At 38.3% G+C, this 72,089-nt stretch overlaps 1 protein-coding gene across 2 annotated transcripts; it reads left to right on the top strand.

Moving 5' to 3' along the window:
* The first annotated feature begins 25,078 nt into the window (after nucleotides 1-25,078).
* On the top strand, nucleotides 25,079-42,442 carry PEX2 (peroxisomal biogenesis factor 2). 2 transcript variants are annotated; one of them, XM_063079851.1, is made up of 3 exons: nucleotides 25,079-25,145; nucleotides 37,064-37,173; nucleotides 41,180-42,442. In XM_063079851.1, exon 3 carries the CDS (start codon nucleotides 41,197-41,199, stop codon nucleotides 42,112-42,114), a length of 918 nt encoding a protein of 305 aa, XP_062935921.1. In that variant the 5' UTR covers nucleotides 25,079-25,145; nucleotides 37,064-37,173; nucleotides 41,180-41,196; the 3' UTR covers nucleotides 42,115-42,442. The 2 variants fall into 2 exon arrangements, with proteins under 2 accessions (XP_062935921.1, XP_062935920.1); XM_063079850.1 differs by lacking the exon at nucleotides 25,079-25,145 and adding an exon at nucleotides 25,157-25,317.
* Nucleotides 42,443-72,089: the final 29,647 nt, after the last annotated feature.

Raw genomic sequence — 72,089 nt, 5'->3', positions numbered from 1 at the left:
TTTGGGTATATACCCAGTACTAGGATTGTAGATCATATGGAGCTTCTATCTGTACTTGTTTGAGAAACCACCATACTGTTTTCCATAATGGCTGCACTAATTTACAGTCCTATCAATAGGGTAGTAGGGTTCCCTTTCTTTGCATGCTTGCCAGCATTTGTAATTCTCTGTCTTTTTGAAAACAGCCAGTCTAACTGGGGTGACATGATATTGCAAAGTGATTTTGATTTGCCTTTCTCTGATACTTAGTGATGCTGAGCATTTTTTCATGTACCTGTTGGCCATCTCTATCTCTTCCTTTGAGAAATACATGTCCGGCTCCTTTGCCCATTTTTAAATCAGATTATTTTGGTTTTTACTATTAAGTTGTTTGAGTTCCTTGTATATTCTATACATTAATCCCATGTTGGATGTATAGTTTGAAATATTTTCTCCCATTCTGCAGGTTGTCTTTTCACTCTGTTGATTGTTTCCTTTGCTGTGTAGAAGTTTTTTAGTTTGATATAATCCAATTTGTTTTATTTTTTCGTTTGTTGCCTATGCTTTTGAGGTCTTACTTATAAAGTCTTATTCATTAGTCATAAAGTAGTATTCATAAAGCCCAGTCCTATGTCCTGGAGTGTTTCTCTTATGTTCTTTTAGGAGTTTTATAGTTTCAGTTCTTATATTAAAGTCTTTAATCCATTTCGAGTTGATTTTTGGTATATGGGGCAGGTACAGGTCTGGTTTCATTCCTCTATACATTGATATCCAGTTTTCCCAACACCATTTATTGAAGAGGCTGTCATTTCCCCAACATATGTTCTTTGTGCCTTGTTGAAAATCAGCTGGCTGTAAGAATGTAGACTGATTAAGTTCTCTATTCTCTGGGTTCTCTATTCTGTTCCATTGGTCCATGTGCCCGTTTTTATGACAGTACCACGCTGTTTTTGTTACTATAACTTTGTAGTCTTAAGTGAAGTCAGGTAGTGTAAGGCCTTTTTTTTTTTTTCTTCAGGATTTCTTTGGCCATTCAGTGTCATGTGTTATACCATATGAATGTAAGAATTTTTTTTTTCCATTTATTTGAAGAATGTCATTGGTATTTTGATGGAGATTGCATTGAATCTGTAGATTGCTTTGAGTAGTATGGACATTTTCACAACACTAATTCTTCGAATCCATGAGTATGGAATGTCTTTCCATTTTTTGTGTCCTGTATAATTTCTTTCAGTAATGATTTGTAGTTCTCATTTTAGAGATATTTTGCTTCCTTGGTTAGATTTATTTCCAAGTATTTTATTTTTTTGGTAGCTCTTATAAATGGGCTTGCTTTCTTGACTTCTTTTTCTGATAGCTCATTATTGAAATATAAAAATGCTACTGATTTTTGTATATTGACTTTGTATCCTGCAACTTTACTGAATTCATTTATCAGCTCTAAAATTTTTTGGTAGAGTCTTTAGGTTGTTCTACGTAAACGATCATGTCATCTGCAAACAGGGGCAATTTGACCTCATCTTTTCAAATTTGGATGCCTTTTATTTATTTTTCTTGCCTGATTGCTCTTGCTAATATTTCCAATATTATGTTAAATAGGAGTGGTTAGAGTGGCATCCTTGCCTTGTTCATGTTCTTAAAAGAAAGGTTTTCAGCTTTTCCCCATTCAAGATGTTATTGGTGGTTGGTTTGTCATAGATGACTTTTACTGTGTTCAGATATCTTCCTTCTATGCCTAATATGTTGAGAGTCTTTATCATGAAGGATTGTTGAATTTTTTCAAATGCTACTTCTATACCCATTGAGATAATCATATGGCTTTTGTCCTCGGTTTTGTTGATGTGGTGCATCATATGTACTGATTTGTATATGTTGAACAGTCCTCGCATCTCTGGATGAATCCCACTTGATCATGATGTACAATCTTTTTGATGTGCTGCTGTATTTTGTTTGCTAATATTTTGTTAAGGATTTTTGAGTCTCTTTGTCAAGGAAATTGGCCTTCAGTTTTCTTAGAATTTTGTAGTATCTTTGTGTGGTTTTGATATCAGGTTGATGCTGACCTCATAGAATGAGTTTGGGAGAATGGCCTCTTTTTAAATTTTTTGGAAAAATTTGAAAAGAATTGGTATTAATTCCTCTTTAAAGGTTTGGTAGAATTCAGCAATGAATCCATCTGGTCCTGGGCTTTTCTTTGTTGGGAGACTGCTGATTATTGATTCAATCTCATTGCTTATTATTGGTCTGTTAGGTTTTCTATTTCTCCTTGGTTTAGTCTCAGTAATTTGTATATATCTGGAAATTTATCTATTTCCAACAGGTTTTCAAATTTGTTGATGTATAGTTGTTCATAATAGTCTCTAATAAATCTTTGTATTTCTGTGATATTGGTTGTAATATCTTTTTCATTTCTAATTTTTGTTATTTGGGAGTTCTCTCATTTTTTTAGTTAGTCTAGCTAGTGGTTTGTCTATTTTGCTGATCTCAAATAAAACTATCTTTTTGTTTCATTGATATTTTGTATGATATTTTGGTCTCCATTTCATCTAGTTCTTCTCTGATCTTAATTATTTCTTTCCATCTACTAATTGTGGAACTGGATTTTTCTTGTATTTGTCTTTCTTTAAGGTGTAAGAGTAGGCAATTTATTTGAAGTCTTTCTATTCTGTTCATGTAAGCATTTATTGTTATAAATTTCCATCTTGGTACTGCTTTTGCAATATCATATAAGTTTTGATATGACATGTCTTTATTTTCATTAGTTTCAAGAAATTTTTTGATTTCCTGCTTAATTTCTTCCTTGAGCCATAGGTCATTCAGGAACATATTGTTTAATTTCCATGTATTTGAATAGTTTCCAAAGTTTAACTTGTTATTGACTTCTAGTTTTAATCCACAATGGTCTGAAAAATCAAAGTGATTTCAATTTTTATAAATTTGCTGAGACTTGATTTGTGATCTAATATGTGGTCTGTCCTGGAGAATGTTCCATGTGCTGATGAGAATGTTTTTCTGCAGTAGCTAGATGAAATGTTCTGTAGATTTACGAGAAATCCAACTGGTCTAAGGTGTAGTTTAAACCCTCTGTTTCTCTGTTGATTTGTAGTCTGGGTGATCTGTCCAATGTTGAGAGAGACTATTACTGTATTAGAGTCTATCTCTCTCTTTAGCTGTAATAGTGTTTTCTCTATGCATCTGGGTGCTCTGATGTTGGGTGCATATATATTTTTGATTGTTATATCTTCTTGCTGGATAGATCCCTTTATCTTTATTTAATAGTATTCTTTGTCTCTTTTTATGTTTTTTAGTTTAATGTCTATTTTAAATGATATAACAATAGCTACTCCTGCTCGTTTTTGATCTCCATTTGTATAGTATGTCTTTTTCCATCTCTTCACACAAGACTGTGCGAGTCTTTAAAGGTGAGGTGGGTTTCCTGTAGGCAGCATGTATTCGAGTCTAGTTTTTTAATCAATTCAGCCAGTCTATATCTTTTGAGTGGGAAATTTAATCCATTTAAATTTAGGGTTGTTATTGAAAGGTATTGCCTTACTCCTGGCATTTTATTGATTTTTGTATAGTTGTTTTAAATGTATTTTGGTTTTTTTCTTTCCCTTTTATTTTTTGTCTTGGTGTTCATTGCTTTTTTTGAGGTGTTATGGAATAGTTTCTTTCTCTTTCTCATTTGCATACCTACTCTACCTGTGGGTTTTTTTGTTTTTTTTTTTTTTCTTATTTGTGTATTCGTGGTGGTCACTACCATGTTTTTGGATTCTAGATGCAGAACTCCCTTGAGGATTTCTTGCAGGTCTGGTTATGTGGTAGTGAACTCCCATAGTTTTTGTTTGTCTGAGAAATACACTATTTCTCTTTCCTTTCTGGAGGATAAAATTGTTGGGCATAGTTTTCTTGGCTGGAAGTTTTTTTTATTTTAGTAATTTTAATTTATCATCCCATTCTCTTCTGGACTGTAAGGTTTCTGCTGAGAAATCTGCTATTAGTCTGATGGGGACTTCCTAATAGATGACTTCATGCTTTTCTCTTGCTGTTTTTAAGATTTTCTCTTTGTCTTTGACTTTTGACAATTTGATTACAATGTGTCTCAGAAAGGATCTTTTTTGGAGTCAATCTGTTTGGAGATGTTTGAGCCTCTTGGATCTGAAAGTCTGTGTTTCTCCTTATACCTGGGAAGTTTTCCACTGTTATTTCATTGAATATATTTTCTATACCTTTTCCTTTCTCCTTCCCTTCTGGAATGCCCATGATTTGGATATTTGTGCACTTAAGGTTATCTGATGGCTCTTGTAGATCTTCTTCATCCTTTAAATTCATTTTTCTTCTTTTCTTTTCTTTCTTTTTTTGTCCACCTGGGTTATTTCAAAGAGACTGTCTTCAAGATCATAAATTCTTTCTTCTGCTTGCTCTGGTGTGCTGCCTAAGATCTTGGTTATATTTTTTATTTCACTGTATGAATCCATTGGTTTGAAGAGTTATGCTACATTCTTTTCTAAGGCATTCTTTACCTCTTTGTAAATTTCTTCCTTCATATCCTAGGTTGTTTTCCTCATTTTGTTGTGTTGTCTATCTAAGTCTTCTTGTATCTCATTGAGTTTCTTAAGATTGTTGCTCAAAATTTATTTTCAGACATTTCAAAGGGTTCCTGCTGTTTGGAGCCTAGTACTTGAGAATCATCCTATTCCTTTGATAGTCTCATATTTTCTTTTAGTTAGTTTGTTTGTTTGTATTTGTAGTATCTCTACATTGATGTCTGGTCATCCTTGGAACAGTTGCTTCTTCTACTACTCTGGAGTGAGTGGCTTTTGAGGAGAAAGTTTCCCTCTTGTCTTCCAGTATGTGTTTTTATATTGACCATTGGGTAGGGTGTTTTAGTTTTGGTTCCAGGTAGATGCAGTAGTGTAGTCTTCAGCCATATTCCATGTGGAAGGTGTCTGTGAGTGCCTTTGTGGCTTAGGCACTGGGGCACTTGGTGGCTCCTTGCTGAAGTGAGTGACACTGTGTTGGGTTATTGAGGATGTGGGAGAGATCTTGAGTTCTTGGGAGAAACAACTAGATGCCTTGTCACTCCTCAGGTAAGGTGAGTGTCCCTGGTCAGACTTATTGGTACTCTGAGTAGTGTGCCATGACCCTGATTGGTGCACTAAGATATACTGAAGCACCTCATCTTGAATGGCTGACCATGAGTGGGGTTTCTCTTTCCCCTCTCCTGCATGCACAAGCTCCTCCTGGGTCCTTGCTTTTCCTGGTTGGGGGATGGGTTGGTTGTGGTTGGGTTTTTTCTTCCATACTTTATTTGGGGTATCTTGATTTCTGCACTCACCAGCAGTTCCACATGTGTCCCTCACTAGATCAAGGCAGTTGCATTGGCTGCACAAGTGGTTCCCACCCTCAAGTCCACAAGACTCACTCACCTCTTTCCCCTTTCCTCCTGCCTAATAAAACATCTGGATCTGGATGAGGTAGACCTGGTGGCACCTGAGCTGGGCAGCAAGAGAGGCAGCAGCTGCAGTGGAGAGTGAGATGAATTGCTGTGTGGGGAGACAGGAGCAGTGGTGGTGGGAGCCACATGGCAGGAGAGCAATTAAATTTAATTATGATATTGTGATATATGATGAAGACCAGTACCCCTGCATCACCTAGCCTTTTAACAGTGGCCCTAATCTCCACCATCTGGACTGAAGTAAAATATTGTTTTGACTTCATATCTTGGCTAGGGGTTAGAAAGAGTGAGTTTCAGAAGTTTCCACTTAGCCTCCCCTATTTTAATAGCTCTTCCTCCAGGGACCCAATGTGGACTTTAATCCAATTTTCTGTTATATCAATATGACTATATACCTGGGGACTGAGGAAATGACCATTGGGTAGGTCCTTGGAACAAGTTGACTCACTGTGAGCTGGATTTTAGTCAGAACTCCATTTATTACCTGGCCCCTATAGCCCCACTTCAAAAGGAGGCCATGATAACACTTTGGGTCTCTGGCTTGCAATGTCAACTCAGACTCTGAGTCCAGTAGCTCTCAAGTGTTTTGTTATTCCCCTTTATCCATGTACTATTACCGAAGTAATGACTGTAACTTCTTTTGGAGAAGGAAGGGGTAATTATCATGTCATATACTTACCAGAGTGTTGAAGAGTTCTTCCTCTTAGGGATCCAGGCATCTCTTCAGTTCCAGACTTACGTCAGGGACTGAGCAAGAGATCTTGATTTTTTAGTTGTACAGAGCCACTTTTAGCCTCTTGATCCTCCCACAGATGAACTTTCTCTCTCTCTTTCTCTCTCTCCCTCTTTCTTAATTGCCAGTATTAAGTAGCACCCTTATTTGCTCCTGGGGACACCATATGTTATTTACTATCTCCACAATTCCCTTTGACCTTGCTGGTTATTACAATAATTGTGACATTCTGTCTTCTGGTGTTTATGCACCACCAGCAGCCTCTACTATTGATGGGCCCCATAAGTCATCACTTTATGAAATGAGCCCAGCTCTGTGACCACCTCTCCTACTGTCATCTCTGGCCTTCGTCTCACTCACCAGTGCATTCCTGATGGCTTTAATAAATGGTGTATCCTTTGGGTCTCTCGTGGGACATATCCTCTGGTGAATTTTCTGGCCTTACACAATATATCCAATACAAATGCTCACTTCCCTCAAGCTCTTTTCCCCCTTTCTCTACCATCTGCCAAGTTCATCAGGCATTTCTAATTTACTGAGAGTTGGCCATTGTGTTTTCCACGTTTCTAAGAGCCACTTCAACAGCACATGCACCCTGTCCCTTGGGTCTTTGCTAGCGTATTAAAACCTGTTTTTCAAGAAAGTGTCCCCTCAATAAATTTTTGCTTATGCAGACTTACATTCTGGACCTTTGACCAAGAACTCTTAAAAATCCAATCCCTAGTTAATGATCTGGCAGCCAGGAGATGTGGCAAGGACTGCTTTTGAACAGGGCATTAGTTGTCTTTGGGGAGAGGTTCTGCTGCATCTTTTAGCACAGCTGAAGCTCTTTCTATGGAAAGGAAAGCTGGCCACCTCTGCACACCTAGAGAGTCCAAAGGGGACTGTAGAGTTAACATCCTCAGGGACATCCAGATAGCACTGTCCCAGTTCTCAGGATCCATATTTTTCCCTACTAGGACTCTGACCTTCACATAACAGATCTGCTTTGGCTGAGTGTTCAAGTATCTCTGGAATGCTGCAACTCCCATAATTAGTCCTTCCCCCTACCATTTGATTATACTTGTTTTTTAAATATGCTACCACCACCCAAGTTCTCTGGTTCTCACACTTAGCTATTAATTATTTGTTAAAGTCAAGCAATCTTTCATTATCCTTCTGGAGGACCTCATTTTAACAAAGCAGCCAACTCCACTGTCTTTGCAGGCATGGTTCATCCCATATGTATCAAATGCCAGCCTCATGGGACCTCCCCCAGCATTCCCCTTCACCAGGACATTTTTCCAGGTCATTATCAGTGAAATTATTAGTAATCAAATGCCACTTTGTGCCCCATCTATCTGCAAGGACAGTGTCCTTTTTGCTTACTGAGTGGGGGGTTAGCCAGTCTCAAATCCTCATCTTACTCCTGTTTTTTCAGACTAAACTCAGTCACACTTGTTTTAGTCGAAATCTGCAAAAGAAGCTATGCCAAAGTGAAATTAAGCACGCAAGAATTTTAGAAGAGTAAACACCTGTACCCCCCAAAAAAAGAAAAAGAAAAAAAAAAAAAAGGAAGGGAGTCAGGAAAGGGTGGGAGCCATCAGATTGTAAGTGAAGGAGGGAAGGTTGGTGATAGTTGCCTAGACTATTGTTCAGAGGAAAGCAGACAACAAAGCTGCTAACATTGGCCTACAAAGGAGTACTACATCTCCCAGGGACGATTTTGGTTTAGTGTCCCAACCTTCCCATGCTCAGCCATTGGTGGAGAGCAGCCCATGGCAGGCATGGCATCCACTCCAAGGCCATGAGGGGACACAGCAGCTGGAGTCCTCCTAGGTCAAGTATGCTCCCTGATTAGATAGTCCGCAAAAAACATTCTCAGGGCCTCCACAGAGACCCTCACATTGTTTATCTAAAAGGACTTCAGAATTGCTAAGGATCATTGAATAGTGGATTTGTCAGAGACAGATAACTTATACTTTTTGTTCATTAAATCTCTTGGGAAAGAGGAGCCACATTTAGACCTGCTGTAGAAATTTATCTGAGCTTTAAGGTTTGTGTCAATAAGAGTTTTCTGTATCATGAACAACCACAATAACTTGACACTGTACAATAGACATGTATTTAGCTCAAATGTCTTCAGGTCAGAGACAGTTGGCTGATTTGGATTGGGCTCTGCTGCACAGCACTGCTTCAAGCCATAGTCCCATTGGGCATGGCTCCTCACTGAGGTTTGGGCTCAGGTCTATCCATCCATGCTCATTTTGAACCCAGCTCAAGGGTGTCTCTTCTCATGGTGAAGGGAGAGATGTAGGAGGATATACAAGCGACAAAGCACATTTAATTTCCTACTTATGGTAGGTCTTCTAACAATCTATTGGGCAAGGCAAGTAACAAAGCTAAGGCCAAAGTCAAGGAGAGAGGCATGGCATGAGGACTAGGGGAGGGAACATTTTGAACGGTAATTTATTACAGTGCCTTTTTCAGCAAAGGTAGGTCATGCAATTGATTGGCAGGAAAGCCAACTTGGATACTGTCAGCCAACACTGACACACAGTGTTCATTGGCATAGATCTTATACATGTCTTTGGCATACTGGAGAAGGTGATACTCAAAAGTGTGGAGGGCATCTCAGATCCAATCAGGAGGTTCTTTAAAATGTATCCTATCTTATCTTCTGCTGTGTGAGAAACACATGTGTAGTAAGCTACAATTATCCATTCATCCACCAGATACATATGGAGCAACTACATGTACAGACTCAAGGCTGGGCCCTGAGGATACAGGGCAGATACTTCCCCTGCCCTTACATTGTATAGTAGGAGAGACAGACATTAGAAAAATAATAATAATAATAATTAAGCAAATATTTCATTACAGTTGTGATAAGTGCTATAAATGAAAAGTAACAGGGGGAGCTGAGTTAGTCTGGGGGACTGGGGAAGGATCACCTAAGGAAGAGACACTTGAACTCTAATCTGAAGAATTAGCAGGAGATCACTGAGTGGAATGCAGGTGGAAGTCGAGGCAGAGGATCGGGGAATGGGGTTTCAAGCAGAAGGAATGTCAGGAGTGACGGTCCTGGGGCAGAAAGGAGTGGGGCATGTAAGAGAAGAAGCCCTCACAGTACCTTCTCTACAGCAGGGCCTTTCCCAAGCCACTTTTAATCACATCACTCTATTTCCTTCAACAACCTGAAATTATTTTGTTTATATTTTTTTACTTATTTACCTGTCTTCTACCACTAATGTAATAGTTTCATGAGAGTAAAGGACTTTTGTTGGGAAAATGGTCAGGGCCCCTCAGATGTTTATAATCTTGCTGAGCATCTGATGTAAATATGCACATGTGCCCAGGTGTTCCTTGATTATTGTCTACTGTAATTGAGAATGTGTACCCACGTGTCCTGGGTTATGGACTTAAAAATAAAGGATGAGTGGCTCTGATCCACAGTGCCTCCTACCCCCGGGATGTCTCTGGGGATGCTGCTACTGCTGCTAGAGGCTGTTGCTGTAAGCTGTTGCTGCCAGACACCTGGGACCCTTCCGGAGGCCACTGCCACTGCTGCTGGAAGCTGCTGGAAGCAGCAACAGGAGGACTGAGCTCGTGTTATCTGCCAGTGGCTCCCAGGATCTTTCCCAGTTACCCAGCGTGGACCTTCATGTGAGGGATCTGGTGACCCAATCTGTACAATGGGTTTGAAAGATCTGAGCCCTAGCCCTGACAATACAAATGGAAACTTAGCATAACTGAAATAATGAAACTTTTTGGCTTTAGTTATGATTTGCCTTACTCGGCAATTTGGATAGTCGTGTAGCTTTACAACTTTTCTGTCTCATTCACCCAGGTTCTGAATAAATGTTGATTGAATTAATTTATGAAAGAACATAAAAAGGACTTTGTGCTCTGAAGTGCAAATTGCTGAGAGGAAAATAGCTGAAACAGGAAGAGGCAGAGGCAATGTGCAGATCTTGTAAGGACATATTCAGGATTTTGGTGTTTAACTTAAGGAGAGGAATGGCATGCTCATAATTACCTTTCTAAAATATACTGGATGCATTGTATAAAATGGGTTGCAGGAGGTGGAAATGGATATAGGAAGATCAGTTGGGAGGTCACTGTGTTAGTTCAGAGGTGGAAGACTGGCTTGAACTAGGAGAAGGTATAGGACATGGGAAAATTCATGTATTGTAGTCCTCAGGTATCTTGGGGAAAAAATTAGATTGAGGGACATACTCTTGAGTGGCTCATAAATCCTCAAGATAGTAGCTGACTGTTGGTGTGTCAGCAATGGGAGGAGGTTTGGGTAATCAGTGGGTAGAAAAATTTACAGTTGTAAAATGGAGTGTTCTAGATGGAAGGCACAGTGAGATCATGAGTAAATCCCCAGTGATTGTATGGATCATTTGCTTTGGGGAGGAACATTAAGTACATACTATTTTAGTACCTGGTTGATATTTGAGTAATAAATTGTGAATAAACAGATGGATACTGAAGAATATAGATACAATTGAATCCAGCTTTCCCAAACCCAGTTGGAGAATGGCGAGTTTAGAGATAGACACTAGGGACTGTATCTGTATATATTTTTATCATCTCTTCAGCATCTAGAAGTATTTGAATAAATGGCCAGCAGATCAACTGAAGGGGATTAGGAGTTAATAGCAGGTGTGGGGGAGGGGAGAGACATTACTGGTGATGACACTTCCCACCTGATGAAGCATGCTAGCACTAAAACGAGTTCTTGCAGGATTGGGAGAAAGGGTGATAGGATTAGGCCTGGAAAGAAATTCATATTGATGGTGTGGGGATGAAGTGATCAGTAATGGTGGATAGGAGTTCCCAGAGTTGGCTTAGGGGCTGCTGTCATCTTGTCTCAGAACTGAGAGCAGTATTAGACAGGCCTTTCCAGGGTTGAGAGCAGCCAAGTCAGTCAGGTGGGCTTCAGCCCATTCCTGTAACATGGGGTCCCAGAAAGGAGGTGTCTAAAACACTTTTTGGCTTCCCTGAACACAAATGAAATCTGAGAGAATAAAGGAAGATGTTTTTCAGCAGAATTGAAGAGATAATGGGACTGGTACCCTGGGGATGGCTGATGCCCTGTCCTCATTAACCCTCTTGGGAGCTAACGATCTGCCTGAGACAGACAGGCATATCTAGGTCCAAAAGACCTCTTATTTGCCTGAAACAAGAGTGCCAACCTAGCACCACCTGGAGATGTGATGTACAAGGTTTGTCTCCTGGCTCTTGACTGGAATAAGGGAGGAAGAGGTGGTCTTAGGGCCAGGGCAAGTTAGCTGATCTGGAGGGTGTAAAGAAAATATAGGAAAATGGTCAGGGTCCCTCAGATGTTCAGAATCTTACCAAGCATTTGATGTAAATACACACGTGTGCCCAGGTGTTCCTTGGTTGTCTACAGTAATTGCATATGTGCACCCAGGTGTCCTGGGTTATCAGACTTATGTATAAAGTAAGAGCAGCTCTGATCCATGGTGCCCCCCACCCCCGGAATGAGGACTGAGCTTGTGTCATCTGGCAATGGCTCCCGGGATCCTTCCCAATTACCTAACTTGTGGACCTGCATGTGAGGGGTCTGGTGATGCAGTCTGTACAATGGGTTTGAAGGGTCTGTGGGCCCTAACCCCTAGCCCTGACAATACAAATGGAAAACTTAGTGTAACTAAAATAATGAAATATTTTGGCTTTAGTTATGAATTGCCTAGCCATACAATTGGTGTAATCACTTAGCAATTAAATTGGCTACTTCAGCAGGATTCTGACAATGGCCCTAAACTGACAGAGATAGACCCAAGGTGCCAAAAGTGTCTGGTTATGAGCTTGCTCTTGAGAAGTCCTAAGAATCTTGGTCTCTGATCCTAGTGAGTTAGTGATTGAATGGGGGGGGGCGGGGCAGTAATCACATATATTGCTCTTGATCTGTACAGTCCAGTTCAGTAGCCACTAGCCACATGTGGCTACTTAAATTTAATGAAAATTAAATCAATGAAAAATTCACCTTCTCAGTCACATCAGCCACATTTCAAAGGCTCAATGGCTGCATGTGGTTAGTGACAATCATATTAAAGAGCATAGGTATAAGACATTTCTATCACTGCATAAATTTCCCTTGGACAGCCCTGTTCTAGACTTTCTAAGCTTTCTCATCTATAAAATGGGAAAGTAACCCCACCTGTTTCATAGAGATATGGGCTTAAATGAGCTAAAGTGGGTGAAAATGCTTTGACAAAATGTTGCATGCATTTGGGGGCAAGGTGCTACTATAATTATTGCTTGTTTTCTGGCCACTGGATTTATCATCTACTGTCAAAACAGCACAGCAGTCTCCGTGTCCCAGCCTCTGTCCCACAGAAATGAACCATTCTTCAGGGATCCAGGCTGTTCTGAGGAAGACTCTCAGGCTGTGGAAGATGTAAATTGAGCAAGACTTCATACAACCAGCTGGCTTCTCCAGGTTCTCATCAAGGCTGCCTAACCAGACCCCCTCCAAGTCAGTTTGCCCTGTCTTGATCACCTGGGACTAAGCCTCACCCTCCCAGCCAAACCCTTATATCTTTAGTACAATGTTTGGTGTTGACTAGAAAAATGGTTTCATTTCAGTCCAGCTTCCAACTCATCTGATGGCCCCAAGCAGGGACTGCTTCAGAGGTGTGTAACCTGTGCAGTCATATGGGGCCTTGCATTCAAAAGAGCTCTGCTGTTGCCATCATGAAATTCTCAATAATTTCATATTTGGACATATTTGTAAGTGAAGTCCAGTGAGACAACAGAACATACAAGCACAAGAAATACAAGCAACGTGCATGTCACCCTGCTGTGTTCATTACCTCCCCACTCACAGGCAGTGTTCATGAGTCTTGAGCACAGTATTCCCATGGACCTGCAACAAGTGGAAGTTCACAGAGACTCAAATCAAGTACAAGGAAAGTATGTTACATCCACAGCTAAGTAATAATAGCCGCAAGAGGGGCAATAACAGCCCCAAGGGGCCATGCTTTCTATCCAAACAAGAACTTGCTTCAAACCCAGAAAGATGACAATGGTGTTCTAGGAAATATGAACAACCAAGGACACTTATTATAACCTTTCTTACTCATATTAGTTCCCTGTATTTGTGAACTACTTACACTGAAAATGATGACCTAGAAAGAAAGGTTAAAAAAAAAAACAGGACAATGCATATATATTTTTTTCCTTTTAGTCCTTCCTTACTCATCAGGAAGCCAAAGGTAGAGAGTGTTGGTAGAATAAGCATGTCAAGTGAAAAAAAAAAGAAACTGTTGAGTTAGTTTTGTGCAGTTTCCACTTAAGAAAAAAAAAAGATATTCATGAGGAAGCAACAAAAAAAAGCAAGTGCAACTCTGGTGATTCTACATATGAATAAAATGCTCTCATTTGTGTTTAAAATAATTACACAATATAAAGATGAAAGGCAAAATTGGTGCTAATTTAAACTTATAATTTTTCCTTAGAATGATATTAAATGGCAAAAAAAATAAATAAATATCATGATGAGAAATACTGTTAAGAAAGGAAAAGTAATCATATTATACTACCTTTGGTTACACATTTTTCCTGCTTTATGAACAGGAATTTTCATTTTCGACTGAGCCCTGCAAATTAATAGTTGCCCTGGCCGCAAGCTAGTTATTCAACTTCTTTCCATCTCACTCATTTAATTTTTAGTGATTAAGTGAAAAACAGATTTGGGCTGCAGGTGCTCAAGCTTAGAATGTAGCACAAGGCCTCCAAATGAAGGGAGCTGAGATGCAGGCTGTTTTGTTGAGAGGAAGCATGGCATAGTAACTACGAGCACCGAGCCAGAGTCAGGGCACCTAAAAGTAAATTCTGACCTTGTCAACTTTATGATCTGGGGTAATTTACTTAATCTCTCTGTGCCTCAGTTTCCTCATCTGTAAAATGGAATTGTGATAATAACAATGCCTACTACATGGAGTTGTGAATATTAAGCACATTAATATATGTAAATGAAAGAATACTGTCTGGCATGTATTTGGCATTATAAAATATTATCCATTACTATTATTTCATGAAATAGATGAGAAGAGCTTAACTTTAATTGGAAATCTGAGTCACCTATAGTACTTTATTATAAATTAGCATTATTTTTAAAAATTATAAATGACGACACAGAAATATTTATCTTCACTAAACACTAGTTAAACATACATGGGTATAGTTTAAGGTTCTGATAGGTGAGGAGGAATGCCCCAAATGAGCATTTTTTGGTTTTCTTAAGCTTATGACTAAACATGCCCAATTGCTACTAGTAATCAGCCCAGAGAGAGCCACACTACATTATTGCTGCTTTTGGTTTGAATTACAATTATTTGGAAATGAGGAGAAATTATAAAATTTTATTTTTTAAATTACATATTTTTTTGGTAACTCACTAACCACATAGAAAAAAGTAATTCATAACAAAGCTAGCTGAAACAAACTTGACTTAATGTATCCTAGAGACTTACCACTGTTTGGATGTTCAGGCATAGATCATACGTTATATCGATGTAACACAACTTGGAAGGTTCAATACCACAGAGAATAGAGCCTGAACTTTAGATAGAACTCAGAAGTAATGTTTGTAATTATAAAGACCTAAGTTCTCATTTCTCCAAACAGCTATGAAACTCTTCCATGTTCCAAATCCCCCTGGAACTATGTGAATATATAAAGGGAATAAGTGCCCAGCCTTAATTAAAAATACCACCATAACGTTCATCTTTAAAGAGAACTTTGCAGGCTGGGAAATGAAAGATTTCAACCTACTTCTAAGTAAAATAGTGTTCAATTTAAGAAAGTACTCCCCAAATCATTTTATTAGAAAACCAAAGAGTACATTCTCCCTTTTAGAATAATTCCATGGGCATTTTGATTATTTAGCTCCTGGTTGTATTTTTTATTTCTTTGTGACTTTTCTCTTCTCTGAGCACACAAGCTATCTAAGGGTGAGCTCTTTCTCCCAAGTGTCTACATCTTCCCAAAGTGACTAATACAGGGTCATATATGCAGTGAAAATGTCATTTCATTGATTGCCATTGTTTAATGAACCTTAGGATTTTCCAATAAGGATAATTTTAAATAATAGCATTTGAAAGAAGTAAATATAGAAATCACAGATTTTATACTGTCTTTCTATAGTAATGGTTAAAAATCTCATTTTGAAGTTCCTAAATCTCGATAAATATCATAAAACAAAACATTTAGAGATGTTATAGCAATGGCAAGCCTAGCCTTATATTCTCAGGGCTAACTTTCCCTCAGAAGTTTTTAGAATCCAAGTGGATTAAAGCTGCACCTCTACTACTCTGGATAATGTCAAAGCCTAGCTAAGCAGCATTACCCTTTGACATTCATTGTGATTCCTGGGTCTAATCCAGAGTTATCTACAGGTATTTGGAAACTTACGCTTAGAATCACATAAATTAAGAACTAGAAAAGTTCTCAAAACTTATCTAGCCCATATTCTTCATTTTCCCATGAGGTACTAAAGCCCTCAGAAATTTTTTCATTTACCCAAGGGCACTCAACACAATGAGTACAGTGGACATAGAGATCAGGTCTCCTTAACTCCAAGCCCAGTTTTCATAACTCTACAGCACTGCCTTTACCTAACTTTCAGGGAATTTCTATGACCCAGAGATACTCAAGAGCAATGTTTAGGCATTAGACCCTTCCAAAATGAGAAGGAAAAATGCACTAATTCAGAAACTCAAGAACTGGAATTTCTGGCTGCTTTCCAGGCTTCTTAGAAATTATGTAAAATTCCAGTGTACCTGTGTAATCCTTTATTCTACTCCTTACATTTTTTAAATAAAAGTATATTTTTATCAATGATTATAAATCCATATCTTATAGGGACAGTGAGACAAAGGAGTGAAGTCAAATATTATATATATTGTTCCTACATCCTCACCTTTTTTGAAGGATACAAGAGTATTGACCTCACACCAGTTTCGAACTTCTGAAGTAATGAGCAAAGAGCTCTTGTACAGAACACCTTATTCAGAGTTCTTATTATGGTTTCAGATGATTATTTTTGTATAAATTTTCTGCCTCTAAGAGTCACTGTGATCTTCCAGGTTTGGGAGTTGGGGAACTGGGATGAAGCTAGGCTTTGGATACTGAAGTTGCTAAGTTCAATGGTGTCAGGCTAAATTATTGCCATATATTTTATCTCTTTTCTTCACTGCCTTCCTCTGTTATGGCAGTAATTTGCACAGTACAAATACTTAAATGCATGCAGAAAAGGGAGATATTTTTTAATGAAATGACTTCAAGCTTATTCCTCTAGGGCTGACACAGAGTCTGTCTGCCTGAGAGGTAGAGGGAGTATCCTCTCCTAAAACATAAGATCAGAACTAACAAGAAGAGGAGCCAAATTGGAGCTAAGCTAAGAATTTAGGATTTAGCCTCTCTTACAGATGTAATTATGTTATTGCAGAAAACCTAAAGACACAGAAAAATGACTTCAAATAATACATGCAGACTGCACAGAGTCCACATGTTTAAACGTAGAATTGGGTTGAAACTGTGGTCATAGAAAATTGGCCTTCAGAATCTTAATCCATTAAAACAAAAAGGAATCTTAGAGAACATGTCAAAAGGATGAGAGATTAAGAAACTGAGGCCCATGACAGTTCAGAGACCTTCCAAAAGTCATACAACAGACAGAGACAAATCAAACTTAGCCTCTGCATATATTTCATATTTTTAATTGCCTGATTAATCTTGTTGCAAAACAGAAGTCCAATCCCTAAATTTAAGAATTTAAATGTAAGCTGTCTAAATGTATAAACAGAAGAATTTTGAGTTATGTCAAGGACAAAGAGAAACTATGGGAAAAGGAATTATGTGTTTTCTTTTTGTCATTATCCAATGAGTTTTCCATTCTTCCACAGCGGCTGCTTTTGGCTAGGTATGAACTGTGGAAACATTTTTCCTGAATTCATCTATTCCCTCGAAAGGAAACTCAATCTGGCTTAAGAGAAAAAATTACTCTCCAAGTAATGATACATTGTCTAAATTGAAAGCTCACACCATAAACAAATTTGAACAGTACAGACATCTTACAAAATTAAATTTCCATCTAGTGAATTTGAATGATGTTTTGAGAAAAAGAGAGGATATTTTAAGCCCAGCTTCATGACTTCCTTTCATAGTTGTTAACCCACTCCCAGGCAACCAAAAACACAATATAATGACTTTTTTCTTTATTTCTATATGCTTCGTTTTTAGTGAAATATGTAATGTGCTTTGATTGTAACCACTAATAATACTGTTTTTACCAAAAAAACAAAAAAACAAAAAGACTGGCAAATTTTGATATGCAATGATTCATGCAGTTTTACTGGACACATCTCTGAATGTGTTACAAAGTTAAATCCCACCAAATGTTCACTGTATGTTGAGTACATTCATTCTTTTCTCTTGCACTTCACTGACACTAAATTTTGTATTTTCATACAAGCCATACAATCTGATTCTCAGTATTTTAAATTCACCAGAATATTATCTCTATAATGCTACTGTACAATTTAAAAGGAGATGTAATTGATTTAAACTACTAGTCAAAAACTCAATAATTTGAGTTTTCAATTTTTCACAAAAAATTCAGATTTTTTTTACATAACTATAACTAGGCCCCAAACTACCTTTCTAAATTTATTTCCCACTTTTCCTCATCCTATCCTGGCTCTAGATGCTGTGACTTGGTGTTTTCCCTCTGTCTTGTGTTTTTCCACCTCGGCTGGTATGCTCTTTTATCTAATAGCCACAAGCCTAAATTCGACCCAGCCTTCAAAAGCCAGGTCAGATGCCTTTCTAGCACATCAACACTTCCTGGCCAGGAATAATCTCATCTGCCCAACAACCTATGCATGTGCGTCTTTCATTTTTTCCTGCTGAACTATCACTTTTTGCTTTACAGCAAAGATCTCTAGGGAGCAGTTTACTATGACGGTATGAGAACTCAAGAGTTACACAACCTGGGTTCAAATCCTGTCAATATATTGACCAACTGTGGACCTTGGGCCTGTCACTGAACCTCTCCTGGCTCCAATTTCTTCATTTGTAAAATGGAGATAATTATAAGACCTACCTCACAGCTGTTGTAATAATCTAAGATAAAACATATAAAATGCTTTGAAAGCTGCCTAATACCTAGTAAGTGCTCAATAAATCAGCTGCTACCAATACTTTATTATTATTATCATCATTATTTGTAGTGGAAAGAGCTTCCACTAATAACTGGGTGACCCAGAAAGTGGCTTATCCTTTCCAAGTTTTTATTTTCTTATATGTACTAAAACAGCACTTACTTAGCATTAGTTATTTATTGCTGCATAACAAATTATCCAAAGACATAGTGGCTTTGAAAAACATTTATTATCTCATAAGTCCTTTGGGTCAGGCATCTGGGTGTGAGGGCCTCTGGCTCAGGATCTCTCATGAGGTTACAATCAAGGTGCCCGCAGAGGCTGTGTGCATTTCGAAGCTCAATTAGGGAACGATCTGCTTCCAAATTCATGTTGTACTTGTTGGCAGGATTCAGGTCTTCCTAAGCTGTTGTCTGGGGTCCTCGGTTCCTTTCTGGCTATTGACCAGAGGCCACCCTCTGTTTCTTGACACGTGGATTTCTCTACAGGGCAATTTTCCACATTGTAGCTTGCTGCATCAAAGCAAGCGAGAGGGAAAGAAAGAGAGTGCAAGCAAGAGGGAAATCACAGTCTTTTGGAACCTAATCTCAGAAATGATATTCTATCACTATTGTCCTATTTTCTCTGGAAAAGTCATTGGGTCAAGCCCATGTTCAAAGGAGAGAAAATATACAAGGACATGAATACTACATGGTGGGAGGTCATTAAAGGTCATCTTAAAATGTGGTATATCTACACAATGGAATACTACTCTGCTATTAAAAAAATGTAATACTACCATTCTCAGAAACATGGGTGGACTTAGAGAAAATTATATTAAGTGAAATAAGTCAGGCACAGAAAGAGAAATACCACATGTTTCCACTTATTTGTGGGAGCTAATAAAAATAAATAAATATACAAACAAATAAATGGGGGGGGAGAAGACACAACAATCACAACAATTCCTTGAACTTGTTAAGACAAGTGAACAGATATGATGTTGATAGGGGGGAGGAGGCACACCAGCTCCAAAGTCCATGCTTTTAACTACCAAGTATGCTTCTTCTAAAATCATAACCAAATCATATATAATAATTATAATGTAATAATATATATTCCCAATAAGTTGCTTTATATACTTTTTCAGATTTAAGAGTGCTAGAAAAAAATTGTATTCTGAATTATTTTTCTCAATTCATTCACTCAATAATTACTTACAAAGCACTTCCTATGATATGTGAGCTAATGCATTTGTTGATTAGCTAGATTTAACCATTCTATGATGTATATATATTTCAAAACATCATATTTGTGTGTGATAATACATAGTTTAATATGTTAATTTAAGAAATAAATTTGAAAAAAATTAGAAATTAAAAAAAAGTAGAAATGAGTAAAACAATAAGTCTCTCCTTAAAGAGTTTACAGATGAGTGACAAGAGACAGATAATGACAAAATAATTGTGACAAAATAATATAAATTCATTCAAACAAAACCATCTCTTACGGCCCTATTCTCAATGAGTTCATGACTTAGTAGAGAAGTATCTAAAAAAAACAATTGTGTTAAATTCTACAGTAGAAGCATGTAACTGTGCCAAGAGGCACAGAAAAAAAAAAAATATATATATATATACACACACACACGCACACATATTTGCTGGAATTGGCAGAGGAAGCATTGAAAGGTTTGAAGATGAAAAGTGACATGGGGAATTTTGTATTTTAGACAGATCATTCTAGCTAGCAGGGAGGAGAGAAAGCATGAAAGGTGGTGAGACTGGGGCAACCTATTTCTTAGTGATGTCTTAAAAGGCAGGGATAACGAGGGTATGAATTAAGGCAATGGAAGCAAAGATGATTAGAAGAGAGGGTGAGTTTTGGAGTGGTATTAGAAGGCATGAGGGCCAGTGTATTAGTCCATTTCTGTTGCTTATAAACAAAACACTTGGAAGTGGGTCATTTGTCAGAAAACAACGTTTACTGCTCACAGTTTTGAATGTCAGGAAGTCCGAAGTCCAGAAACTGTATCTGCTGAGGGTCTTCTTGGTGGTGGCTTTACAGCAACGCAAGGGTCTCACATGGCAGAAAATGGCAGAGGAGAGAGAGAGCCTCGCATGTGCTCTCCTTTTAAAGACATCAGAACCATGCCCCTGACCACCATTATTCATCCATTCACTATGGCATTGTCCTACAATTGAATCACCTCTTCAAGGCCCCACCTTTCAATTACCGTAGTAGGATTTCCCACCCTCAACAGTAACACTGGGAATTAAGCTTCTAATATATGGACCCTAGGGGAAACAATTCAATCAATCCACAGCAGCCAGGGATTCAGGATGTCATTGCCTCCCTCAAGGAATAATAATAGCAAATGAAAACAGTGAGAAGTTAGAATTGATGTCTGTGTAAATACTAAGCAAAGGAATGGCAGGAGAGTATTTGGAGTATGTAAAGCTCTTAGTGCCCTTCTAGGAAGTTTGGACATTAACCTGAAGCAGCTAGAGTGGACAAAGTGTTTAAAGTGCATGATCAGATAACACTGAAGTTAACACAGCTAGAAAGATGGAGGCTAGACTGTAAAGAGGAGAAATCAGAGAGTGAGAAAGCCAATAGCACTGTGGTATTTTTTTTTTAAAGTTAAAATTTTAATTTTCAGTTTTTATTTCACATGTACCTAAAGAAAACATTTTTTATAATAAATACTGTTTTTAAAAGTTGAATTGTCACCAGTAACTGTAGCTAGCAATAGCTTACTACAAGGAAGCACTGTTCTAAGTACCTTACATATAGTACCCATTGAATCCTCAAGTACTATCATTAATTCAAGTATTATCATTAATTATTTTTGACTACAATTCAATAACTTGAGTCTGTAACTGACTGAGAAAAGTAACTTGCCCAGGGTCAACCAGTAACTGGTAGGCAGAATTATTCGAATCTAGAAAATGGAATACAAGATCTTGAACTCCAAGCCACTATATCATTAAAGCATGTTTAGTAAATCCAGATATTCAGAAATTATCTTTATTATGTTGAGGTTCAGAGCATGCACTTGCTTTGGAACCTGGTTCCACGAGGTTCAAATCCTCATTCCACCATTTAATAGCTGTGAGAAGTTACGCAAGTTACTTCAGTTCTCTCTACATGTTTCCTTATCTGTATGTTTGCCTCCTAGAGTAGTTCTAAGGATTAAATGAGTGAATGCAGTAGAAGGACTTAAAATAGTGTCTAAAACATATTTCATATCTGATAAAATTTAGTTATTATTATCAACATTACTATTCTTACATAAAGTATTGAGAATACTCGTAAGGAATGCTGGATATGAGTTATACTGCATGGCCCCAGTTAAGATCTGTGGTAGGCAGAATAACAAGCTCCTAAAGATGCCCATGCCCTAATCTCTAGAACCTGTGAATACAAGGGTATTTCAAAAAGTTAATGGAAAAACAGAATTGAAGGATAATACAAATCTTTCCATGAACTTTTTAAAGTACCCTCATATGTTACCTTACTATGGCAAAAGGATCTTGCAGATGTGATTAAAGTTATTGAACATTAAAATGGAGAGATTTAACCTAATCAAATGAATTCTCACAAGGCTGTAGTTAACAACAGAGAAGAGAGAGACAACAGGAGAAAGGAAAGATTAGAAGGATGAGAAGGTCCCAACCCATAGGTGCTCGTTTTGAAGATGGAGGAAGAAGTCCACAACCCAAGGCAGGCAGGTAGTCTCTAGAAGCTGGGAACAACCCTCAGCTGACAGCCAACAAAGCAACAGGGACCTTAATCCTATAACCGCAAGGGACTGAATTTGGCCAACAACCTGAATAAGCAAAAAAAAAAACCCCAGATTCTTCCCCCAAGCGTCCAGAAATGAACACAGGCCTGTGGACACCTTGATTTGACTCCATTGAGACCCATGTTGGACTTCTGAACTACACAACTATAAGATAATAAATAGGTGTTGTTTTGAACCGATAACTTTGTGGTAATTTGTTACACCAGCTGTAATAAACTCACATAAGATCTACATTTAAATTTTTTCTAAAAGACTCACATATATTGACTTAAGAACTATGTAGTATGCTAAAATAAATTTAACTTCCTAAAGTCAGCAATTTTAAACTATGCTGGGGCATAAATCAATGTCTTCTTTACAACTCTATTAATAAATTCCTTAGAACCTAAAAGTTGCCAAAAGGCTAAAAGAGGATATAGGATGCTATTATAATTTTTTTTTCAACTTTTCTTTGTATTTAAAAGTAAAGAAATGTTCAATTTTAAGTTTTCTTCTGTAAGTTCTCACAGTTAATGAATGAACTTTGATATTTTTACTAGTATTTCTTAAGTCCACAGCCAAACCCTAATAAGACTCTTTCTTAACATGTCAGCAGAAATATATACATTCTAGGTTTAAAAACACGAACATGTTGAATTTACAGAGGTAAAGCATTTTACTCAAAAGCAAAATAGACTATGCCTTGGTTGTTATCTACTTATTCACTGTTTCTGAATTGATACCCATCAGCCCCCAGAGATTAAGGGCTATGTCTGTCTTCTGTTTTGTTCACGTTGTTCTCAACCCTGTCTAGCAATACTCCAGGCCCCCAGCAGGCTATTCTTAAATAAATGAGTAAAAAATATATTTTTAAAGCAAATATACAACACTGGAAACAAAAGTTCCCTAAAACCTCAGCTTACTGAGTTCACTGGAAAACTAAAGAGGTATACTGGACCTACAGGTTAAACATTAAAACCCAGAACTTATTTTAAACATTTTCAACAGACATCTTAAGTGTTACATGTTTCCCTGAATTCTTAATCAGATTCATTAAACATAATTCAAATGTCTTGATAACTTGGTATCTTTGTTATCAATAGTTCATGTGACATACATAAGGCTCCATGAACTAGAACTTGCTTTGTGAAAATGTCCTTTGTCAGGATTTTTAATTTTTGGTTTTTGGGTTTTTGGGGGTACTTTTTTTCCTCTCTCAAAAAATGAAGTACAGCAAATCTGTAGGCTACTTGAGAAGCGTGACATGGCTGCCTTCCTAAACAATTACTAAGCGAAGGAGCTGCTCTTCTTCAAAGAGATTTCCTTACTTTCTAGAACAGCAGTATCCAACAGAAATATAACAGGAACCACATATGGAATTTAAAATTTTCCAAAACGTTCTCATTTCAACGTGTGATCAATTTAAAATTAATGAAATATTTTACATTCTTTTTTTATACCACGTCTTAGAAACTCAGTGCATGCTTTACACTTAGAGCAGACCTCAATTCTGACTTCTGTATCCGCGTTTCAAGTGTCTAATGGCTACTACATTGGGCAGCTGCAGCTCTAGAATAATTTCCATTCATATCCCTAAATGAACTACATACACTATCAACTTGTAGCTTCCACTCTATCTCATTTTTACTGTTGATCCACATGATAGGAAGGACTTTGTTTCACTAATTCAAGAAGAGCTTCATTATCCTCCTTCTCAAGCCCATCTTTCAAGATCCCCTTAATGTACAGAAGGCAACATTCCAGGTATAACTGATGTTAAATCGTACATTTTGAACATAAAAATGAATTTGGACAGCATTAGAGTTCATTAATATATTTTTTTTTTATCTCGTCCATAATGTTTCCTATACTGAGTAACAACTCTATTCCACAGGATAATTCCTGAAATAAAAATACAAGGTGGGGAAAAAAAAGCAGTAGCCTTTCTACAATACTGAGTCTACAGGATAAGCTCTGGAATGTCTAATAGCTCTGCTCTAGGACTGAATGCTCCTGGGGGTGGAGGAGGCTGAGGGGAGGCAAGAACTAAAACGTTCTTAAAACCTACTATGTGCAGGAATCTTTAAACACCTGGCTTCATTCAAACCTCAGAATAGACATTGCCATTCATTCCACAGAATGTGAAGGCATTGGCGATTCTCAACGCCGGCTACACATAATCGCCTGGTGAGCACTCTTCCCTCAAACCCCACTCCCATAAATTCTGACTCGATTCCCTAGAGTGAGCGACCTGGAGGCCCGTGTTCCGAGAGCTACCGGGGAGACGCGCCACTGGGGCGGGAACCCTGCGGCCGGGTGTGCACTGCCCCGAAGGTGCGAGCGCGTGCGGCCGGCTCTCCAGGGCCTCTCCGGCGCGGCTTTGCGGGGCAGATGACTGACCAAACCGCTACCCGCCCTCCTGAGCCCGCAGAGGTTAACAAACTACCCACCCTGGGCACACCGGCCCTGGGGGAAGGCAGGGGACCACGCGCCGCACAGCACCCCAGCCCGACGCGGCCGCCCCGCCCGAGGGCTCCCTCCCCACGAGGGCTCCCTCCCCACGAGGGCTCCCTCCCCACGAGGGCTCCCTCCCCACGAGGGCTCCCTCCCCACGAGGGCTCCCTCCCCACGAGGGCTCCCTCCCCACGAGGCCAGCCCGCAGTCGGCCCACCTCCCAGGGCGAACGAGGAGCCGGCGAGGCGCAGGCGCCCAGCCGCCGGAGGCCGCCCGCTGCGGCGTCCGCAGGCAGGGAAAGCCCTGCCCTCGAGAACCCCGGACTTCCCGCGGCCCCTCGGCACTACAACCTCCTCACGCGCGGCCGCGACCTGGGGCCGACCGGTTCGTGGCTCTCCTGCCAATCAGAGACGGATTTCCCCCGAACGGCCTGCCGACCAATCACCGCGCGCGAGGGGGTGTCCTGTTCGGCTCGTCGGCTCTTCGGCTCGTCGGCTCCTCAGCCCTTCGGCTCTTCGGCGTTCGCTGTTGCTGGGTCCGCCGAGGCCTTCCGCACCTCGCTGATGCGTAGTTCTGGTTGGTGTACTTTCTTTTTTTTTTCTTAGCCACTTCCGGGTCCTGCGTGGCTGCGGAAGCCCACGAGTTCCGGAAGGCCGGGTAGCCCAGATTCTTTTAGGAAAAGCGGAGCTTTCCAGAGAATGGGTCAGAAAGAGTTACGTGGAGCGTGGGCGTTTCGCGGACTCCTAAGGTCAGTGTCTGCCCAGAGAGCCAGAGTGCAGACCTCAGGTCTTGTTGCAGCTGGGAGGTCGTGCAGTTTCACGACCTTGTAATTGTCGCCCTTTGCTTGAGTTTCCCTGTTTATTGGCTTCCTGTCTTCCTGGAAGAGGCAAATCAACGTCTCTGGATTTCGGGAAAGGCAATTGAAGCATACCTAAACCCCTAAAAATATTCTTAGGAATGCGCCGTTAGCAAACACACACACACACACGCACCCCCACCCACCCCCTCGGATGGAGCCCCTCTGCATTCACTGAAGTGACTTTTAAGAGACGAACTTCGAAATTTTTTCCTTGAACGAATGAATGGCTTTAGTAAGAATCATTCAGGATCCAAGCTTTACTTAATATCTGAAGGTTCAAGTAAAGTGTTATATTTGGTTCCAAAAAATTGAGTATGTTCAAGTTCTCAGCATTTTTGAAAACTCATTCCCTTAAAAGCAGTTTGGGTTTTCTTAGGGGAAAAAGTATTGAGAATTTTCTTATAAAATTGCTTGCAATAAGTTTGTTATATTTCATATTGACGGAAGTCCAGTCTTCTTATCGGGAGATAAGAAATCTGAGAATGTGAGAGTCATTAACATTTTTCTCTGAGTCCTTAAATTAAAAATCGTTGTTTATTTAGGTACCGTTTTCCAAGCATCCAACATTTAGTGAAAGGGCTTTTCACAGAATGAGACCAAGTTGTTAAACGTTCGATTCTAACATGTTGGGGTTTTCTTGTGATGCCCCTTGAAAGTTTTTTTATCTTGACAGTGTAAAGCAAATACAGGGGAATGAGGTTCCCTGCACACCACAGTTTGCAGTTTAAATACCTTCCCTTAATGTGTTACTTTTAGTTAAATCTAAAACAGAATGAACTTGGGTTGGCTTAAAACTTTTCTTCTTTCTTTTTTCTTTTTTTTAAACTTCTCAGATCTCGCCCATATTATCAGTTACTTGTGTCCAGAAAGATTAGAGTTGAATGATCTTGAGCCCAAAGGAGATTTGGAAGAAGAGAGATAGTGGGATTATTTACAAAGTCAAAAAGAGAACCCCTCCTATTTTTTTCTTAAAAAAAAAAAAAAAAAAAAAAAAAGAACAAAATAGAATAATGGTACATAGTAGAAAGAATACTAGATTAAGTCAAGAGAATTGGGTTCCAGTCCTAATTCTGGCTTGCCTTTAACCAACTTTACCTCTTGGTTTTATTCTTTTCGTTTTTAGAAATTAGGGCCGGTATTCAGCCTATGGTTTAAAAACTGTTCCGTAGAAGAGCTTCTGTAGAAATTACCTGGAGCCATACAGTGGAAAGACAAATCAAGCAGACCCTCAGCTGTATTTTAACAAGAGCAGCTATTTACGTGTTCTGTTTGAATAACAGGATTCCTGTTAAGAAAATGAAATTCGTATCTTAGACTACAGGATCTCCCTTTCCTTCTGTCATTAAAATTCTGTTTCTTAGGAAAATTATTCATCTTTATTCAATGTGCATTCATTTGATTATTATAGTTTTTAAAAATAATATATGTATTCACAGTTAATTTATTTCTAAAGTCTGCAAACATGTCCATATTCAATCTCAGTTGTTTTATTGATACAAATTTCAAATTTATTTTTTTCCTTATGATCAGAATCATAATTCATTATTTTCCTCCCTTCCCCATGTCCTTTTATTTTAGCCATAAAAGTTTTGCCTATATTTAACGCTTGTAATAATCCTTGCAATAGGGAGGGCGGGTATTTTTCATTTTACGTATTCAGTAGATGAACCTTAAAGATGTTAGCGGGCTTGCCCATCATCCCATTGCCAGTAAAGTTCTGAGTTCTAGCCTCATGTTTTTCTCACAGCATCAAGTAATTTGAAAGTTTTTTTTTTTTTTCTCTCTCATAAGGAAAATGCATGCCATATGCACAATCTTTATTTCTGGAAAAAAATTCTACTCTCATCACTTCGTTTCTTCCTCTCTTGATGATCTGGGTTTGACAACCTAGAAGCAAATTAGATGTTCCTTTTATCTCCTTCCTGTGTAGTGATAGCAGTTGCTAAATAGTTTGTGTCCCTCTTCTGGCTGTTTGTAATGTACAAGAAGCCTCGGGTGAAAAGCTCTAAGCTGTTCCATTTGCCCCATGTCTATAATCTTGGCACTGCTCTTTTAAGTCCAGCCCTGGGGTTTCTGTACATGGGTGGAGGCAGGAGGCAGGATGTCTGGGATCCTCAGCTTTTCCCAGGGTGGCCTCTTGATGTTCTTCCCATTGTAGTCTCATCTATACAGTTAGAATGCCCCTTTCTATGTATTGCTTTTTACGCTATTTAACATACTTGCTTCTTATCAGAGCTCTTCCTTCTTATTTGCTTCTCAATAGGTGAGAGAAAATTCTATCCAAGATGTCTTTTCTTTCTTCCTATAGTTATAACAAAAACCAAGAGCTCTAGAGTAATTGTTTTGATCATGCCTAACCACTTTGTTCCAGTGTTAGATGGTGAGTTGGCATTGCCTGTACCTTGCATATAGTTTATGTTCATAATAGTTAAATGAATTTTCATGCCTCACTTTTTCACCCATGTATTCCCTTTTCTCAGATTTGGCATTCAATCTCTTTGACAGGTCAAATATCTATTTTACTAACTTTATTTTGTATGTTTCACAATTTTTTCTGATATTTACCAGAAATGTACTGATTGCCAGCTTGACTTTAGATAGGTTAATCTACTCAAGCTTAGTTTTTGTCTTCTTAGAATGGAGATGATAGTACAGGTACTTACTATATTGTGATTAACAGATAAAGAATGTAAAGAAAACATAGAGAGTCTTGGGCATAATGTGTATCACATGGTAGTTCTTCCTGTTGTATTGCTAATACCTCTTTATACCTTTTAAGATATTTTCCCCATTCTCTCATGTCAGAAAATGTGTGATTCAATGTGTATTCCAATAACTTTAAAGTCATTTAGAATTCTTAAGTAATTCAATTCTAAAGCCCTTTGCTAAATTTATAGAGTATTTAAAGATCTAGTTACTTTGTATGTTTCATGTGGCTCTTGTTATTCATTCCTGGATTAGAATTTTTGCCATAGTTCATGACTGTACTCTTAGTACTTAGCCTCTTAAAAATAGTCCTGTGGTACCATCCTAAAATGTTTATGTTTGCCTTTTAGGCTTAATACCAGCTTGTCAATATAGGACACTGGTTCAGAGCATGACTCTGCCACTTCTAGCCATGTGATTTTCTGCAAGTCAGTTAATCTCTCTGTGCTTCAGTTGCCTTGTTTTATAACAGAAATAACAATAATGATAATTTAAAAACCCTCTTTCCTAGTATTGTAAGGACTAAATGATTTAATATTTAATTCTGCATATGGTAACTAGCAGTAGTAGTTCACTTGCTAGCATTCAATAACTAGTAAGTTGTATGTCTTTACGGGGTTGTAAACCAACAGATTCAGATTTGTTAGGATTATATTCCTTAATGCTTCCTTATTACATTCTGTTAGACTGTCACTGTCTCAGGTGTCCTGCTCTGATTTCTCTACTTTCTTTAGACTTTTCCAAGCTTATGTTCAACATTACAATTTCTACAGTTGGAAATAGCTGTTCCTTTTTTTTTTTTTTTTTTCCTTCCCCTTCCAAGGTTTCCTAAATCAGTTCCTATAGGGATTCTAGATAAGTAGGAAGACTTTTTTTCAGTTGCTTTTTTTTTTTTTTTAAACTTCTTAACTGATGACAAGATTAGTGTGGTAAAATGACTTGTGCAGAGTCATACAGACTGTGAACCTGGGCTAGAATAGAGAACTAACCAGGGGCAGTTTAATTCTTCTTCCCCCAGTATTGACTCAAATATCTGCTCTTTATTCTCACAATATGCTTTCTTTCTTAATGACTCAGAAATATCAACTTTCTGAAAGAAAGGAATATAAGTGCCGTGCTATTCTCTTAAAACTGTATTTATGAAGCTAGGCCAAGGTACTGGAAATTATGTTTCAAGGTTTAAAAAAAATATTTTTTGTTGTTTTAGATACTAACATTAAATAAATAAGACACTTAGTTAATTGTATAAGACTAATTATAGTATTGAAAATCATAGTATTTTTGTTAGGTTACCTCTACTCTCCAAATGAAAAAAAATATTTTTCTCTTTGCTAGAGCAAGCTACTTATCACGGTTCATCTTTCTGAAGAATTTATGTCATTTTGAAGTTTATCTTTCAGATACATTTTGGAAACATTTTGTCATGCACCCACTACCATTCCAAAAAAGAAAAACCTATTTGGATTTTAATGAGGATTGCATTAAAGTTAAGATTAAGTTAGAGGTCTAGTGTCCATAACATAATTTTAAGACTCTGCATGTCTTGGCTATACCCAAATGAGCATGATTGGAATTTATAGCATCAGATGTCTATAAACTACTAAAACTTAGTCTATATATGGTGAAAGAGAGGAACAAAAGAGTAGTGACAAGTCACTTAGCAAGTCTGTGGCAAAGTGGGATTTGAACTTAGAGTTGTTGATTTCTAGGCCTGTTCACAGTGCCAGAGGTCACAGTGTTCTAATGGATCTCAGCCACAGCTTTTTCTCTTTTGCCCATGTTTGAAATGTGTTCTGGGAATCGGTGTCCTGTTAAATCTCTCTCTGATGCATGTCCCATTTATTAGTATTGATTTCAATACAATGAACAGTAAATCTATCTGACTACACAAAGGAAATAAAATAGTAGAGTGTAGATTCAAAACTTAAGATCTCCAGTCATAGAATTTTATTCACATAATATAGTATGAAATGTTAGTTTAAAATTTTTTAAAAGGAAAAGTGAATATATGGTTTCATCCACTCTGATTACTAGAACACTTAAGATAGTGTGGAAGTGACATTGTCATACAAAAATATAGTTGATCATTGTGGAGCTGGAAAAAGTATAGCCTGGCAGGGGGTGTGTGGGTGGCTATGATACCTTAAAGATTGCTTGGGAATCACATGTTTCTGCTGACAAAGTTTACAGGACTGTAAATTTAAATGTAGAATTTTTGTAGGCAGTATGCATTGACAGATATGCCTAATGGTAATACATCTAGTACTGAGAGTCTCGGAAGAGGTCAATAATGTGTGTATTGATAGCAGCAATGTAGGAGATGTTACTTGGTATTATAGCTAAAATCCATGTTATCCCCTTAATCATAATTACATTAATATTGACGGGCCCTTGACAATACCCACATTATTATTGATAGATTTCTGTCAATAATGTGTTTTTAAATAAAATATATTCATTCATAATTTGTACTATACTCAATAAAAACTCTAAAATACATCCTGAAAAATTCCTCCTTCCTCAGTGATATACAGTCATTTGTTTTGGTTTTGGAATGTGGTATCTATGACAAAGTTATTATTTGGGGGAATGAAAAACATGAAAGTAAAGCATGAGTTATTTAAGGGATAAGGTTATATATTGCTGCTCTTAGTAAATGAATTTTTAGTTGGTTTTTTTTTTTCTGTGAAAGAAAAACAGTGTGACATGTCTAGTGATAAAATGTCAGCAGGAGACCTTTTTAATAGTTTTTAGTGCTAGATCATTTTGTCTTAAACCTATTTATGTGACAAGTTAATCACACTAACCCTAGTAGATGCTATACTTTCTATGTGGTCTTGATTTTGCCTTAAGCATCTTTTTCACATATCCTTAACATAGTAGACTCCTTCACTAAACACTAATATTATTTAGTGCCAATTACATTTTTTAGTTACTTATTTTTATATGTCTCTTTGCACACTAAATGTTTGACCAATAAATGTTTCCCCCTGGGTTAGCCTTTTAGAATCTTAAAGTTAGTATACTTTGCGGAATGGGTTTGTGGAGCAAGGAAGCGGGTAGGATTGTGTATTAAAAGGCAAAATAGGAAAAAGCATTGTCTGCTTTTGGCATTCTGGAAAAATCAGTTTGAAGTATATCGATGGTGTTTCAATTCAAAACAATTCCAACTTTTTTTTAAAAAAAGGTTAGCTTGTATTGTTTTTTACAACTCAAGTTTGAGCTAGATACTAATCTACAAGAACCAGTAATATGAGGATTGTTAAAGCTTACTTAACTTCTTAAAAGTAAAGTAGAAATAGACTGACCAGTGGTTGGGCATAGGTATTGGAAATCAGTGCAACAGTGCAACAGAAGTCATGAAAGTACTGGTTTAGCAGAAGCATTGGGGATTTTTGCTCCAAAAATGTGAATATACCATAATCTCCTTTTTGATTTCCATATTTTCTAATGAAATAAAATATATTACTTTGAGTTTTCCAGAAAGTTGTTAGCATCTTAGTCAGGCCCCTGAATTGTTGCAGGAGTCCTATAACTAGTCTTCCTGGATTGTAGTTTCCCTTTCTTCAGTCCTGTTGAACTACCATCAGATTAATCTTTTAAAATTTATATCCTGTCATGTCTCTTCTCTTCAATGATTATTCATGCCTACAGAATCAATGCAGTTTCTTTTTACAGTCTTTTTATGGGTTCTTTTTACAGTCTGGCCAGGTTGACTCTTCATCCAGTCTCTCCTGCCAGCCTGCTTTGCTCTGGTCATAGCAAATGACTTGTCTGTTTGCTTCCAGATAACAGATGCAACCACATTAATAGGGGTTAAATAACCAAGGACCCAGCTCATGCTGAAACCCATTCCCATATGTCCCAGCTAGACTGTGGCCAGGCTTGGGCCTAGGCTTTTGTTTCTAGGCTTTTGCACAACCTGTTCCCTTGCCCTATGTACCATTTCTCTCTTTTCTGCCTGTGAAGTTTTGTATCCTTTATAGTTTTTTCACATTTTGGGATTCATTCTTTGCTTCAGAGATCAATGGCCAATTCTGATTATAGTAACATCCTAGTTCCTTTAAAATGCTGAAATAAAAACAAGTTAACTGACAGTTAAATATTTAGATTGAATCCCTGGTACCTAGAAGAATGCCTGGCATTTGGTAGGTGCTCTATTAGTATAGGTTACATTGAGTAACCATTTATCAGAGAATTAGAATCCACTGAAACACAAACTGTTTACATTATATTGAGAATAATTTTATGTGATTTAAAGGTATTTATGACTTTTTGTGTGCTTTATACCTATTGTATACAAATCTCATTGTACTGCATTGGAGGGAAGAGGATTCCATAACCTGATTAATTGAACTTCAGTTATTTTGATTTCATCAGTTTCTTTTATTTTGGGGAACTGCCTTTCTCTAAAGCCAGTTTTCTAGAATAACTGTACCTGTCAGAAAGAGGGGTGTTTTGTGGAGAAGAAGAGGAACTAAATGCAGTATGTGGGTGATGATCCGAGGTTAGATGCTTGTCATGGACTGCCTGTACCATGCCCTGTGCAGTGAAGCACCTAGAGTCGGATATTATCAGTGTGCATTCCTGAGGTGTCTTCACTTCCAGATAGCAGACATAACCATATTGATGGGGGTTAAATAACCAAGGGAGCAGGTCATGCTGGAACCCAGTCCCATTCTCTCAGAATCCCCGTTGCATCATCTCCTTTTAGATAAGATGCAAGTTAAGAGTACAGTGAGTTCCACTGAACTGTGTCTGCACCCCCTTCCACTGTCCCCCACCGTGCACATATAATGGTGACATCATGTTCACGGTTTAACTGCCACAATCGTACTTCAATGGTGTAGTCAATATTTCCTGGAAAAACAAATTTGACACAGGTTGATTGTGGCATTAATATGAGTAATAATGAAGGTTTCAGTCTTTTGAAATGAGATTTGCCAAAATCAGCATGGAGTCTTTTTATGTCCAGCCTAGCCAAAGCAACAACAGTGTAATAGTAATACTACTTTACATTTCCAAACCACTTTCCTAACATTTTCTGGTTTAATCTTAACAACTTTGTGATATAGCTATTATTTACAACTTTTAGAAGAATCTGAGGCTAATGAATTTTTTAAGATGACATAGCAAATAAGTGACAGAGCTGGAACTTGAGCCCAGAGCTGGAACTTTAGCCCAGGCATGCTAGAATTTAAATCTGCTTTTTCCACTCTATCAGAGTTGCCTGAAGAGGAATGCAGAGCATAGGAGAGGTATTCCTCTTTAATGAACTATGATGTGTAGCAGACATTGTTCTATGTTTACTACTAAAAGAAATCACAAATGACCAAAATGTTGGAAAATAAAACCTGAAGCAAAAAGATACAGAAACAAATTATTCATCTGGAGGAGCAAAGGCTGAAGAGCAGTTTAATTATAGTCTTTTGGTCTATTAAAGAATCTTACGTAGGGAAAAGAGTGAGCCCAGCTGTTTCTAATCTACACTGAGGCCAAGCCTGGGGAGAAAAAGAGAGAGAAAAAAAAAATTAAACTGTAATAGAAGGGATAAGAAAGAATTTTTTGATAATAAGTTCTGTTAAATATTGGGTTGGTTAGAGAGTGTTAAGTCTCCTTTTCTGGCAGTCATTAAAAATTCCTATTTTTCCTAAATGCTCTTACATAGGATTCCTCCAGAAATGGGGGATTTGAAATAGGTGATTCTTCTGAGAAACCACTCCCTTTGAGAAGTTTCTCATTAAATATCAGCAAGGAATCTGAGGAAGAGATAGCTTCCTTCACCATGCAGTTCATCTAGATGCTCTCACAAAATATTCAGCTAGTACAGTGATTGGCTAGCAAACTGCTCCTTCCACTGCATGTAAGTTCAGCATTTACTGAGCAGCTACTAGGAGCCCATCTTTGCGGTAAATTCTAAAGCTATAAGATTAATAAGATATTCATCTGCCATATTCTGGAACTGTTATGATTGTAGTTTTTAAAGATACATAAATTGGAACAAGTGGCCCTCTAAGGCAAGCTAAATGTTTAGTTTGGTACTCAACTAAAAAATAGCAATCCGTCTAGCCCAGTACTGGGGATAGAAATGGGGGTGAGAGGGGACTGGTGGTATTGGACTTACACTGGTATCCAGTATGGTCAGAGCTTTTCAAGAGCTATTTGTCAATAAGAGAGTTTCCCTTATCTTGTTGACCAGGGAATATGAAATCTGGGGAAGATAGAGAGTTATAAATACTGGTACAGTAGAAGAGTTACGTACACCATATTCCCCCACACACTGAAGGATTGTAGACCTTTGCTTGAGGAAAACTGAGCTGGATATCAAAGTCACTTCGTAAGTGGCAGGGGTTTTGAGAAATAAATATAAGATAAGGCATTTTCCCTTAACTAGCTTACGTTCAAATTGGAGAAAGAAGATGTATTTATATGATTGAAATCACAGTACAAATGGTTGAAATCACAGAACGAGTGGCTGTCATAGTTAAAAATGATAATAATTAATGGAAACTGGGGATTATAAAGTTTTCAAGGAGAGTGTTGAAATAGAGTTGGATGTGAAGGGCAGATTCTTTAGGGTGGTGGGAATAGCTAATAAGGAAGATAAGTGTTTTAGGTACACCAGAAAAAGCACATGGGCAGGACTGAAAGATGGTCTGGAATTAAAGACTCCATTGGGCCTTAGGGAGTTATATAGTTGCAGAGATAGAGACAGGATTGGGCTGGTTTAGGTCTGAGGAATTGTACTTTATACCAGGGAAAATAATGAGCTCAGAAAGAGGTGATTTGTTAAGTGTAGGCAAATAATTTTGTGGATTTGGGTTAGCTCGTGAGGTTTTTAAAATAATGTTTTAGTTTCCTTTTTTTTTTTTTTAATTACATTAAGTGATGTAAGTTAGATTAACTTTGTTAACTGCAGAAAAAGTTTAAAAAATAGATAAATCTTATTTGTTGATTTGTATGTGTGTGAATTTGGAATTCTTTTTCTATTGAGATAGTTTTGAAACTTTATGTATTGCTTTTGAGAACCTGTGATACCGTAATAATACCTCTGTTAGTGCCCTAGTTGTCCATTTACTTGACTGTCTCCCATTCTAGACTTTGGTTGGGGTCCTTAAATGACAGCCATGACATATCTTTATCTTTGCATCCTAAGTACCTAGCGTGGCTAGTACGTACTTATGTTTATAGTTTGTAGAATCAAAGAATGATCTCTAATCTCATAAGAACTACTTTAGAAAAGGAGTCAGTGAAAGATTTGAAACAGTCTCTGTAGATAAAGGGATGAGAGCTAATCAGAAATGAGTTGAAGGGCTGGCATGTAGCATTGAGCTATATGGGTGATATGCAAAAACAAACAAACAAAAAAAGATGGATTTTGCTTTGAAATGGACTAGTCCAGTAGTTCTCAACATCACTTGGGAACATGATAGAAATGTAAATATATACATATATGTATCTATAAAAAGATATATTTAATCTATGTATGATAGAAAACTATGAGACTAAGATTATATTGTTACAAAGAAAGTTGAATGTGTTGTAAATAGATAAGATCTACCTATCTTGTTTAGATCACTGCCTTCCTGATCTTAGCATGTAAGTAGATCAAATAGATTTAAAATAGATTAGTTTTATCAGAGGAGCCTCAGACTTACAGAATCTCCACCCAGATTTACTCTTCCTTACTCACATATCTGCCTACTGAACTTTTCCACTTGGATGTCTCATAAGAGCCTCAGATCTCTAAAATTGCATATATTTACTATCTTCCCCTTCAGATCTGTATCACCTTATGTTTTACCTATTTCAGAGAACTGGATCACCATCTACTCAATTACTTACGTCAATTATTCTTGGCTTATTTCTCACCACATATTGACAATTCTACCACCTTATAGCTTTCAAAGATACCTTTTTCTCTCTGTCCCCATTGATACATTTCTAATTTAGACCCTCATTAGTTTCTCAGTAGATTATTTTAACAACCTCTTAACTAGCGTCTATGACTCCAGTCTTTCAGCCTCTAATTCATTCTCCAGGTGCCAGAACACTTAAAAATTTAGACTTAAAATGCAAATCTGATAAGTTGTTTCCTTACATCTGTTCAATGGTCCCCCTTTACCTTCTTGATAAAGTACAGCGTCCTCAACTTGGTTTTTAGGGCCTAAAGGATCTGTCTCTTACTTTCCAGCTTGATATTTCATTCTTGTACCTCCAGTCCTTGGTACCTGCTGTTCCCTCCCACTTGGAATAATATTCTTACCCTCATTCACGCTGACACTGCTAATCCTTCAGGTGGTGGCTTAGATATTGCCTCTTCCAGGAAGCCTTCTCCAACCTTCCAAAGTAAAGTTGCAAGCATAGAATCTTGGACTTCCACTTGCATTTAACTTATTGCACCTTATTGTAACTGCCTGTTTATTTTATATGCATACACTTTCCATCTCCTCCTGTCTCAATAGATTGTAGCTCCACAAGGGCTGACACTGTGTCTGTTGTGTTCAGTATATCACCAGGCTCTAACACATTAACTGGTAAATAGCAGATGCACCACAAATGTGTTGAAATAAGTAATAATCAGTATTCTGGATATGGTAATTTGAAATAGTTTTAAAGTTCATGGATGGGTTTTGTATTTTCTACCTTTCACACACCCCAGACTTTCATCCTGTTCATTTATCCATTTATCTAGTATTCGTAAAATGCTTTCTTGAAGGAAGCAAATGGTTACTTAGACCAGGGGAGAGAGTACAGCAGCCAGAATTTAGGAAAAGGCTTGTGGGGGATAGAGGGTGATGAATGGATTATAAACAAAGACAAATAAGTTTGGACAAAGAATCAATGGTCCTTGGTGATGGATTAGATTAGTAGAGTGAGGAAAAGAAACTCTCTCTCTCTTTCTGACCCCCTTCTTTCTTTTCTATAGCTCCTGGCAAGGATGAGGCAAGGATTTCACAGAAGAGCTGGCATCAAAAAACCTCAGTGCCATAGCTGTGGGCTATCAAGTCTTGAAGGATCTGTGGGAAGGAGAGAAAGGTGAGTTCTCCCCAGACAGCAGGAGGCATTTATGGGTGAGAAGCATTACTGTCATGTGCCTGGTTTGAAGGGAGAGTAGTACCAAACAACCCATTATTCAGTGGTCATTTTGGTTTCCAATACTTGAACTTGTTAAGCATGTAGTCTTCTGCCACTAAGTCATCTAGGATCCATAGGTAATTTTAAATCTTCCCTCTTGAACATTACTTCTGTTGTCAAAGATATTCCCAATTTGAAGTATAAGTTTATTTTAAGATGTACGTTTCAATCATTTTATTTTTTTTTTAAAGATAATTTATTTTATATATATATGTGGGATACAAAGTTGACTTTCATTAGTTGTGTACAATTTGTGGTGGTCAGATCAGGATTAGTTAGCTTATTCATCATTACAGTACATAATCCTTCTTTGTGTCTGTTAACCAATTTCTCATTAACCCTCCTCCCTGTCCCCTGCCTCTCCTCTCTCCTTTTCTACTTCTAGTAACCACAGTTCTTTTCTCTCCTTCTAAAATTTCAGCATATTACTGTGATTGTTGTTTCTTTCTTTCTTTCTTTCTCTCTGTCTTTACTGTTTATTTGTTTATTTATGGATTCAGTTCCCACTTATGGTTGAGAATATGCAGTATTTCTCTTTCTGCACCTGGGTAGTTTCACTTAGCATAATCCAGTCTCATCCATGTTGTTGCAAATGGCAGAATTTCATTCTTTTTTATGGCTGAGTAGTATTCCATTGTGTATATGTACCACATTTTCCTTGTCAAGTCATCCATCGATGGACATTTAGGTTGGTTCCATAGTCTGGCCACTGTAAATAGAGCTGCAGTAAACATCCTTTTGACATGATGATTTCCAATCCTCTGGTTATATCCCCAGAAGTGGGATTGTTGGATCATATAATAGTTCTATCTGTAGTTGTTTGAGGATCCTCCATACTCTTCTCTGTAATGGCTGTGCTAAATAATTTACAGTCCCACCAGCCATGCAGAAGGGTTCCCCTTTCTCCATGTTCTCTCCAGCATTTGTTGTTTTTGTCTTTTTTATAATAGGTAGTATGGGCCGAGCCCGTGGCGCACTCGGTAGAGTGCTGCGCTGGGAGCGCAGCGACGCTCCCGCCGCGGGTTCGGATCCTATATAGGAATGACCAGTGCACTCACTGGCTGACTGCCGGTCACGAAAAAACGACAAAAAAATAAAAAAATAAAAAAAATAATAGGTAGTATAACTGGGGTGAAGTGATATCTCAGAGTGGTGTTGATTTGCATTTCCTTGATAGTTAGTGATGTTGAGCATTTTTCATATACCTGTTGGCCATTTGTATGTCCTCCTTTGAGAAATGTCTATTCAGCTCCTTTGCCCATTTTTTGATTGGGCTATTTGTTTTTTTACTGTAAAGTTGTTTGAGTTCTTTATATATTCTTTATATATTAATCCCTTGTTGGATGCATAGTTGGCAGATATTTTCTCCCACTCTGCAGTTTGTCTTTTCACATTGTCAATTGTTTCCTTTGCTGTGCAGGAGCTTTATAGTTTGATATAATCACATTTGTTTATTTTTTGTTGTCTGTGCTTTGGGGGCCTTATTCATAAAGTCTTTGCTCAGTTCTATATCTTGGATTGTTTCCCCTATGTTTTCTTCTGGAAGTTTTATAGTTTCAGGTCTTATACTTAAGTCTTTAATCCATTTTGAGTCGGTTTTGGTATATGGTGAGAGGCACAGATCAAGTTTCATTCTTCTACATATGGATATCCAGTTTTCCCAGCACTATGTATTGAAGAGATTCTCCTTTCCCTATTGTTTGTTCTTGGTGCCCTTGTCAAAGATCACTTAGCTGTAAATATGTGGGTTGATTCCTTCTAACAAATTACATTTAACCTCTTTTTAGTAAAAATCATTTTATAATAGAGTTTGAAAGGACTTTAAAAGCCATTGTGTATCCAGCCCTTTGTTTTGTCAGCGAGGAAACTAAGGCAGAGATCAGTTGAAATGACTTGTCCAAGATCACATGGTCCACTGTGGCAGTGAGTTTCAGTGGGATCCATGCCTCCCTCTGTAACTGTGTTCTCCTATTAGTGTGTTGTTCCTTTCGAAGGCCTAGAGTCCATTATCAAGCTTGGTGTGTTGACGACTCTATTAGTCCATTTTGTGTTACTATAACAGAGCTACTTGAGACTGGGTAATTTATAAAGAATAGAGGTTAATTTGGCTTATGACTCTGGGACAGCTTCATCTGGCAAGGGCCGGGCCTTAGGCCGTTTCTATTCATGGTAGAAAGTGGCAGGTACAAGCAGATCAATGGCGAGAGGAAGCAAGACAGAGGAGGTGCCAGGGTCTTTTTAAACAACCAGCTCTCGCGGGAACTTATAGAGCAAGAACTCACTCATTAATCCCCCCTCCCCCAGGGAGAGCATTAATCCATTCATGAGGGATCCGCCCCCATGACTTAATCAGTTTACAACCCTGCCACATTGGGGATCAAATTTCCACGAGTTTTGGAGGGGACAACACATCCAAACTCTATCAATGACCCATTTTAATTTGGGATTTTTTTTTTTTTTTGAGCTTTATTGAGGTATAACATTGACAAATAAAAATTGTATATATTCAAAGTGTACAACATGATAATTTCATATATATTTTGAAATGACTACAACACATCCATCACTACCCATAGTTACCATTTGTGTGTGTTGTGGGGGGTGAGGACACTTAAGATCTACTGTCTCAGCAAATTTCAGGTAAACAATACAGTGTTATTAATTAGAGTCACCATGCTGTCTGTTAGCCCCCCAGAACTTATTTGTCTTATAACTGAAAGTTTGTGCCCTTTGACCAACATCTCACCATATCCTCTACCCTCTGTCTCCTATCTGCCATCGTTTTACTCTCTGCTTCTATGAGTTTGACTTTTTTAGATTCATATGTAGGCAAGATCAAACAGAGGGCCCATTTTAGAAACTAAATTTAAATGTGATATTTAGTCATAGTCTGGATTTGCCAGTTCATTAATAAAATTTAAAATATCTAAACTAGTCTGTATACTTGATTACAGCAGTGACACTGAGTGTTTCAGTTGCATTGGCTTGCACATAATAGGCATTAAATAAATGTTTTGAATCAGTCAAACACAGAAACTAACTATTAATCATGACTAACTTTAATAATGACATTTCTGCTTTCTTAATGCTTCATGCTAAGATTTAGTATTTATTTTCTGCAATAGTGTGATAGAGTAATAAACATATTTATTTTTCTTTCTAACTTTTTTTACAAATACAAAATGTATTTGAGAAAGATTAAGTGAAACATATACCTTTGAAATCAGTACAAGTGCTGGAAATTAAACTGAGGTCTTGATTTAACCATCCATTACAATGTTCTGTATAGTTCATTGTATTTACTACATTCATGTATTTCTCTATTAGTCATTTTATTATTCAGCCTCATCACTGTTAGCTTCAGGATTTTAATATCTTCCTAGTAGAATACCAAACCAAGGAATATTACTTAGAAGTAGGTTTCTGGAAATAGGTACAGCCTGGTTTTTTTGTTTGTTTGTTGTTTTTTTTAAAAATTTTTATTCTTTTGATGAGGAGGGCCATGGGAAAAAAAGCAAAAGGAAGGCAGGGGCATGGGGGGCGGGGTGGGGAGAAGAAAGAAACAGAAAGAAGTCTGAAGTAAGAAGTGATCGTTCACTGTACTACAGATTGAGTATTCCTTATCTGAAATGCTTGCACCAGAAATGTTTCTGATTTTGGATTTTTCGGACTTTGGAATATCAGAATACATGCAACTTGAGCATCCCTTATCTGAAAATCCAAAGTCAAAAGAAATCAGACTTGGGATTTTCAGGTAAGGGGTGCTCAATCCATGCTTTTCCACAACTGAAAGGCCTATCTGTCTTTCCTGTGTAATTTGTGAATCTTGGTTTTCCAAGCATAAGTCGAGGAAGTAGTACAAGATTGCAGCTGTTTGATGTTGTTCCCTAATTGTATTTTTTCCTAGAGACCTTCAGACAAGTCATGGCTCCCCGGGAAGAGAACCCGAAGAGTACAAACAGAGTGCTACGAATAAGTCAGTTGGATGCGCTTGAGCTAAACAAGGCCCTGGAGCAGCTAGTGTGGTCCCAGTTTTCTCAGTGCTTTCATGGGTTTAAGCCAGGCCTGTTAGCCCGCTTTGAACCAGAAGTGAAAGCATTCTTGTGGCTTTTCTTGTGGCGATTCACCATCTACTCCAAAAATGCCACTGTGGGGCAGTCAGTTTTGAACATTCAGTACAAAAACGATTTTTCCTCAAACCTGAGGTATCAGCCACCGAGTAAAAACCAAAAGCTCTGGTATGCTGTTTGTACAATTGGTGGGAGGTGGTTAGAAGAACGATGCTATGATTTGTTTCGAAACCATCATTTAGCATCATTTGGGAAACTTAAGCAGTGTGTGAATTTGGTGGTTGGAATCTTGAAATTAGGTGGGTTGATTAATTTTTTAATTTTTCTTCAAAGAGGAAAGTTTGCAACTTTGACAGAACGTCTCCTAGGCATTCATTCTGTATTTTGCAAGCCCCAAAACATACGTGAAGTCGGTTTTGAGTATATGAATAGGGAACTTCTCTGGCATGGTTTTGCTGAGTTTCTGATTTTTCTCTTACCACTTATCAATATCCAGAAGTTGAAAGCCAAGTTATCTTCATGGTGTATCCCTCTTACTAGTGCCCCGAATAGTGAGAATACATTAGCTACCAGTGGCAAAGAATGTTCTCTATGCGGAGAGTGGCCCACCATGCCTCACACCATAGGGTGTGAACATATCTTCTGTTACTACTGTGCTAAGAGTAGTTTCTTATTTGACATGTATTTTACATGCCCTAAGTGTGGCACAGAGGTACACAGTGTACAGCCACTAAAATCAGGAATTGAGATGGCAGAAGTGAATGCTCTTTAAAAACTAAAATTGTTTCCCGAAGAAAATTTCTCATGCTTAAATCATTAATATTAGTCATCCTAAGTATACCTTTTAGATGATTTTTATAAGGCATGTGCTTCTCAGCCACTGTCTTCTGTCCCATTCTAGACATGACTAATTTCTAAGCACTGGAAACCACATGATTCTTAATATATAAATGCAAAAGCGTCTTTAAAATTATTGCATTTAATTTTTAATGTCAAGAATAATGGACACTTTGCCAGATGACTACTAAGAATGCTCCTTCATTTCGCTATTTCCTAGAAAGAGCTTGAACTTTAAAAATAAAAGATTTTGGAGACTCTGGGATGAATGTGAATTTATTTTTAGAGATGACATAGTATCATAATCTGACAATGATAAGACCCTGTTCTTTTAAACTTTAAGATCCGATGCCACAGTTGTAATTTTAAGCTTTTCTCTGAAGCCAGTTTTTTAGGTTCTGTCTTCAGCCATCAGACTCCTTCACAGTTGGCTTCTTATATTCAGAAAGTAAAAATTGCCTAAGGCAGCATAGAAATGAGGCCTGGGGACTATTGGAGACAACTGGTGTGAAGAACACTATTTACTGAATCTCTTTCTGTAGCTTTTGATTCAGAGCTTCTATTCTCAGCAAGCATATTGATAGTTTTATGAAACATCAGAGGTCTTTAACATAGTAATGATATGGCAGTACATATCAAGATAGTTCTGTATACTTCACTTTTCTCTGCATTTTTCACTTAAAAGCTTATAAATGAGCCTTCTTCTATTTAAATAACCATATCATGACAAATATTTGGACTGTTTAAGTTACTTCACCAAAATAATGGCACTTATTTTTAAACCAGGTCTCAATTTTTGTGCTTTGACAATACACCAAAATATAAAATAAAATATATTAGACTTTAATTAAATATATATATATGTTTATATATATATGTTAGGAATAATTCACTGGAGTTAAAGTTAGCCATGAAGTAGTCAAGGCTATTCACTTTCACGTGATTATTACCCAGGTAAAATCACAATACTGGTATATTATTTTTTAAATCTCTTAAAATGGTATAGAATTAGCTTGAGCATTGATTTGTCTCAAGTCTTAACTAGAATTTTTGAGGAAACCCAGTTCTTATGTAATAAACATCTTGCTAGAAAAATAAAATTATGTAGTATGGTGGAAATACACTGCCAGTTCATTTTTCTGTTCATCTTTCATTCAGTAGCACTTGGGTGCCAGGTGCTGATGTAGCCACTGGGGTTACAACAGTGAATAAAATAGGGGGGAAAAAGTTACCTTCATGGAGTTTACACTCTGTGATTGAGTGGATTGTAAATTTAATTTAGGTTCAATTTAGAGTAAGATACCGAAGGAGGTTTGTAGTTTAAGAGGTAAAATTATTTCACATCTTTAAAAGTTTTTCACATCTTTTAAAAGTTTTTCTTCCTCTTTTAATTTTAAAATGTTATTGTAGAAAACTTCAAACATTTAGGAAAAAATATAAAATAATTAAGGTTTCTCATTTTCTTTACACAAATATAATCTGGTATATTTTATTTCAATCATTGCACCTAAATTTTTGATTGGCGTAATGAATATACAGTTTTGTTATTTTTAAAAAATAGCATTTTTATCATGAGCGTGATCTAACAACCATCATAAGGTATTTAGGTTCTTTCCACTTTCTGTTATAAACAATGAAATGATGAATCTGAAGTATAATCAGGACTCATTTGGCTCCCTTGATATAAACCCAATTCAGACTGATTTCGGTCTGAAAAATAATTTATTGACTTAAATAAGAGTCCAGGTGCACAGTGAAGGCCCAGTCTGGATGTAGGTGCTCACACGATTCTCTTTGAAACAGGCTCCATGCCTCAGCTCTCATTTTTATTTATTTATTTTTTTTTTTTTGTCATTTTTTCGTGACCGGCACTCAGCCAGTGAGTGCACCGGTCATTCCTATATAGGATCCGAACCCGCGGCGGGAGCGTCGCTGCGCTCCCAGCGCAGCACTCTACCGAGTGCGCCACGGGTTCGGCCCTCAGCTCTCATTTTTATGATGAGCAGTATTTGTGGCCATGAAGGATATGGACTCCGGTGGGGTTCAAGTCCTACCTGTGCCCTTCACTTGCGTGTAACCTGGAGCAATGTGCTAAATCTCTGCACATCTGTACATTGTAAGGATTGTATGTTTAGTATATGTAAAGCTCTTAAAATAGTGCCTGACACATAGTAAGTAGGATATAATACTTACTGTTGTCAATATTATTCTGAGTCAGCTTCATTCTCATGCAGATTGATGGCCACCAGAAGCTAAAGGCTTATATTCTGCCAGCTTTTTGATCCCACTGGAATGAGATCCTTTTGCCTAATAGTTCCAGCAAAAGTCTGGGAGCTCAGTGTTACTGGTCTGCCTTGGATTACAGACAAATTTCTGAACGAGTCACTGTGGCGAGGGCTATGGAAAATACTCCTCCCAGTTACTCAGATGTGGGTGGCACTTCACATATACCGCATGAACCTAAAGTAGTGCCGAGAGGAGACCGTTCACCACAGGAAACCGAGGTGCTCTTATAAGAAGTGTGAGTGCTGGGCAGGTAAAAACTATTAGAGTCTACATTTGCTTTCTTTATACCAAAAGTCCACATGCAGTCTTCTATTTTATCAGTGATCTAGTTTGATAAGGACATTAATAAGTAACTGGTTGTTTTACATTGCAGAATTGAATGGATTGAATAAGATCAACAAGATTTTGTTATACCAACAATTTTTTTAATACTTTTATGTTATAGTGGAGTAAACTCTAAGTAGGTACCCAAATTGTCATAATTTTAGCATGAAAACACAGTACTTTACATATATGCTAGCTGATAGAGTTGTCAACATTATGAGGGTTTTATTTTCTTCCCATAGACCTTAATGGCACTTAGCACAATATATATTTTTTAAATTTTTCACTTACCATCTGCCACACCCACTAAGTGATAATCCCTGTGAGTTCAGGATTCATGACTTTTGTTATCACTGGATAACCAGAGGCTTTAGTTCTAGTTAACCAAAAGAGACATTTTGTTGGCTGAGTGAAAAAAGCTAATGCCACAGATAGGGTTGTGTGGAAGCAAACATTGAAAGGAGTTTGAAGTGCAAGATAGACTGATATCAGGGATCCATACCTGTGAAAGGAAAGGTGAAAGAAGCAGGATGGGCAGAAGAAATGGTAGCACTGTAGTGCAGGTCTGGCATCACTTAGCGACCCACAGGGGAGCTGTCAGAATGTCCTACATCGAGCCAAAATAATTAGGTCTTTTTCCTACACTTCTAGCAGTCACTGGATATGAGCTGCTCTAAGAAGGGTATAACCTCAAGCATAGCAGCTCTCTAAAGTTGAAGCAGACTCTGAAGGAGCTGGCAGCTGGAGGCCATCTGCTGACCACACGCCACAGCTGGGCAACAAGTCCATCCTTGAAGGAGGAACTGGGTGGCATATCTTAGTAGACATCTAATATGGTCTCTCCATTTTTTTTTTTGTTTAATAATTTCCCTTTTCGAGTTTTTCTTGCTTATACTTAACAAAAAACACACTAATGGCAGGTAGTGTTCAATTTAAAATCAGTGGATTTATGACTGACTTATATACTTACGTGCCCTCTCAAGGAGCTCTGCCTCACTGCAGATAACAGGCCTCCTAGCCAAGTTGCTGTGACAGTCCCAGAGAGATGTCCATTCAGTCCCTGTCTCCCTGGGCACTGCCATAAGAGTTGCTTTGACACTGGTGCAACTGTTTCTACTCCCCAGAAGCTTCGGACCTCAGGTTCAGGAAAACTGAGTCATATTTAGCTGCATGATATGTTTCCATTTTAGCCTCAAAAACCTACCCTCAGTTAACCCTTGGAAAAATAATAAGTTTTTCACTAACATTTTTCTTTCCTCTCTCAGGAAGCTTGTTTTCAAATCAGGTTTGCTATTTGTGTATTTAAAATATCCAATGGCTTCACTAAGCTACTTACTAAGATATACATGAGAGCTAACACAGGCATGTCCTACTCTCTTGCTCCCAACTTCCCTACCTTCAGTATTTACTGACTGTGAGTATTGGTCATTTATTTAACTTCTTTAAGGTTCAATTTGCTCACTTATAAAATGGGCACTCAAGGATGTGTGCCTCTTAGGACTGTAATGGGAACTAAATGACTTAAATCACTCTCTCAAAAAGTATTGAGGACCTACAGATATTTCTGTACTCAGAGAATGCATTCATGAATAAAACAAAACCCCTGCTCACATGGAGTTTACATTCTTGGAAGGTTGATAGACAATAAACACACATATAAGGTAATTTCAGTTGTTAGAAGTACTCTGAAGAAAATAAAACATGCTAAGGAAATGGCAAGTGACAGGGATGCTGCATCAAATTGCATGCTCTCGGAGGTCTGAAGGAAATGAGAACGCCAAGTGGAGAAGGGGCTCCAGGATAAGGAAATGGTAGGTGTCCAGCCTCTGAGATGAGAGTCCATTATCCGTTCAAGGATCCTAATTAAGTACAATATGATCTCAATGATAAGATACACAGGCACATATATATCTTACTAACAATAAATGCCTCTCAGTGATTCATTTTTGATTTTCTTCTTTATAACTTCTCTTTATTTTCCAAATCTTTTATAATGAGGATGTAATACTTTTTAATCATACGCAAACAAATTATTTCTTTAAAATCTAATGGCTAATTTGGTTTCAGTTTAATCCAAAATTAAAATATCTGCATAGCAAGTAAACATTGCATTAAAGTAAAGCCTGCCTTTCTAGCCAACCACAACTGTTGAAAAAGTCCGAATTATTTTATGTGTCTTAAATTACATATTATATATCTGACTCCACACAGTATGCACATTTTTCTTATCACTTAGATGTAGGCAAAAAAAGGTAAAAGTTCCCACTCCCTTTTCCAAAAGTGTACAGTATTTGTAAGTAAATATCAGTATTAGTAAATGAATGTAGTACACTTTAAAATATCTAGAATTAATACACCAGATAATACCAACTGACATGAATGTCATATATTATCAACTGCCTAAGCCTGTAATGACCATTTTTCCTCAACTAAGAATCAAGATACAGGGTCTGACTTGGGATTTTATATTTCTTGCTTATGTGGACACAAAAATGCTGACATTTCTGAGGTACTTTTATGGTTTGGTTGCCAATAAGAGATAATGCAAATTTGAATTTCAGCTGAGACTTTATCTAAATGATCACAATTCTGAATTAGTGGAGCTGGAGGCTTTACTGTTCTTTTAGATATCCGGGATGGTTCCCTTGTAAAATATCTCACTAAGTACTCACGAAATATCACTTCTCCTAACAGCCTCTACTCTTTTAAATCCACATTAATTTGTTAGAGTGCCTTTTTAGTAAAAAAAAATTATAAAAATACTATAGTTTTCCACTGATGGAAATTATGATCAATTGCTTTATAAATACTTAGCTTCAGAGCATATATAAAGGGCAAATAAAATTTTTGAGAGCAAGAACCCCTATTCAGTAATACATGCATTATTTCTTAGTGCCACTTCTCAAACCTAGTAGAATATTCCTCAGTTTTAACTAGGTGACTCTTTCAAGCAGCAAACTTGAACTGTGAACTCAGTGAGGACAGAGACTGCATCTTTCTTATTTTTGTGAAACTATGGGCAAAATGTGACTGACATAATACAGATGCTCTGTAAATATTTGAAGACAAGAGAGTTTGGGATTTGATCATCAAGCCCCTCACACATGTTGAGCAGAGCTGCTGACGGTATTGTTGTGGGGAGATTTCTATAAGCCCTCCTGTAACTGTAGAGAGGCCAGCACCCCCAGTTTGTCTTTGTAGTGTATCTTAGGAGTGCCATTTTTAATTTAAAATGTTCTGTGGCATTGTAGCTTTGAGGAAAAACACAGTTGGAATTCAGGAACACAATAAGAGAATTAATAACTTTTCTTTGAAAATACATGCAATTTTGGAACTGTCAATTTCAGCTATGTCTCTTTAAATACTTTTTCTCCTAGAATCCAACTGGGTAGATGAGATTTTCTTTTTAATTCCATTATAAAAGTAATAGCTCTGTTTTGGTGTTTTGTAAGCAGATAATATTCTGCTGGTGACTATCTTTGTGGTAATGCATTGCTCTGAATTCTGAATTCTATTATTTTATATCTACAGAAGCTTAAAGTATATTTTTTATAAGCAGCAAACTTTACCTCATAAAAATTCATTACATAAGGGTATAAACAAGTGTTTTTCCTTCTAGTCATTGGCAGTAAGTGATTCATCAGTTTTCCACAGAAAACCAATTTCATTGCAGATGTTCTGTAATTTCCAATCTCCCTGAATTGGAGAACCATATCACACAATCCCAATGCAAGGAATGTAAGGTCTTTTTTTAAGGTTTCTGCTTAGTCTCTTTAATAGGATTGAAAATCATTTGCTATCGCATGTTTTATTTTTTAAAAAATTAAGTAATCATTTTCCATTTTATTTTTCTTTCCTGCATATGTTGACTCTACACATGGATGGTAACTGGTAGAAAATTCGAAACCAACAGATTCCTTGATGTCTGAAAACAATAGTATTCACTCCTTTTCCAGAGGTCAAAACAAAAATATTAAGAGAAAAAAAAATTCCCAAATAAAATCTTTTTTTTTATTTTTTAAATAATGTTTATTTTCACTCTTTTCAATTCCTAAGTGAGAGAGGAGGGCAAGGGGCTGGGGGAATTCAGGAAATGTCCTTCTTTTAGTTAAAAATGGAACTTTTGAGTGTTTTCCTTGGGTGAATTACCTCCACCCATGCTTTAGCTTTGTATAGTGTTTCAAAGTTGAAAAATTGAAAATGGGTATTCAAGTATAAAATATGGAAATAAGGGGTGGTGGGAACCTGCAGATTCAGTGATGGTCTAAGGCCATAGTTGGTAAATGAAAATGTCTCGAAAATGCTGACAAGGAAAAGATTAAAGCCTCCTAAGAGCCTTAGGAAATTAAAGTCAGGTCTTTTTATAAACACCTCAGTCCTTGGATTGTAAGGTTCAATCAAGCATGATAATTAAATTTACTAATAACACAAAGTTATAAGGTATTGAAGTGATGGATTTTCAAGATAACCTATTAGATTCTGAAGTTGGTCCATACTCACCCCTGTGCCCTCCATTGCAGCTCTGGTTACCCACACATTTCCTTTAATGAGTTACATAAGTAATGCCCAAGGACTTGTCTCAGCAGGGTCATTCTTATGCAGAGGCTTCCAAGTGTGTTTTAAGAGATATAATATCTGTCCATGAGTTTGCCATGGTGCCTCGAATTCCGTCATCAGTGGAAAGCAGTATGTCTGCAAGGGCAGAGCATTATCTATAATATGATAAATTATTTGTAATATGCTGCCACCTCTAGTGGGTCTGCTGGCACCAGGCAGAGATTAGAGGCAGCCAGGGAAACGGGCAAGATGGCTACTACACCCACATCTGTAAACTATGGAATCACCAATCAAAACCTATTCTTTTTCGTCCTCCTCCTCACATCCCAATATTACACATTGCCTCTTTTTACTTATTGTCCTCTAACTTCATTTTAAACTGGCTTCTCCTTTATACAAATTGAAATTTAGGGTCATATGACTAAGCCTTGACCTCCTTCCCCATTCAATTTGGACAAATGATTATTGAACACTCTCTTCAGTATGTTGGGCATTAGGAAACCAAAAGATAAATAAGAGATCACAGTCTACCAAAGGAGAAGATGATGAGAGTAAATAGATAAAGTGCTTGGAGAGCCCTGAGAAATAAGTGATCTATGGCATCAGGACCTGTGGAGGCTTCCCAGGGACAGTGACACTGAGGTTGGTCTTAAGGTGTGTTGAACCTTCAGGTGATGAAATTACAAAAGGACATTGAAATGAGAAAAAATGAAATATTCTTGAGATTTAGCACATGAACCCCTAACATCCAAGTTCAGAGGAACAGTCATTCAACAGGTCATCAAAGACCTACCATGTGCCAGACACTATTCTAAGGAAGCATAAAAGATGCAAAGACAGATCAAATACAGGACATAATTTCTGGAGTTCAGAGTTGTCCTGAAAACTTATTATCACTATGGAAAACTGGGCCCATTCAGAGCAGGGTTTTATGCAAGAAGAGGATTAAGACAGGTTCATAACGTAAAGCACCATTCAGAGAAGGAAGCACAGGTTGGTCATCCCAAGTGAATATCTGCATTTTCCAGGACCTGTAGGGAAGGCTAAGCATGCCTTGGAAGACAAAGGGCAGCAAAACTAGAGATAAGGTTGTTGGAAAAAGACCAAGTAGCAAACAAATTTTGACTGAAATAAACCAAATATCCTTAGGTCTCCCCAGTGGCTAGTATTCTAGAACTTTTTTGAGAACAGAGGCCTTTCTGACTCAAACTCCACCCTCTTTGTACAATACCACATCACCCTTCAATTTTACTTCACAGTGGCTCCTAGAGGCTCATTGTTCAGCTGACTTTTTCATACCCTCTGATCTCAACATAAATCAAAATTATATTGGACAAAAATCTTTACTCAGGTGGAACTACCTTTTAGAGTAGTGGCGATATTAGAGAAAAAACTCCTTAGAATGTCCAAGTAACTATATTATAATTGAGAAATAGGAGAGATACAATGTATTCTTGAGATTCTTGGACACTTGAGAGGAAAAGCCCATGTTAAGAATTTCTTTTGACTCAAGAAATAGAGATAATGATTCAGAAAGGAGAAGAGTTATTTCTGGTTTCTCAGAACTCAACATTGTGCCTGGCCCATGGTGGTAGTCAGTAATTATTAGATGAATGGAATAGAGGAATGAATGTCAGGGGAAAGGTAAAACATCAGAGATGCTTATTTTAATTTATATATTGTGAAAATTATTTTCTGGTGGTGGTGTTTTTAATAATAATGCCAAGTATAATTGGCAGTATAGAGAAATGAGCATCTGCATATGCTACTATAGGGATGAAAATTGTTTTGGAAAGCAGATTGGTTATATGAATCAGAAGCTTTAAAATATGCCTCCCTTTCACAAGAAAATGTGATTCTGTAATTTAATATTGCTAATATATGGAGAGATTTATTTACCAAGATGTCCATTCCTATTTACTATTGTAAACATTGGCAACAACCAAAAATCTTCAATATAATATAGGTTAAATAAATCATGCTGTAAAAGAATATTTCATAAAATATTAAATAATACTTAATAGTAATATTTTCATTATTCAGTAAAATTAAAAATTGGTTATAAGCAGATTGTGCAATATCATTCTATTTTCCTAAACAAAATATTTATGTGTGTACATTCATAGAAATCCATAACAAAAGACTGGAGGAATTTGCAGCAAAACATTGGCAATAGACATCTGGGAGATTTGGGTAATTTTTATTGTCTTACATGTGATTTTCTGTATTTTCCAAATTTTCAACAATGAATATATAATTATTTTATTAAAGGAAAAACAACTAATAAAAATGAAAAGGCAAGCAAAAAAATAAGAAAATATTTTCAAATTATGTGAAAGATAAAGAGGATTAATTTCCTTAATTCTTATCCTTCCCTCCCCCACAAAAAGAATGAGTACTAAGTCATGAAAAGACAATTTTCAGAAAACGAAATAAAAGTGGCTAACAAACTTATAAAACTATGTTCGTCTCCACCAGCAATTAAAGAAATACTGATTAGAATAACAATGTATTATCTAAATTTGAATATTCAGTATTGAAGAAAGCCCAGCAATGATATACCTGAGGGAAGCTATTTGCCAATATAAATGAAGAGCTTTAAACAACTCATAGCTTTTGACCCAAAATTTCTACTTCTCAGAATCGATAAAAAGAAAGCAGTCAGAAATGGAGATGATAATTTATGTAAAATATATACATAACAAAGATTTTTGTACTTCTAGGATGCACATATGTATACGTTAGAGGAATTTATGGAATAAATCTTAAGGAAGTGTATGTTGGTTGCTTGAGGTGTTTTGACTGAGACTGAAAGTGAAGGGAGAGGATTTATACCCTGGGACCAAGACAAGGATGATAGAGAGGATGGCACAGTGTCCTGCTATGTGCCCTGCCCACCTTCATGGAATGAGTACAATCCTGTGTATTAATCAGGGTTCTCCAGAGAAACAGAACCATCAGGATATGTATATAGAGAGAGACAGATTTATTATAAGGATTTGTCTCAAGTAATTATGGAGGCTGAAAGGAACAAATCTGCAAGGTAGGCCAGCAGACTGGAGACCCAGGAGATCCAATGTTACATTTCCAATCCAATGGCTGTCAGGCTGGAGAATTCTCTTTTGTTTGGGCAAAACCAGTCTTTTTGTTCTATTTAGAACTTTAATTGGTTGGATGAGGCCTACCCACATGGCAGCATTGTGGAAGACAATCTGCTTTACTCAAAGTCCATGAAGTTAAATGTTAATTTCATCCAAATCACCTTCACAGAAATACCTATGGTAATGTTTGACCAAATATCTGGGCACCCTGCTACCCAGTCAAGTTAACACATAAAATTTACTATCACACCCTGTGATGGAGGAGCAGAAGATAAAAGAGATGTTTAACATAACCCCTTATAATATTGAACTTCATTTTAGACCATTCTCATGCCAAATGGCAATAAACTATGAAAGCTTGCCACATAAGACGCAGCAAATATTATTTTGATTTTTCTTCTGCATGTTGACCTATAGTACTTTCAATTAAGTAATAATGGTAGTATCCTAAATCCAATAATAGTTGGTATATCATAAAGATTTATATTTCTAGTCTCCTAATAAATGCTTACTTGAATTGAAATATTGTTTTACAGTAGTCCCCCCTAATCCACATGGGATACCTTACAAGAGCCACAGTAGATGCCTGAAACTGCAGATAGTACCAAACCCTATATATACATACCTATGATGAAGTACAATTTCTGAATTAGGCACGGTAAGAGATTAACAACAATAAATAATAATAAAATAGAACAATTATAACAAAAAAATGTAAGAAGTTATGTAAATGTGGTCTTCCTCTCTCTCTGCCTCTCTCTCTCTCTCTCAAAATATCTTATTGTACGTATTTTCAGACCACAGTTGACTGCACATAACTGAAATTGCAAAAAGCAAAACAACGAATTGGGGAGGGGGAACTTCTGTAAAAGAATATTTCAGTTAGTTAGTTATATAACTAACTAACATCATTGTTATATCAAGTCAACAACGAGTTATCAAAAAAAATGGCATTGCTTTGTTGGTGGTATTCCCACTGCTGTTTTTATCATAAGTGCTTGTCGTGTGGTAGGCATACTATAAATGAATACTGATGAATGTACTTCCCATAAATTAAATGAGAACCCCTCTTTTAAGTAAATTATTTTAGTTCTGCTGAGTTTATGGGTTTACTGTACCACTGATCTTTCCAATGTTTATTTTCCTCTATTTCTTATAATTCCTATTAAATTGTTATCATCAGAAATAGGTATTTATATACATAATTGCTAGACCCGATGTTCTACATTGTTAAAAACATTAACTCTTCTAATCTCTATTGAGGGCTTTGAGTTGGAAGATAGAATGCATTCCAAGATGTCCAGCAGCCTTCTGAATCAGGAAACAGGATCTTTATCTTCCCAGCCTTCTATTTATTCTTTGAAAAGACTGAAGAAGCACAATTAGTGTGTAACTAACCCGCTGACTCATGTTCCTCTTTATCTTTAGTGGGCTGGGTTTCTTTTTTTTGTTTTTTCCAATTTCTTTCAGCATTCTCCACTGCTAAAGTATTTTTTAAAACTTGATTTCTATCAACTTACATTTGTTTATGAAAAAGCTTATTTTTCTTAAATTAGTTAGACAATTTAACATTAAGTGAAAATAAGATATTTGATATTTATTATTCTTACTTTCTTACTTCAGTTAAATATAGATACTTCATACTTGTACACTTATTTTCAAAGTCAGGTCATACTGAAGACCTCTGTTTTGAAATAAAAATGATATCCTAGATGTAAAGTATGTCAAATCAAAGCAATTGAATTCAGAAACACAAAACAACACTAGCTATCCATTTATCTACATTAGAAAATTTGAGAAATGTAGGCAGTTAATCTAGCCAAAGACCAATCAGGATTTCATTTACTACTCTTTATGCTAGAATAGTCCATCAATTCAAGTAGGACTTTTTAAAGCTAAACTGGTACCTACAGTAAAATCATAGTCAACTGTAGTAAACAGTATACAAGAATGCAAATATTAAAAGTTAAGTGTTTTCTTGGGCTCTTCTATTCTTTTTTTTCTTGAATCTTTGTACAAGGGGTCGTTGAAAAGTTCATGAAAAGATTCATATTATCTTGTAATTCAGTTTTTCACAAACTTACTGCAGTAACCACATATTTGTGGGAATATTTCTTTTACAAGAACCAAATCAAGTTCTACCTCTTCCATTCCATAGTCAGATCCTGTCTGTGGTCATAAATTTACTGTCCATAACACTTACTTGGCAAGAAATCATAAAATCACAGGCTTGAAAGAATTTTTTGAAGAATTTCTCTATAAAATCATTAGCAATTATGTATCTAGACTCCAAGTTACTTCCAATAACTTAATTATTCACTATCGCCTGAGAAAATCAGTTATGCTTTTTATTAGGTCGTATGAGAACCCTTTTTCGGCTGCACCCCATCATGGCGCTGGCTACCCTTCTCTTCTGCCTTTTTCCTTCCCTCCAGCGCCACAATACCTTCCCGCTGGCGCAAATCGCGCGCCAATCAGTGCAGGCACCTGCTCCTGGCCCCTTAGCAACATAATCCATCCAATCCCCAAACACCCTGTGTCCCCTGTAAACCTACCAACTCTCTTCTAACCCTATAAAACAGATGTACTCGTTAAATAAATCAGAACTTCTCCAGTGAGCTGCCTTGCGTTTGTGCCTCACCCTTTCATTGGTGCCAAAACCAGGGAGGCGGGATTGTCCACTGTGGGCCCCGTCTCCGTCTCAACCAAGGCGGCTCACCCTCGTCCACCTTTTCAGGTGCTGGCTCTTCACACTCACCACCACTTCCACCCTTGGGTAAGTCTCCCTTATAGGGCTGCCACCCTCTTCTGGGCTACTGCGGAGCAGTTATCGACCAACAAGGCTCCGATGCCCTTAAGAGATGTAAAGTTACACCCCATTAAGACCTTTAGGGTCGTGGCGGACCCTCCGGCTATCCACTCCCTTCTCTCCAGGAGCCTTTGAGCGTGAGGGTTCAGGGTGGAGGCTCCTTTCTGCTTCTCTCTCTCTCTCTCTCTCTCTCTCTCTCTGGATGCTAAAATGGGTTCCAAAAATCCTAGTACTAAGTTCCTCATGGCCTCCAGCACAGTGCCTCCTGGGAGCTTGAAGTGTGGGTGACGACCCTCACTCTTCTCCTAATCCAGTTCCTATAGAACCTCCATGGCTCACAAACTCTGGGCTAGGAAATAGGTCATTAAAATCCCAGCTGCCTGTCAACACAGTTGTCTGGGACACATCAAGCCCCTCCACTGCAAAGTTTTCTCCAATACACATTAGGCTTAAGGACCTCACTAAGTTTATATGCTAGGCCCATTATCCCCTGACCACCACAGCCCTTCTTGGCCTTTGCCCCATCATTCAGGATTTACAAAAAAGGGCCATCTCTGGCCCACTCACTCGCCTTTCAACACCCCTATACTAGCTGTAAAAAATCTAATGGGACCTATTGCTTGGTGCAGGATTTGCACCACATTAACTCCTCAGTCATCCCTATCAATCCCTTAGTGCCCAATGTCCGAATTTTTAGACAGGTTAACCAAGGCCCTTCAACAATATACCAATCTAGACCCAGAAACCCCAGCTACCACAACCCATTTTTTGGCTTTGTATTTAAAGGATGCTTTCTTCTCTATACCTCTAGCGCCAAGCTCTCAAGATATTTTTGCTTTCACTTGGACTGATCCTCACACCCGACACTCCCGACAATTTACCTGGACTGTTCTCCCACAGGGATTTTGGGACAGTCCTCATATCTTTGGCCAGGTTTTAGCCCAGGATCTCACTGTTTTTTATGCCAACCACCCCGATTCCATGCTTCTTCAGTATGTAGATGACCTTCTCTTGTGCAGCCCCTCGTGGGAGCAATCTCAAACAGATACCACTCACCTATTAAATCACTTAGCTAATAAAAGATAGCGGGTCTCCCCACATAAAGCCCAAATTTCCCAGTCAATGGTAACCTACCTCGGCTTTCTCCTTTCCCCAGGGAAAAAGTCAATTATGCTTAACAGAAAACAACTTCTCATGGACCTTCCCATTCCCCAAACAAAGGCTGAAATATTGTCATTTTGGGGATTAGCTGGATACTTCAGAGCCTGGGTCCCAAATTATTCCCTCCTGGCCAGACCTCTGTATAACCTAACTAATGGTCCCCCTGATGAACCCCTACTCTCCTACCCCCACCATCCCTTTTTAAAATTGCGACAGACCCTTGTACAGGCGCTGGCACTTCATCTCCCTGATCTCTCTAAACCTTTGTTCTTGTACATCCATGAAAAGGGCGGACAGGTACTCGGTGTGTTGGGACAAAATTATGGACCCACCTTTGCTCCCGTAGCATACCTTTCTAAGCAGTTAAATCCCACCGTCCATGGATGGGCACCCTGCATAAGGGCCCTAGCCGCCGGACAGCTCTTACAAAAGGAGGCATACAAATTAACTTTTGGGGCACCATTAACTATCCTTTCCCCCCACCACTTAAAGGATCTCCTGACATAAAAGGAACTTCAATCCCTCCCTCCATCCAGGGTTTTGTCCCTTCTCACCTCCTTCCTCAAAAACCCTCACATCACCTTTCTTCCGTGCCCCCCGTTAAATCCTGCCACTTTACTTCCCATACCTTGTCCTTCAGGTATAGGCACCCCTTCCCATGATTGCCTGGAGGCCCTAGAAAACTTCTTGCCCTGTAACTCCTCTGTTTCAGAAGGACCTCTCTCTCATCCCGATTACATTTGGTTTACGGACGGTAGTTCTTTCAGACAGGACTCTGCCCATTATGCAGGATATGCTGTAACCTCTCACCGAAATCGTAGAAGCCAAACCCCTACCCCCAGGCACTACCAACCAACAGGGTGAGCTTATAGCAGTGACAAGAGCCTGTATTTTAGCCCAAGGTAATTCCCTCACGCTTTACCCTGACTCCAAATATGTTTTCCACATCCTGTTGTCCCATGCTGCTGTGTGGAGGGAACGGGGCCTACTCACCACAAAAGGAAACTCAGTCACTAATTCATCCCTTATCACCAAACTTATAGAGGCCTCTCGTCTGCCCGTCTGGCTAGGGGTAGTTCACTGCAAGTCTCATCAGAAAGACAACTCCCCTATCACACAGGGCAATTCCAGGGCCGACGTGGCTGCACAGTGGCCATGAATCCCGAACATAAACCTGCTCACCTTTTAGCTGCCCTCACTGACATACCCCCCGCTGACAATACGGCCCTGTTCCAGCTTCTACATGCTCTCTTCCACAATAGCCCCCAAACTTTAACAATCTTTTTGCAAACTTTCTTTACACTCACCCCTTTAGATAAAGCCCTCCTACAGGAAATTTCCCTTACTTGTAAAGTCTGCCAGCGCACTAACCCCAACACTCCTTTAAGACCTAAACCTTTCCCCTCCCACCAGGCCAGAGGTCACACACCTGCAGCTGATTGGCAGGTGGATTTCACTAACATGCTGCCTATACGACGCACTAGATATCTTCTAGTGTTCGTAGATACCTTCTCTGGATGGGTAGAGGCCTTCCCCACATCAATAAAAGGGCTATTACAGTGGCGTCCATCCTTCTCTCTCAGATTATCCCTAGATTTGGAATGCCCACTTCATTACAGTCAGACAATGGTCCTGAGTTTATCTCTCAGATTACCCAGAAAGTTTCCCAAGCTCTCTCTTTTCAGTGGCACTTACACTGTCCCTATCATCACCAGGCTTCCAGAAAGGTAGAGAGATCCAACAGAACTCTTAAAAATATTTTAACAAAATTATCCTTAGAACTACACCTGGACTGGGTTCAGCTACTCCCGATGGCCTTACTCAGGATAAGGGTTCTTCCAAAAAAACCCTCTCTGTTGTCTACTTTTGAAATAATGTATGGGCGTCCCCTCTTACCTCCAGGGCTCACTCCCTCACAGGGTCCAATACCGCCAGACCTCAATTTACCTCTCCTTTTCCATCTCCACTCTGAACTTTGGAAATTTCGAGATTGGCTTCTTCCTGATCCTGCTTCCTCTCAAAACTTCTTGCCTCTCCACCCTGGACAACTAGTATATTACAACTCCCCGGAAGAAAAAGGACCTCTCATGCCCAAGTGGGAGGGCCCCTACCCAGTTATTCTTTGCACCCCTACAGCCACCAAACTCTCTTTACCTGGTAACCATTTTACTCCCTGGATTCACATTTCTAGATTAAAACCAGACACCCGGAACCTCATCCCCACCGGCGTCCAGGATATCTCAGAAGAGTCCCGAGGCTCCCCTCCATCTACTCCTTCTCCCTCTTATTCTTGTACTCCGGACCCATCTAATCCCCTGAAATTGTGATTTTCCCGCATTCCTGCCCTTCCTCTCATCAACCACAAGGATGCTCCCTTTTAGTATTCTTAACACTTTTAATATCCTCCTCCTCTTTCTCTTTATACTTCCTCAAAGTTCCTCTTCTTCTCTGTCTTACGTATGGAGATTTAAGGTGAGAGAGTCATACACACACAAAAAAAAACACCAAAGTCACCCATTTGGCCGTAACTGCGGACTGCTCCATCAAAGGTTGCTCCGAGGCTGTCACTATCACTCTTTCCAATTCCAAGTTAGTTAAACAAGCCAACTGCCCTTACCTTTGCTTCCTCTTTGATCAGACCCGCGATTACTGCCGCTGGTGGCCTGACACCTATGGCGGCTGTCCGTACTGGTCATGTAAGATCCACTGGGGGTTAGGGTATATGGGACAGCCTACTGATAGGAGACTTTTTCAGTGTGATGGCAAACGACAGTGTTCTTTAACCATCCAGGACCCATGGGAGAGCTGATGGGCTACCAGGGTCCTTGCTTCTGTTTACTGTAATGGCTATGCTTTACACCCCTGTGGAACTTTTGAAATATCCCGTGAGTATGTTCCTCTTCATGACCCTATATCTCTTGTCTCTACAGACATAAAACATCATGAACAGAACATCATATCCTCTTTAGAAAATGCCCCTTCCCTTCATGCCCCGGGCTCCCCTATAGATACTTGGTTACAGATTATCTCCGATACCCTGTCCTTTTTAAACCAGACTGTTCCATCCATTTCCCCCAGAAATTGCTTTTTGCGTGCCTCCTTGGCTCGCCCCCTGCTTGCCGCTGTCCCAGTCAACAACACCGACTCACTCCTTCGTCCAAACCCTTCCCAGGCCCCACTGCCCTCTTCACCCCTACCCAATGCTCCTTTGTGGGAGCCTGAGGATGGCAGCCACACCCTCCTCCCTAGAACATGCCTTTGTGGCCCCACTATTTCCAAATCTTTCAATGACCCCTTTTGCCAATACAGTCTTAACCTCACAAATACCACTCATGCATCGCCTGGAACCTTTTTTTGGTGCAATGGAACCCTTATCACCACTTTCCTCCCCAACATAACTTCTCCTTGCCTTCTCGTAACTGTTGTTCCCTAGCTCACCCTATACACCAGCTCAGAAATGTTTCACCTTCTTAATCCCCCAGACCAACAGAAAAGAGCGGCTTTCCTCCCTATCTTGGTTGGTATGTCTTTAACCATATCCATCGCCAGTGCCGGCCTCTCGGGAGGAGCCCTGGGCCACTCTCTGTGGGCTGTCAAAGATGTTAAATCCAAGTTAGAAAGGGCCCTCATGTCCACGGCAGAATCTCTAACCTCCCTACAAAAACAAATAACTTCTTTGGCCCAAGTGACCCTCCAGAACAGGAGAGCCCTTGATCTGCTCACAATGGAAAAAGGTGGCACCTGTCTCTTCCTAAGAGAAGAATGTTGTTATTATATTAACGAATCGGGTGTGGTAGAAAATAACATCATTAAACTCACTGAATTAGCTACCAGCCTGCGTGCCCCACCCGACTCCAGCCCATTCTCCTCTCTGATGTCCAACCCTCCCCTAACCTGGGTTTGGCCCATCCTCGGCCCCCTCTCTGTAATCCTTCTGGTATGCCTTTTTTTACCTTGTATACTCAAGTTTTTACAAACCCAAGTGGGCAAAATTTCTAACCAGACTTTTAACCAGCTTTTACTTAGAAACTACCAAATCCTAGCTACTGATGAACCCTCCGCCTCTTCTCGGAAACTCCTCACCACATGCTGATGAAACATACAGGACATGATGGATGCCTTCCTAGATGCCCTTTCCTCTAACACCTGGCTACTACACCCGGTTTTTACACATCAGGAGTGGACTCAACAGATTATCGACTTATGGCTGCAGGGAACTTTCATCCATTTCACCCCCCCAGGAGGTTCTTTTATATTCCACCATATTATGGGGTCTCCTGACCATATTCCTCCCTGACACTCCAACCCCTTCCCAAACGACGCCCCCTACCAGCCGGAAGTAGCCAGAGAGAAAAAGGACGTCGCCCCTATTCTAACAAAAAGGGAGGAATATTAGGTCGTATGAGAACCCTTTTTCGGCCGCACCCCATCATGGTGCTGGCTACCCTTCTCTTCTGCCTTTTTCCTCCCTGCCGGAGCCACAATACCTTCCCGCCGGCGTGAATCGCGCGCCAATCAGCGCAGGCTCCCTGCTCCTGGCCCCTTAGCAACATAATCCATCCAATCCCCAAACGCCCCATGTCCCCTGTAAACCTATCAACTCTCTTCTAACCCTATAAAACAGATGTACTCGCTAAATAAATCGGAACTTCTCCGGCGAGCTGCCTTGTGTTTGTGCCTCACCCTTTCACTTTTGAACAGTGTTATTTACTTAAAATGTTTACCTGCCATTTCAAAATAGTTATTGGCTGGTCAATATTCTGCCCTGTAAAGCCATTAGAAAAAAGCCCAGTTTTTCTTCCACAAGAGAGTTCTTTATACAATTGAAGTAAAACAAAACAGGGCTGTCTTCCTCTGTGCATGTCTGGTCAAACACCTTTGGGCTAGGCTACGGTTCCTCTAGCACTAACACCCACACGCCACACTGCAGACCGAAGCTGAGTCAAGGGGCTGAGTCAGAGCTGAAATTCAGGCTGTACTTTACGTGGAGAGCCCCAACATGGGACAGTATCCACCCACTGGAGGTGGTGACTTTTTGTAATTTTCACAAAGCTTCTGCCATCAGGTTCACTTGCTATGGTTTCCTCTTGTGAGATTTAATTTATCTCCAGAAGGCACCTTCTTCTTATGAGATAAAGTTGTCATATAGGTTAGGGGACCTGTGTTCCTTAAATGGCAAGATTTCAAATCTCCCCTTCGTGGTCCCCTCCTAAACTTTTTTATTGCTATCACCATACAGACATCACTAGCTTTTCTTAATCTAGCTTTTTAAAAAAGTTATATAGTGATTTGCAATGAATTATACTTTAATACCACTTTTATTATTCCTTGGTTTTACTCTTCAATACCTCTTGTCTAATTATTTTATCAAAGCTGAACTCTTTGGCCTGGTTTTCAAAGATTATAGTACAGATCTATCTCACTTGAAAATGTAACCCTACATGTTCAAAACTTAGCTGATTATCATTATTTCCAAACCCACTTCTTAAGTATGCTTTTTAAAAATTGTATCATAATCTATTTAGTCACAATGAAAGGAAACCTGTGATTATTTCTTGATTTCCTCTTCTTCCTCACTCTTGCATTCAGCTGGTCCCCTAGCTCTGCTAATTCTGCATTTGCATTGTCTTCCATATCCTTTCTACCCACTACTCTGCATTTCTACTTCCCTGCCCTAGTTTAGATTGTTATTATCTCTGACTTCCTTGCCTTCAGTTCAGCCACCTGATCCATCTCTTACAATGATGCTTGCTATTTACATTTCAAATTAATCAGGGCTCTACACAGATTAAAGCTTCTTTGATGGTTTTCCATTTAAATAAAAGGAAAAATGCCCAATTCATTTGTCATGACATTAAAATATCTTTGATTCTGTCCCTCATTTGCTCTCCACAATGGAAACACCATAGACGTATGGTTTGTGCCTCAGAGGATTCTCACATCTTTATAACTCTGACACTTTCCACTTCTTCCCAAATGTCAGCAGCTATCATGGCTGCAATAACCTATTATCTTTGTTTCTAGTTCATGTCAATGATCAGGGGCCTTAAATAATAATGTCTCTTTATAATCAAAGTAGAAACTAGTAGTGGGGATTAATTTGTTATGAATAGAAAAGTCCCCTAAAGATGGCACTTTAAATTTTATCATGATTTCTGTCTGTTTTCCTGTCCTTAAATGTCTGACATAAATATATCACTTCCACTGTTAGTAGACTCTGCCTTATTGTAAAGAACAACAGCATTTTTTAGTATTATCTGTACCCTTTGCTTATTATCTAGTTTATAAATTTTATATACCTTCTTACTATAAGAACTTTTATGTTCCTGTACAGTTCACAAAATATGGAATCCTCATATAAGAGCAGGACCATATGCTTTCAGCTATCTTGGCTGAAACATTTAATAATAATTTCTCCCCATACTAAGTAACATCAGAAGATTTTTAACCTGTGAAGAAGCTAAGTCTGAATCTGTTTTAAATTTTCTCCTGCTATGTTATGTTGAAATATCAAGATGTTTTAATGAAAAAAAAAATTAAATAAAAGTTCTTATCAGCGGAAAGCTTGCTTGGCTACTTGTCATCTAGTCTTCCTGACAGTTCAAGTAGAGTCAGGGTAGACAAAAAGTCTCCTAATGGTTTAAAATAATTTGAAACCCAGAAATGGGATGGGGAGCGGAGACAGATCTAAACCTAACATACACCATGGATCCAGCAGACTGCTTACATTTTTAGAAGTAATAAAGATCTGCTGTCTCTCTTTCAGCTTATACCCTCTTGCTTGAGCAACACATTCCTTAAAAATAAACAAATAATCAACAACAACCCCTGTTAGAGACAGCTTAAGCATTTGAGTTAATTGAAAGGTCAGTATCTAACTGGCTTCGAGTTTATCTCAGAGGATTCAAACCTCAAGTAGGAAGAACAGCTGGAAAAGCTCCTAGAGATGTACCATAGCCAGACTGCTCCAGGAAAACATAGATATGAAGTGATAGGCTGGAAACCCAAGATTAGAAAAGACAGATTGTGAAGATGAAATAGAATAAGGCAGCCTGAGATATCACAGATCAAGAGCAAAAGAAACACAATCATTTTTAGATCGGTATTGCATTTTCTTTGTCCTTTCAAAGGAGTGAGTCACCAATATTTGTTGTTTTTATAGTGTTTGCCTTATTTTGAAAAAGACAAGTCTCTAGAGGTAGTTCCCATTGTTACCAATCAATGAGGAGACTGGAGTCAGCTTTTAGCTACCTAAGAAGACAATGGAAACATCTAATTATGATTAGCCTGAACCACAGCCCCAAAGTCTTTACGAATGAGATTCAATCCATCTGTTTTAATGGCAAACATCCCATTACCTGATCTGAACTCCAGCATTCTTTAAAAGGGTGTTTTTCAAACTACAGATCATGACCCACTAGGGTTCATTAAATCAATTTAATAGGTTGGAACCAGCATTTTTAAAAACTGAAATAAAATACAATTAAGCAAAACAGAAAATAACTTTTTCATACATGGAAAGGGTAATGAATTCATCAGGATAAGCTAACCTATACTTGATATCTAAGTGTCTTTCACACAATAAAAATTTTCTTCTCACTTGCAAAGCCAATGCATGTTAGATGAGCCTCCTCTATCTTACGACTTCACAATCTGGAACTTGTGGTCCCTAAGTCATGTGCAACCTGTAGCAGCGAAGAGAGTTTGAGAGTCACACAAGGTGTATTTAAAGGTCAGGCCTGGAAGTTGCTTGTAACATGTCTGCCCACATTCCATGGACCAGAATGTGGTCGTGTTCACAATATAACCAAAAGGAAGGCAGTCCTTTTGTCATATACAGTTTTCTGGTCACATATGCAGTTCTCTTGTCATACAGAAGAGGAAATGGAGTGGGCTTTACGAGTACATCACAGCACTGTGTTTACACCCACCCTTTTTTGAGTTGAACATTTGGAGCTTCTGAAGAATACATTCTTTAGATATTTTCACAAGTACCTCACCTTTTCTGGAATAGTAGCAGCAATTTTGTTTTACTTTTTTTTGAAAAGAAGATACTTTTTGTCATCATCATTGGCCAAAAACACAAGTTTATTTTTACATATTTGGATTTTCCTATCAGGTCAATTAAATCGACGTGTTTTAAACATCTGCTAGTGTATCAGACCCCACAAAAGAATCAAAGATAGATAGGACAGTATTTCTTCCTGTTTCTCTAACATCCTTTTCCATGTCATCATTAATTCTCCAGACATAAGCTCTCACTGAGCTATGCCACAAGGCCCCACACAGCCACACATAGACTGTCTTTTGCCCTAAAAGATCAGAAATATGCAAAATTTCCCAGTCAGAAAAAATAATACCTTATTGTAAAGAATTTCAATTCTGGTAAGGAATTGCTGGTGGACTAGAGTTTTACCTGAGTTTCTGAATCCTTCCACTCTGACTCTCTCTATAGATTTTGTGTCCATCATTCCTTAGTCTTCATAGCTTTGGTGCCTGCCTCTGACTAGATGTTGCTATGGACTGAATTGTATCTCCCTTAATTCGTATATTGGAGCCTAGCCCCAGTGTGACTGTATTTGGAAACAGAGATTTTAAGAGGTAATTAAAGTTAAATGAGTCATATGAGAGGAGTCCTAATGTGATAGAATTGGTGGCTTTATAAGAAGAGGAAGAGATACCCACCCCCCCACTGTCCTCCCCACAACTCTCCCCATGCCATGTACAAAGGCCATGTGAGGACACAGTGAGAAAGAGTCCATCTGTAATCCAGGAGGAGGGCCCTCACCAGAACCCAATCATGCTGACGGCCAGATCTCAGACTTCCAGCCTCCAGAACTGTGAAAAAATAAATTTCTGTTATTTACACCACCCAGTTCATAGTATTTTGTTATGGCAGCCTGAGCAGATTAAGACTAGTTTGGATAATTAATAATGGCTTGTGTTTCCTTCTCTGTGCAGGTTCCTCTTGCCTATCCAAGCCGAGTTCATTATTCCCATCCTTCATGCATACGTCACACTGTATTGTCATTACTTGAGTACATGTTCTCTCGTTCTAAAATGCAAGTTCCTAGAGAGTAGGGATCAGTCCAAAAATCATGCGTAATGGTGAGTACACATGAAATAAATGTGAAATACTGTATCAGGGTGGCTAGTGTCATTTACTAAGTATTGTGTTAGGTGTTTTATGCATGTTACCTCTCTTAGTACTTGGCATAGCTGTAATAGGCAGGCATTATTATCCCCATTTTGCAAATCAGAATATAGGCTCTGATAAGTATGTAATGTCAATGTAAGTAATCAGTGGAAATGAGATTTGAACCAATGTAAGTTGAACTCGAAGGCACATTCTCTTTTAATATTATGCTGTAAGCCTCCTTACTCTTTTCTCTTTCCTACTATCTTGCCAACCTTTTGGACTTGGTTTAAGAACCCTAGCTTAGCCCTAACTGCTGAATCATCTGTAGCTCTTACTTCTATGCTTTCCACCATCTCTGTCCCTTAAATTTCCCTGTTCCAGGTCCTTATCCATTGTCATCTACATTATTGGAGCTGATATAATGGTTAAAACAATACAATAGTGTAATATCGAGTGCCTCTATATTTAATTATTTACCAATTACTTTCCTTAGCATGCTAGTCATTATAACATAGCTAGTGGATAAATTTAATTAAATAAAAACATCTTTCTTCTGTTTTCTTTTAAAAAATATAGTCTCACAAGCTAAGACCTTTGTTAAACCGCTTAAATCCATTGGGTTTATGTTATCAGGAGCAGAAATGTTTGCCATCACAAGTCTTTACTTTTCCCAGGCACTTGTGTGTGATATTTGGTATACATTTCTTAAACTATTGTAAAAAAAAAAAAAAAAAAAGGAAACAGCAAAACATTAGACTTCTTAAAACCCATGTATATTTTGATGATTCAGACAATGAGCAGCAATATAAGTAGATTAATAAAATTAAGAGTGATTCATATTCATTCTCTCATGTAATTGGTCCACAAAAGCATGATCCTCTCCAATCTAAGGTTAAAAGAAACTCTTGTAGCTGAAGGCTTAAATATATCATTTTAAAACAAGTGTTATTTAAATTTGACTGTCCTCAAAGCATATAGCCTTGAAATATTTATGAGTCGTTTTCGGTTAAATGCAATTCACAGAAATCCAGATTGGTTGTAAAAAGTACATTTAAAATAATACTAGTTATAACCCATAATATTATTTTCAAAACAAGTCATTTCCTGATTACTGTTAATGTTATTTGTCTTATTCTTTGGGTTACTATCTTCATTTAATAAAAGATCTCCAAGTTTTAGCTCAAATATATTCCTATTACAGGTTTCTAAATAAGTTAACATCCTGTGTAAGAACCATGGGAACTAGACAGGATACATTAAAGCCACCATTTTCAATTAATCTTTGCTCAATTCTCATTTTTAGGTTTTTTCCAGACTCTGAGATCAGTAGTTTTGTGGAGAAAAAAATTGAAATCCAAAAATGTGTTGAACTACCCTACCAAATACATTCACTGTATTTGGATATGCCAAAGGAAGAGCTTTTGATGATAAGATAGGTTCTTTCAGCACGGTGTGGTCTACACCACGCTCAGCTGGCCATCCCTATATAGGATCCGAACCTGCGGCCTCAGAGCTCTCAGCACCGCACTCTCCCGAGTGAGCCCCGGGGCCGGCCCAAGATAGGTTTTTAATGCAGTATTACATGGTGTCAGCCTGGATCCATTGATTCTCGTGTTATATAAAAAAAGAATGATTATAAAGGGACTGTCATTGTTTTGACTTCTATTTAATTTGTATAAGGGTTATTAGTCCCAGGCCAGTTGCCCCTTAAGAACTGGGCAAGATCTTGGGTGGTTTTCTGTTCAAACTGAGTGTTCCTATGGAATGCAATCTAATTGGAAATATCGGCTAACCATGACTCATGTAAATCTCATTCCAAGGAAAGCCACACGGAAACTTACCCCACTAAAAATGCATTTATTCTTGCTCTAGATTGTTCAGACAGCTGCTCTTTTTAGTTATTCATTGTACATCTTTTGCAATAACTGCTGTGTTTAGCATGGGAAAACAAAATGAGAAGACATAGTTCTCCACCACAGCAAACATAGGATGACAAACAATTGTTCAATATATCAGGAATCATTATGTCTTAATTTTTACAACTGCCTTATAATATAAGTGTTACCATCCCCATTTTACAGATGGGAACAATAGCAAGAAAATACCCAAGGCTCAGAAAGGTTGTACAAAGTCCAAGGTCACAGAGTTTATTGGCTACATAAATTTTGTTCATCAGGGGTAGTTCTGAAACAGAGTAAGGCTAGGCCTGTGGACAAAACTGACTCCATTTTCCCTGCAGAGGACACTTTGCTACTTTTCCACTCCTCAGTCATGAGACCCCCAGGGCAAATGATTACCCCATGAGCTGCCCTGACAAAATAGACTGAGATAAGAGAGGAAACAGATATTTACTGAGTTGCAAAACCCCTCCCCAAGGCTTGTTTTACTATAATAATAAAAGTTACAGATTAACCTTAAGACCCCTTTAGGAATTCCCACCTGCACACAAAGCATCAAGGTGACTGCTACAATGACCCTCCTGGGGTGACACTGATGAACACCACTGCCATTTTGGACCTACTGAGTGTGCGACCATGACATAGCCAGGAAGAACAGAATGGACCACCTCCAGTGACGCTGCCCTATACCCCTTAACTCCTTTCCCTATAAAAGACTCTGAACAGCTCCCCTCGGGGGCTAGCTTTACTATCACTACCCCTCTTATGCATAAGTCCATCTCCTCTTTTAATAAAGTGTTGCTTGCTTTATTGTTGGGTCATTGTTCATTTCTATGACTTTGGAATCCAAGAGCCTAATTCAGTCACTGGCAAAAATTGGAAAGCTCTGGGCACCAGAGAAGACTCTAGCTGCAAGAGGCAAGTGGCCAATGGGACTATTTTGCTCCCATGTCTCTGCAGCTGGTAGATCTCTCCTGGAGTCTCTGGCCTAAATTCTGACAAGGCAATGCTTTATTCTCTTTACCTTTCTCTGATTTTCTGAGCCCTCTTCTGCTGTTTGGTTGGATTGTATCCACTACTATATAGGTGCACACTGGAGGGCTCCTGGCTATGCTTTGTTTCTCTGATTTAAACCTAGTCGATACTTTTCTTCTTTATGCTGAAAACAGTGGGGAGAACTGCTTTTATCAATTACTGTTAATGGAATAGGTTGGCCCCATCAGTAGGCTAAACTAGACCCCACTGCTCCTCTTTTCTCTTTGTTTGCTTGCTTGGTTAGACATTTAATTGAGTACCGGTAATCTGAATAAACCTTTCAATCTTTGCACCAACTTTTGGACTTTCTGGTCATTTGTTTAATGTGAGAGGGCAAGATGAGCCTGGCCTGTCGATAACAGTTCTATCTAATTCCAAAACATATGGTTCATCTGCATTTCTCTATCAGTTGAAATATACAAAAGCTTACTAAATTTATTTTATTTGTAAGCTTTCCCCAAATCATTTCCATTCATTATTCTTGACAATTGACATTTTCCTCTCTAGAATGCTCCATTTTTAATACACTTTATTTCTTTAACAATCATAATAGTATTTTTAAATATTTTAAGTACTAAAATACCAGCTTGTGCTATGAATAAGTTTTACTTCCCCCATATGAAGGGAGAATAGGTCCACAAACACCACCCCAGCCTGAGCTCCATTCTTTAGGACAGTCATAGGGGTGAAACAGTCTTTGATCAGAAAGAGTGTGGTCATGAAGAAGCATGACCCAGAAAAGAGTCAAAAAGGGCTCGGTCATTCTAGAATTTGAGGAGTGATTTTTAACATTCCAGGAAGAAATGAGTCAATAAGGAAGAATGTAAATCAAAAGGATACATGTAACAGGAAACACACAGTCACTTTTACGTAAATTGAAAGATCTGCTTTTGCCAAAAGGACATTCTGGGAAAGATCTCTCCTGCACATCAGCAAAAGGCAGGGAAGTTCCCATTTGTTTTCATCCCTCTATCCCTCAGTCAGGAACAATTTTCCCAGACCAATGGGGCATGTAGGACTAGAATGGAAATGGAATGGATTGGAGTTCATCTTTGCTATGAAATCACAAAAGGTGCAGAGAGGCAGGGGGTGGAAAGTGGGGGGTTGTTTTTGTGTATTTTTTTTTTTTATATTCTTTTCTCTTCAGCAGTTTTCAAGACTGCCATTTGAGCTGACTCTATCCCGGGACTAAGACTAAGTCATTTCTAGAATATTTTTAAATTTAAATAATAGACTGGAAGCCAAGAGGTTAATCATTTTTTATTTTGTCAGTCTCCTGTGGCAATGGAAATTAACTTTATTTGGTTATTTTTTTTTTAAAGTTTTCTTACTTACAAAAAGCAATGGGTTTGTGGGTTTTTTTTTTAAATAAAAATACAGTCCTAATTTTACTTTATAAAAACTATTTTAGGACTAATTGTTAAACTGATGTTTCACACTTCACATATTGCATAATTTCTATTTTAATGCGTACAATTTAGGATCTTGTACCTCCATGTGATTTTATGAAAGAATATATGGCACTTAGAAAATAAATTATTCATGCATTTTCAAGAATCTGAGAAAACTTTATCAATATCTCCCTAAATATTTTTAATGTTTTCTCTAAAATTCCCAGTTTTTGGTCAGCAAATTAATGTCTCAATTTATTCACATAAGGGTCCTTTTATTAGTTTCTTCTTGCTGCTGTAACAAATTATTACAAATTTAGTGGCTTAAAGCCACGTAAATATATTCTTACAGTTCTGTAGGCCAGAAGTCTGGTTTGGGCCTCCTCAGGCTAAAATCAAAGTACTGGCAGGTTATGTTCTTATCTGGAGGCACTAGGGAGAACCCGAGTCCTCATTTGGCTGTGGGCAGAATTCAGTTGTAAGACTGGAGATCTGTTTGCTTGCTGTCAGCTGGGGCCTTTACCTCCTAGAAGCTTCTTTCCAGGCTGTGCACATGGGCCCTACATCCCAGAACCAGCAATGGGGTGTCAGATGCTTCTCACATTGCTGTCTCTCTGACCACAGCTGGAAAAGGTTCTTAGCTTTTAAGACCTCATGTGATTAGATTGGCTCCACCAAAATAATCCAGGATAATTTTCCTAATTTAATAGCCTTAAGCTTAATCACATCTGCTAAATCCCTTTTGCCTTGTAAGATAACATATTCACAGGTTTTGGGAATTAGGGCTTGGATATATTTGGAGGCTGCTTATCATAGCTCCTTTTTCACCGTAACAGAAGTCTGGGTTCCTTCAGGTGATGTAGCTTTCCTTGTTACTCTCTCAAATTGAGGAGGATTATTGCCCACAATTTATAATATCTCAGAACCAGAAAATACAGTCAAGATCTATCTCTGTCCCTTTCTCACTGCCACCTCTTACTCTTTGCTTGCCTACTCTCATTCAATTTCTCTTCACTTCTTTCTGTCTATATGACCCTATTTCTGTTGTCATCACCATGATTTTACTTAAATTCAGGATATTCCCGTTCATGTTGGTGGTTCTTGAAACCTGATCCAGATTTCTGTATACCTGCTCTTCATCATTACCATAGACCACCCAACCAATTACTCATCTGATACTGTGGTATCTATCACAATCTCTGGACCAAAGCCAACAAATTTTACTCCCATTCAACTTTAACCGAGCCACACTTTGTTATTTACATTATATAGAATTCTTTACTTTTTGAATATTAAATTCTAAGTTCTTCCTCTCTGATCCTAGCTGTTGAGCTTTCTACTGTCAGTCCTGCCCTATCGCTATATCTACTCTTTTATCCAGACACCCAAGTCTAACTCCTCATTTCTATCCCACTAATTCATTCAGATCAGAACAACTTCATTCATTAATTCATTGATCTAGTATGTATTTATTTAAAAACTACCCTCGCTAGATACTGTGTTAGTCTATGCAGAATTTACAGGAAAACAGTCCAATTATTCCCGATGCCTCTGAGTTTATAACCTGGCTCCACTCTCCTTCCTAACCCAGCCCAATCCCATGATGTAAAGTTTCAAAGATCCATTCACAAGTACTCAAAATTTTCTTGACTTTTTGACTTTGCACTGATTCCATTGTATGATTAGTTTCCCAAAGATAGGTTCTGTGCTTTTTAAAGTCACCTAATTAGGTAAAACAATAAATATTAAATGATTGAACAAATAAGTTTGAGAAAATCCTAAAATCCACTTTCCCTTTCTCAACTTTTTATCCTTCTGAATGAAGCTGTCAAGGAGAGACATGACCAAACCTGATGTATTTTGTGACTGGTATATGTATATGTCATCCTTTTGCTCACTAATTAATAATTAATTAATTTACTACTCTTTTTTTAATTGATCCAGTGATTATTTCAAAATTTTTCTGCTTTTCATAAACTACCCGCATATCGCTACTAACAAGCTGTCCTATATGCCACAGAAAAAGTTAAGATTACCAGGTGCAAATTCTCTGCATTTACACCCCTCCTTTCTAGGCCAGCTCTGCTACCCACATTAACTCACTTTATGGACACTGCTGCTTCCTGCGCATCTTGCTACTTGCTCCATTGATTATCCACCCTCTCCCGCATCTTCCATGTCTTCTACACCATTGCTATAGATCTGATTG

Source organism: Cynocephalus volans, chromosome 15 (assembly GCF_027409185.1).
Source record: "Cynocephalus volans isolate mCynVol1 chromosome 15, mCynVol1.pri, whole genome shotgun sequence".
NCBI lineage: Eukaryota > Metazoa > Chordata > Mammalia > Dermoptera > Cynocephalidae > Cynocephalus > Cynocephalus volans.
Note: the sequence above shows the minus strand (reverse complement) of the source record. Positions and strands in the feature narration are given on the sequence as shown.

Coding starts and splice junctions, on each gene's coding strand:
- PEX2 (XM_063079851.1), top strand. CDS start 41,197: ATGGCTCCCCGGGAAGAGAACCCGAAGAGTACAAACAGAGTGCTACGA.